Source organism: Centroberyx gerrardi, chromosome 2, assembly GCF_048128805.1.
Source record: "Centroberyx gerrardi isolate f3 chromosome 2, fCenGer3.hap1.cur.20231027, whole genome shotgun sequence".
NCBI lineage: Eukaryota > Metazoa > Chordata > Actinopteri > Beryciformes > Berycidae > Centroberyx > Centroberyx gerrardi.
Window position 1 is genome coordinate 22,574,555 of NC_135998.1, and position 64,008 is coordinate 22,638,562.

General features: G+C 42.5%; 1 protein-coding gene across 1 annotated transcript; it reads right to left on the reverse strand.

Annotated features, from left to right (window-relative positions):
* Nucleotides 1-9,361: 9,361 nt before the first annotated feature.
* On the reverse strand, nucleotides 9,362-59,743 carry ntng2b (netrin g2b). Its single transcript, XM_071899463.2, has 7 exons — nucleotides 59,528-59,743; nucleotides 48,255-48,898; nucleotides 30,648-30,820; nucleotides 29,095-29,124; nucleotides 14,641-14,808; nucleotides 11,585-11,719; nucleotides 9,362-10,412 (listed from the first exon to the last, which is right to left on the reverse strand). The coding sequence occupies exons 1-7, from the start codon at nucleotides 59,741-59,743 to the stop codon at nucleotides 10,189-10,191; spliced, it is 1,590 nt and encodes a 529-aa protein (XP_071755564.1). The 3' UTR covers nucleotides 9,362-10,188.
* Nucleotides 59,744-64,008: the final 4,265 nt, after the last annotated feature.

Genomic DNA, 64,008 nt, shown 5'->3' on the forward strand with positions numbered 1-64,008 from the left:
ACCAGCAACAGTGTTTGTTTTTTTTTGGAATAAATAGAAGAGCTCTCTAGTTAGGATGTCCAGTGATAGCCATCATGGCTGAACAGACAAAGAAAAGACCGGTACCTACAGAGAGTCAAACGTTATCAATAGAATATCCACAGAAAAACTACACACTACTGGCAACACTGTTTGATTGTGACGTGATCTCTGGGAAGTGTAGTGTAAAAACACCACAGCAATGACTAATTGGCTTGGTTCTGGCTTATCACCAAAAATAAAAAAAAACACAAGGATCTCAAGGATTAACATTTTAGGTTTCATCACTCAATTCAGTCTCCTATGGTTGGTGCAGCAGACTTGAGAGTCTTGAGTCTTGTTCAGCGTTTTATAATGCTGTTACTCTGCATATGTTTGGACCCACGACATTTCATGAATTAATCTCCGACCTCCCCATCAAACCCAATAACTATCAGTTAATGGGACAGCTGACCCCCACAGTTAGAGGTGAAGCTGACCGATGTGGCTTGATACAGCCGGTCCAGCAGTTCAGAAACTGCATTGCACCAACAATCACAGACTGAAGAGACAGCTGACCATTTCACTTCAAAAAGTGAACTGTACCAACAAACAATAAACATAACTATGAAAAATAATTATAGTAGGAGCTGAGTATGGTAATGACTCACTTGTGTTAACATAGTTTTATGACCATATATATTAATTCCTATCCTATTCCGATCCATCCTTTGGAGCCCAAATGGTGATCTCTCTTTTCCACAATAACCAGTGGCTTCCTTTTTCAGCTGTCTCTCTGACCTGATGTAAGATAATGTAAGCACAAAAAATAGTGCTTCATGCTCTGATCCCATTTCTTCACAGTGTGGCAAACAGTGTGCTATGATGTGGCTTTATGTAGTTTAACTTTTTAATAGTTGTTTTGAGAACACTGGTTAGCTGTGGCCCTGCTGGGCTATGTGGGTTATGTGGGAATCCCATGCTGTACCACAGCCAAAATTTAAGCCTTCAGTCTCTTTTTTTCTTGCATATCCCCAGCCCTGTCTATACCTATAGTGATACAGTTTTCCCCAAGTCAGCCCTTCTTAACACCATTTTACTGTGAACCTTGCTAAAATGTCACTACCAGTGCAGGCTCCCTTGATTGCTGTGAAAAACAACATAGCCTTGTGCATCCTATAGCTGTACTATATGAATACTAACAGCTGTGCAGCATTTGAGATATCTGTAGGCTTGTCCAACTATAGAGAAATGTGTAGTCATTGAGCTGACATGTTTATGTTACTTGCCAGATCACCAATGCATCTCACTACAATTGTCATTACACTATGGAATAGCCTCAAGTGTCCTGGCTGTTTTCTCGCCATGCGTCGCTCTTGTCATTACACTGGCAGCGGGGCAGATCAGACTTTCAGCAATAGTATGAGGTTGTTTGATTATGGCTATTCTGCCAATGTGTTTGTGAGTGAGTTTTGTGCAGCTGTAAATTAGTCCAAATTCAGGTGTAGACATACAGTAGTTTACCAAATTTATTGTTATTTGAGACTGGACTTGACCAAGACTAAGTGCTGCGGCTACTTTTTGACATTACTTTTTGACATTGATTCACGTATTAGTCGTTCGAAATTTCAAATCAGTTCAGTGTCTGTGGTTGGACTGTGCTCCGTACAGTTCTAAGTGAGCCGGCACAATTGTAAACACAAAACAAGCGTTCGGGACAAAGACAGCTGATATCTGCCTACCTTGGCAATGGCTTCAATGCCAGCTTGCAACTCTCTAAGAATATTGTCTTTACATGACACCCAAACAACATACTACTTCATGGCGCAAGTGCAATTGTACAATTCGTTCAGTGTGTTTCAGTTCATTTGCTAGTGTATGGGTTAGTAGCTCAGTTGCTGAATCAGCATCTTTCTTTCAGACTGACCAAACCATTCAGTTGCTGTATCGGACTGATCGAGAGACACAATACGGAAGTGAGTGATTTATTTGTTCAGTTCAGCGGTTCAGTTACTACTGTATATGAGTTAGTAGCTCACTTGCTTTATTGGAATGAACGCACCATTGAGCAGTGTAGGCAGTGTCACCTTTTGGTCAAAGACATGGTACAAATGTGAGTAATATTTGTTCTTTCAGTGGGTTAGCGGTTCACTTACCGGTCAGTGAGCGTTTTAATTTCAAACCGGTCCTGAATTGATTCACTACCATCGGACAGCCCGAAAGAATCAAGTTAGTTAGAAGAATCAGTCTTCCCACTACTACTTTGTCAGTTGGCTGGCACTAATGGAACTGAAAAACACATGGGATGATTTTGGTCCTTTTAAAGAAAAACCAGCGCATTTCAGTTTTCTTTTAGTCACAGACAAAAGAGGTTGCAACCTTCAGCTGAATGAAGTCATTGAGGTTTTATTTTTGGTAGTTTTTATTTTTGCTTTTTTTGATGTTGCCTGATTTGTGTATAGCATCTATGTTGATAAGCTTACTTTGACAATGTTCGTTTTGCCTGGAGATATTTGTATATTTGTTTTTTGCAAACACATTTTCAACAAAGTTTCATTTCATCTCTGATATACTGTATAGTTCCCTCCACAATTATTGGCACCCATGATAAAGATGCTGTATTACTGAGCAAGATTTAAACTTGATTTTTAAGGATGTGAGTGCTGGGGGCCTGTTCCCCAGTAGTGCTTGAAGTTTAGCAGCGCCCTTGGGTGTCTGTACAGATGCCGTTACCTCAGCCTCAAGCTAGATGCTGTTTCACGGTAGACAGCTCATCAAGATGAGTGACAAGTGTTGGGGAAGGAACTTGACCAACTAAGGAGGAGGAGGGCGGGACTAGCAATACATTTCACTGACTCAAGGCATAAAGTTGCATATTGACTGCATGTTGGAATTTGATAATTTTAAATTAGGATCCTGCCAGCTATTGCTCACCTGGTAAGTTCTTTCATCTATGGATTTATTATCTATGCTCTCTGTTGATTTGTATTGTGGACATAAATGAATTTGCACCCACTCCAAAATTGTGGGTGTGCTATTTGCCTGTAATAACTTTCAGTAAATTTGTAGGGATGAGGCTTAAAGGAAGGTCGAGAATTCAAATGCCATAAACAGCTTGGCGGACTCCTGCAGTGCAGTGGGAGCAGAATGTGAGACTATCTCATCTGATGAGGGGCCAGATGTATAAATGATGCATACGCACAAAAAGAATGCATACGCCACTTTCTACACAGAAATTGATATTATTAAAAAAGAATGTGCCTTGAGAATGTGCGGACCTCCAAGCAGGCTTTACACCAGGCCAGCACAGACTTTGATGCATCAGCTGAGCTGAGTGTGATATAGCAGTGTGGCAAAGAGAAGGAAGAAGAATGTCAAAGAGGGAATTTGGGCCACATTTTATTTGGAGCCTTAATCTTTTTAGGGCACCATAGCAGCCTATTCGGCCTCAATAGAGTTTCAAATAATGATAACATTTATAGATGTGTGCGTTATCATCTTTTTTTCTACAAGCATGATTTTTATTCTAGCGCAAGTGAATTTGTTTACATATTGTCACCCAAACCGTACAGCAATGTGGGAATAAGAATGAAGCCCATATCAGATCATAAAGTAGACCTACTCATGTGTGATCAGTCAATAGGTTATTATGGCTACATAGTGGTGCGTAACGATACCATGACTGCTTTGGCGCTGTTAGAGGACATGGCCAATGCAAGACTAAGGAGAGAATGAGTTGGATTTTATGGCCCATGATGATGATTGGTGTTTATGTCCAAACCAGGTTAAACAGGGGTGTGTTGACGTCCATCTATGGTTAATTGTGGGAGTGACCGTTAGTCTTGTGGATGTGTGCACAGTTTTACAATGATTGAGATTTAAAAAATATCAATGCGTGAACACCATGTAGTCTGAAGTCTGAAGAAAGGACTGTGTATGCATGTTTCCAATTTTGTTTAGTAGTAGTAGTTTGTAGTTTTTATACATCTGGCCCCAGGTCAGGATGTATTGTTATTGTCATCACTGCACAGATTATGTGTTGTGGACATGAATAATGTGAAGATTACAATCCTCCACCATGAAAGAATTATGTGACAGTAATACAAATTGGACATGCGGTTTTCTCATGTATTTGTCACATGAAAAGGTTAGCTAATGGTTAAGTTTAAGCAACTAAACTAAACAACTTTGGTTAAAGTAACGGAAAGGCTTTGGTCATGGAAAAAGCTTTTGTTGAAAATGAAAACTTCACTCACAGTAGAAAACGTATTTGCATGCGTTTGGAATTGAACCCTGGTCATTCACCACCTTTACCTCCACACCCTACTTTCCACTGCGCTATTTCAAACTACTTTCTGTTTCTAGCCATGTCTCTTTCTCGTAAACCTTTCATAGTGGGGACCTTTGTGACGCCACAAAGTCCAAACGGCTCGTTTAGAGGCTCGCTTTTCTAATATAGATTGTGTGGATTTAGTTGCCGACCGTGCATTTTGATACTTTCACAATGTTTAGATAGCACATCCAACTCCTTTATAGTCAAAGAGGCAAGGGAAATCCTGTTTTACATGATATGGGACCTTTAATGTAAATGTTCCAAACTTTCTGATCCAACTAGGAAGCAAACGTAAATCTAACAGTGGTTTTCAGCTGGGATCGTAACATACTCGTTAAAAATGGATTGTCAGAATACTCGTAGATAGGGAACAAGTGAGACTATAACTGTCAATTTTAACAAATATTATGAGAGATAGTGAGGTGTGTGGGAATCTGCATTTTGTTAGGGACAGCAAAGTCCGATTTCAATATGTATATCAGAGACACATTTTAATGTCAGGTAGAAATGTAATCCAACTATATCTAGACCCAATTGAGATGCATGTTAAATGCATGCATCAGTAGCACCATCAGCTTGGTTTTAAAAGACAGATTTTTATTAAATAATGTTTCTGTGTCCTTATATATGTATATATAGGGGCAATTACATATATATATAAAAATTAATGAAAAATATATAGCTTTGGTATGGTGGGCCCGTTTAATGATTTTGTAATTAAAAAAATATTTTGGAATTAAGTTATATAGCAATGTAATTGAAAGAGGCACATTTTTAAAATGTTTATTTAGTTCAACGTAAGTCCAAGCCAGTTTTCTATGCTAGCAAAGTTATATTGGTACTAAAATGTGCGTTTTGCACACAACCATAGGCTGATCGAAAGTAGGGTGTGGTGATTGGCGATGCTAGCAGTAGGGATGTCAATACCGACAGAGCGGAGCTTCATGAAGCACACAAGCCTTTCACTCAGACACCCCAGAGAAACACCTGACCCGAGAACTGAAATCAGGGCGGATGCAAGAGGTAAGCCTAGTAGGGATCTACAAAGTAAGACTGGCAGGGACTTGTGGGCAGAAGGCTCCAAAGATCCACATGGTGAAGATACATGGGATGAGTATGCTAAAAACAAAGGAAGCCCGCAAGAATAAATTGTAGGGCATTTGGAAGCCTCAAAAACCCATGTGTAATCCATAGCCGAAAATAATCCAAGCAGGAGGCATTGGTACAGGTGGGAAAACACTGCAGAGATAACAGGGACAAATAGAAACACTTTTCACCAGACTCTGAGTCACATTCAGCTCCAGGAGGCCACAGACTTATTCAGCAACTGTTCTCCCACTTCTCTACACTCACACTGGTGTCGCCCACAGTCTACGACTAGACTTGTCATTTCGACGTGGTTTCTGAGTGGTCTGGCTGTATTCTCAACTCGCTACGTGGGCTCAGAAGTCGCTCATCCCAATCGCGACTCTTCTCATCCCTGGCGCCACAGTGGTGGAACGCGCTCCCTCCTTCTGTCAGAACGGCTGAATGGTTACCCATCTTTCACCGGAGACTGAAGACTCATCTCTTCAGGTTACACCTGGACCCCACTTGAACTAACCTATCATGTAACGATCTTCTTTCCCTTCTACTCTTAAAAAAATAAATAAATAAACTCTGATTTTACAAATGCGACTTATTCCTCTTAAAAGATGATGATGACTGTGATACACAGTTGATTTCACTACTGTTGAGAAAAGCGTCTGCTAAATGATGTAATGTAATGTGATGTAATTCTGTATCAGCAGGACTTTGCCCTGCTCTCCCTCTCCGCCTCTTTACATTGCTTGTACTGTACGTACGTTATGACTGGATTGTGTCTACACTACGCAATATGAGCCTGACCAGATCCATATTTGGTTTTGAAGATCCAAACTTCAAATTTGTTTTTATTGTTTATACCTCAGTTTAAGAGGCATAAATGATTGCTAAACAAATTGAAAGTTGATTTTATTTCTTTGCATTTAGTTTTTTCCCACAGCGCAGCCGAGGACATTCAGGTTGGGCAGGCAGTCAGTCAGTCAGTCAGGTAACGCTTAGTGAGATGTCGCTTCGTGAGATGGCCTCTAGAGGGCATCTTTGACTAAGAGATGGCATCTCGCCTATGGGCTACATGCCCCATTCAGTCTCATACACTGATAATGCCATATTGGATCTCACACAGAGCCACACTCTTCACTGTCAATTTACAGACATGCACATCTTCTTCTGTTCTGCAAACCTTAACTGTAGGTCACATTATTACCTGTGGTATGTGACATTGGTGGAATAGTTAATTTAACCGATAAAGGTGTCGCACTAGCCGAGCTTTACTCCTCATCAGCATCGGGCTTCCGGGGCTTTAGCTGGGAATGTTTTTGGACTAGCCCAGAGTCTCTTGACAAAGGAAACAAATCTAGGCTATATCAAGGGGGTCATTGAGCCGGAACGCACCGGTACGCCGTTCCGGGAGTGAATTATAAATAAATACAGAGCAGTACTGGTGGTTGTACCTGTTTTAGGAGCTTAAACTACTGGCTCGGTTCATTTTATGACCAAAGTTTTTCCGGCTGGGCGGTGTTTGGACCTTCGAGCCAATCACAGTGCTTAAAAACTCCATTCAACCGGGATGCCAGGGCGACATTAAACAAACGCACAATCAAATGACAGACACAGACAGTTTAAGCTGAGCCGCAGAGCTGACAGGTTGTGTTGTGAAAATGTCGACAAAGAAGAAACTACACATTCTTTCCTATTTTCAACCCAATGTGAGTGATAAAACAATGTGTTCAAGTGAATTTAACTTGTTTCTATGAAGTAGCTCTGTTATGAGCAAAGCTAGGCTGCTGTATTTCTGCCTCTCCACCATGTTGACGTTCCAAAACAGCCCAATGGACAGAAATCTATCCGTCAATAATTCTGTCCGTTTTCCGACGGATCAGTTTGGCCGCAGCTAGTGGAATTCAACACACGCGCCGTGGGCCTGTACAGGATCTGTACTTGTTTAGGTGTTCAATGAGATGAAAGGAGTATTCTTCTCTTCTGAGAATTTACTCTTTTTTGTGTGTGTCACTAGAATCATCTCGGAGCAGCAAAGTGCCATGTGGTGTCATGTCAATTTAGTTGGGTATTAAAATATTACAGAATGATTGTACTAAACTGTAATTATAAAAACTGCTCACTGTTCGTTTTGGCTTGACTAAATGGATCACTTGGCAGTTCCCATCTTGTTTTTGGCCTGTGTTCAGAAAAAGAATTATGTTGACAGTTTTGTCGTATCTAATTTAACAATGTATTGACTAACTGTGATTTGTTTAAGTGCCAATTTACCCAAAATGTCAGCACAGATTATTTTTACATTCAGTCAGTAAATAAAACATTGTGTTAAATGGATCTTGATGAGAGTCCTAAGAAAAAATTACATTTGTCATGAATGTATTACAAAAGATGTTTGCAATACAAAAAAATTAGCTATTGCAAACATCCTGTGGCCTTTTTAGTTTTGTGCAAAATCTGCCATTTTTTGTTTACTTGAATTTGAATATCTGAATCTAATTCTTAACATTTTAAAGAGCTGTGTCGGAAGAATGTAGAGAATTACAACATTTAATTATTTCAGTCCATGTGTTCCTCACATTTTATGTGATAGATCTCGAAAGCACCATACCTTAATCAGGCTCCCCTTGATGTAATGCACGTGTTCGACATTTTTCTCTGCACATCACACCCAATCATTACTCCTGCAGTCATTAACACTAATGCATGTATTACTATACTGTAGATCTGGCTATGCATACTACCTGCTGTTTGATCTACACTGAATTATGTGCCTTTACATCATCTCTCAGTGTTCTACATTCATAAACTATTCTCCCCCAAGTCTCAGTTCTTGACACCATTCATGGCACCACAGAGATCCTGAGAGACAGAGGGGATGCGTCCTACAGACAGAATAGCTAACACTGCTACCACCCACCCAGCAAGAAAGGAGTCATGCCAGCATCCCTGTCTTGTCACTCCTCACAGGTTTAGTCTTGCTTTTATCTTAGACGTACTGTATACTGTTGTAATGCTGCATTTTTCTGTGTCTCTTTACCCACAATGTACCAGCGCTGACTCAGCAAAGGAACTTTTCTCAGTGCAATGTTTGTTGTTGTGGGTTTGCTAATAAAACTTGTCTATGAAGGACATCACAAAACCCAATGTGCCACTGGAACAACCTTGCAAATACTGATCAGTGATCTGGAGGAGAGTGAAAGATGAGAACATTTGGTCACTCTGTCTCTCAGGACATTTTTACTCTTTGTACTGTAGAATATATAAGATTTTTTAATGAGTCCCTTCACTTGTTTTTGCAAGTGACATTTTCAGATATAAAATTTCATTGCAACTTTAGTCAGAATAAAATAATGTTTGTTCTCTTGACAGCAGTTCCTTGTAATTGTCAGGCTGTTTCAAACTTCTGCACTAATGTACCACAAGCATTCAACACCATTACCAAATAGAATGAAATAGAATGAATGAATGACTTGGAGTGATGCTTCTCGTCTCAACTTTTTAGCTTTTTCACCCCACAGAAAAAAAACAGGTCATTTGAAAGTGGCAACAGCATGTTTTCGTGGACACTGATTGAGTCAATAATGTACAAGCGAGGGCAAATAACAGTCATATTTACTGTAAGGTTTACACTCAGTGTAATAAAATGCTCATTTGTAATAGTTGTAAATGTAATTTGTTATAATTTATTGTAACTCCAAACAAAAATAATTTCTACAAAAAATATTCAAATAATGTCATATAATATTGATACTTTGTTGATATCTTTTCTCTCTTTTAGACTTCTGATAAGGTAAATTCTGTTAAATTCTGTTTCCTGAATACTGTGTGAAGATAAAATCTCGCTAAGTGTGGCAACAATCACTCATTCCTATAACAATCATAATAGTGACTAAATTTTTATTATTCATAACCCTCTGGATATTATTATAATATGTATAATCTCAGCGACTGTTAGTGGGCACATTAGATACAATGACAGAAGATATAATAAAAAAGAAATGCAGCAGAAATAGAAGAAACGTGAAATCAAGTCTCATTTTTTTTTGTTTAGAATGAAATGAAACCTGGTTAATATACTATGTAGGCCTCAGCAGCAGGGTCAAACACACACCTCGCCTCCCACCCACCCTTAAAGTGTCAGCGTCTCCTCCTCTCACTAACTAACCACACACACATCGCCCCTCAGTAACAGCAGTCTCATGGAGGTGAGATCCTCAACTCAACCAAGAAAAAAAAAAATAAAAAAAATAAAATGTCCTCGTGTTACAACAGCCATTCCCTTTGAAGTGAAACAGTAGTGACTTTAGTGTTTTCTTTTGTTTATGCTTTTTGGTATGATGCACATTGCTCCAGCTCTGGAATAAAGGGAAAGAGACAGTGGTTGGTTGGTATGATTTTTCCCCTCCGTCTGCATCTGTTTTCTCTGAGGTCACTCCCCCTTTCTCCGTTTGTCCGTCTCTTGTAATACACTCACACCTGAGCACACACTCGATAACGTAACAGTCCTGTGAGGTGTGTGTGTGTGCGAGAGAGTAAGTGTTAATCCATGTCTTTGCGTGTGTGTGTGTGTGTGCGTGTGTATGTGTGTTTGTGTGTGTGTGTTTTGGGGTTGGGGTTAGTTGGTGTCGGTGTGTGTGTATGCGTGTGCTGCAGTGTCTTCATAGGGTCCGTGACTAGGATGGTCCTACCCACTCTGGGCCACCCCTCGCCTCACATACACACACACACACACACACACACACACACACACACACTCCTTGGTCGAGGGGGTTTGTGGCTCAGTGGGGAGTTAATGTGGCCAGGAGGTGGGATAGCAGAGTGCAGAGCAGCAGGGTGGCCACGGGGAGGCGGGGGGAAGAGGCAGCGTTGCAGTCCTTGCCCCCCTCGCAGCGGGACTGTTGGCATAGCACCCCCTTAAACTCTGGGGGGCAGATGCACTTCTGGTTCTGGTAGCATGTTCCTCCGTTCTGGCACAGGAGCATCTCCTCATCACACATGTTAGCTGCGAGAGGAGACAGAGGTAGACAGAGAGGGAGCAGAGAGAGAGAGAGAAGTAGAGGAAGAGAGGGAGAGTGAAGGAATTGCAAAGGCAAAGAGAATGGGGAGAAGAGTTGGGAATAAAGAGGGCGCAGCAAAGTGACAGGGTGACAGGTGGTAAAAGGATGGTGGGGGAGTAAAGAGCACAGAGAAGAAAGGGAGATGTATGGTAAAGGGAAAGACAGGTGGGGGGAGATAAGGAGGGGTAATGTAAGAAACAGCATGATGTGAAACAGAGATACAGTGGGAGGAGAATTCAGGGCAAAAAGAACAAGGTAGAAAAGAAAGCGGGAGGAAGGAAAGAGGCAAGATAAATTCTCCAATCTTTGCCTCGGGGACAACAACAGGTAACACCTGCCTTTTTTGTTTCTGCAATCTTTTTCCTCTGTCTATTTTTCTTGAGCATGCACTTTCTCTGGGTCAAGTTAAAATCATTGTTTCAAATCCAGCAGAAAATACACTGCATGTGTAATATTAGTTCAAGTAATCATTGGATGAACGAATAACATCATTAAAGAGCTATAAAAGGCATTAGGGAAAACAGAGGTAGTCGCACTGCACAAGATACTTGACCTAAAAACGTATTGGGAGAAAATAGAGAGGGTAGGGCTTGCGTGATGAGAATTAATAACAAGACGTAACTTTACTTATTACTCAAAAGAAAATTGGCTTTCACTGCAGATGTCAAACCTGCAACTTAATGTATATTGTAAATAATGTCCCATGCAGCAGTAAATAAAGCTGCAGTCAATATGCATGCATGCCCGTGGATTTATGTGTGTGTGTGTGTGTGTGTGTGTGTGTGTGTGTGTGTGTGTGTGTGTGTGTGTGTGTGTGTGTGTGTGTGTGTGTGTGTAGGGTGGTCTATTTGAGACACAGGCCCCTGACTGGATGGTAGATGTTGGGGGAAGGCGGTTCCCTGTAATGGGGTTAAGGTGTGACAGGGTCATCAATTAAAGGAGCAGCTGATGCTGCTAATGAGCTACATGATCCATTCCCCCGGGGCTAAAGAAAATATCGAGAGAGGCGCAAGCTAAGTGGCACAGCGCACTGGCAAAGGTTCTGGAAGACTACAACATTTCTTCATCCCCGGATTTTAGACATGCACACACCAAAATACAGTCTCCTCATACTCACGGTAACACCCTTGTTTCCAGTAGTATCCTGGAGTACAGTCGTCACACTTGGCCCCGGTAGCACCATCTTTACACTGGCAGAACCCTGTGCCGTTACATCGGTCATGGACAGAACCCAACTGGTTGCAGTTACACTCTGGAGAAAGAGAGGGAGAGTAGGAGGGATGGAAGAGAGAGAAGAGGGTGAGCGGTGTAGAGTCTTCTCTCCTCTCTTAATTTGAGGATGGTCTGTTGGGCTGTGAGCCAGAGTTATGTCCATGCAGCGGACCAAAACTGTGCACACTTGTATTCAGGCCACGGATTTATATTTAGTATTAAAGCCCCCCTGGGGCTACGAGCAATGTGGGTTGGGGTTTCCCCAAAATGCAGGCATGCCCTGAGATGGTCCTGATTCAGACTTGAAGCTTAAGTTCCTTTTGGATGTGCGCTATCTGCTTTCGAGGAGGCAGAATAAGTCTAGGGAACCTGGTGATATTTTGAAGAAAAGCACAATAATTTTCTGTGTAATAATTGGCCCTAGTTTAAAACAAGTGATGAAGACGATCATTTGGTTGCTTCATAATAATTAAAATTTCTCTTTGATTCAGTTGATATTCTTATGATTTCTAAGTTATATATTTGCCCTGACCTATCACAATGTATTGTGTTGATTAGGGGTGTAACACTTATCTGATTCAAACAGGCTGGGTCAGCTGTGCAAGATACAGATACAGCTGTACTGATTCAAATATACAGGACAGGGTGAAAGTTGGGGGATCATTAACAAAGTGTGTCAGCAGTCTTTTGACCAGAGAAACCTGATTCAGCAGGCAAAATCTCAAATATTGGTTTCTCTATCGGTGTTTCTTTTTTTTGCATCTTTATTTCTCTCTCCATGTCACAGAGTGCTACGACTTTCCCCTTGTGGATTTGTTTGTAGTCTATGCCGCATTCACCTGCGGGAATAATCGGTGAATGATTTGATGGTTCAAACCAACGACTTGGAAGAGATCATGCTTTCAGACTCGTTTGATGCTGTCAAACGTCACGACTGAAGTTTTCTTTATGCTTTGGTTGCTCATGATAATTATTCTGAGCTTTTTCACACTTAACACCCACGGTACTTAGTGAGCGATGCATATGAGTTTTACAGCAAACCAAACACTGCAATGTCAAGTTCAACCAAAAACAAAAAATAAGTGGTCGTGTCCGGCCATTGCATTTTATTCTGTTTATTTTAAAGAGACACTTTCACCTCCACAGTGGTTCTATGTGGATGCTTTATATTATAAGATAACTAGCCTTTTATGTGTTTCTTATTGTCTTTTTTAGTGGGGTGAAATGGAATAGTTTAATATTTCTAGCAGTGGGTCAAATTTTCCCATTGCTGAATGAATGTAAGGAGACATTAAGGAGTTAATTCATGTTGTCAAGCTCCAGAAAAATATCAAACAAAGGTACATACTGTAATGTGTCACAGTAAAATGTGCAATAGTTCATAAATTTCAGTTATTTTATATAGGGGACTCACGTATCTATAATGCCAAGGACCATGTCATGATAACTCTGAAATTTCTGTTTCATAGCTAAATAATGTTGATCACCACATCTCTCCAACCAAGTCAAAATAAGGACACCATGACTAGTAAACTCTGTATTGCTCTTAATGACACTGAATCAAATTCAATTATCTTGTATTAAATCATATCAAATCAATTCAAAAGCGAATGCAATTGTATCGACTTGACCTGTTCAAAGATATCTTTCCTGCATTGAATTGCTAACTACCTGTACATATTGAGATTCATATGAAATCAGTCTGTAGTGCTGTTGATCCTCCACACCTCAACACAAGATGTCATTTAAATTACTAATTTCTGCAAATAATTATCATTACAAATAATTATATTCATAGAAGCCAAAAGATGTCCAGATGAGTGACAGTTAGAAGCTGATCAGAGATGGTAGAAGGCTGTAGATCTGTATATTTGCATTGAATTTAGCAGTTGGTTGACGATGAAGTTTCTCTCACATGACTTGATGTTTGGCAATAGCTAGTCTTTCACTTATATGATAAGTATAATAATATAACATAATATTATACATCATAGCAATGCAGGAGGTACAGTATCTCTGTGTTTGGGGTTCATGTGTATTAATGTGTGTGACTTTATGTGAGAGGCTGAGAGAGTGGATGTGTGTGGAGAATGTGTGACTGTGCAAAATGTGTGTGCAAATGCATTTGTGTATGTGAACGCATGGTTTCATGCTCTAGAGAGGCTGGTGTGAACTGATTTCTTGCCATGCTTGGTGTGCTAGTATGCTGGCAGATGAGCTAATAGGGCCTCATTTGTGCTGACTCCGAGGCCTGGCCCTCTGTGTCCCCCAACCGCGGCAAGTTTACCCTCCAACCCCCTGCAGTCCACCTACAGATGGATCCAGATCAACACCAGATTTTAGCTCCACAGCAACACGAGCAGAATGACCTCTTATTAAGACATGCCCTGAATAAGGAATATGTATAACCTGTGAATCTATATAGCCTATAGCCCCATGTGTATAAAGTGCTCTGCGTACACATACAGTGTATATCATTGTCCATAAGGGTGTAATATTATTGCAAGTTGCTGTATGAAAGTAGCATTGTATTGTGTACAGTAGTAATCCTGATTACCCCCTATTTGAAACGGGTTTACTAAACTTTTTTGCCACAACTCTTGAAGAGTGTAAACAGTGCAGAGTGCAGGAATATAGATAAGAAAAGAATTATAATTATTTTTTGATGAGTATTTTAAATTACACATGATAAGACGACATACTTGTGGCAACTTTCACCTGGAAAAAATGACAAAACCAACAATAAATCATCTAAATGGGTGTTAATGGCGGTAACATTCCCAATCCCATGGTCTGATGTTAATTAATTACCATGTTAAAGTGGAAATGCGGTAATTGCTACATCCCTAATTGTCCACACTCCTGCCAATCTCTGTACACACACAACACACACTCCACCACCCCACTAGCACATACACCACCATCCCCTCCACAGCCCTCCCAGTCTCCCTCCAGACTGACCGATGCAGACGCCCTCATCATCCAGTTCGGCAGAGGCGTTGCGGAAGTATCCCAGTCTGCAGTGTTGGCAGTTCTGGCCCCTGGTGTTGTGCTTGCAGCTGACGCATGTCACAATGTTCAGGTAGTCGATGTAGCTGCAGCGGTTGGAGTGGCCGTAGCACTCACAGTCTAAGAGCAGAGACACGTTAGACTTAGACATGCTGTTAGTCATTTGGAATGTGTTATGTGTTTGATGAAAAGGGCTCTCTTGAAAAAAAAAAAAAATAAATACCATGTGGGGGTTTCCTTTATTAGAGAAGGATGAATAGACATTTTCGTATATTGAACTGTGCAAGTTATAATAGAGGGATTACACAGGAATGGCTGGGAAACATTTGGGATAAGACAGTGTTTGTTAGAGAGTGATGACGGATTCTCACAGGATGTTTAGCGAGCATTAGGAGATGATGAACAATTGGCATAAACAGTTTGTTAAAAAATGTTTGTGAAAAATGGTTCGGGACAGTTTTAGACATCTCAAAGACGGCTTCTCTTACCAACAAATGAATGAATCATTGCGCCTTTTATGACTTGTCTTTCTGACTCAATACTGGTTCAATAGAGACAGACCACTCCCCCTCCATTACTACACTCACAAGATAGCTGACTATGCTTTACTGTGCTGTACTGATTACTGATGGGAATTCCACTGCGTGTGTGTGTGTGCATGTGTACGTGTGTGCGTGTGCGTGTGTAATTGTGTCTGAGAATTTGATTGCATGGGCAGATGAGTAGATTATAAGCTATGATGACTGAAGGGGCTTGTTTGAGGTGGGCGGTACAGTAGGTGTTTTCTGACCTGCTAAACCTTGCAGAAAACCATGAGTGCTTCTTCTTCCCGATCCCTCAGTGTTGGTTCAATCTATATTTCCATGTCCTTAAATTCTCTCTTTAGCAAGGTACTACATTTCAGTTCACGCCTAAATAACATTTTCTGCCTGCAATTCATAAATGATTTAAGCAGGTTTTTACTACAGGTTTTAATATGCTAGATAAATTAAGATTTGTCCTTACACATTTCATGCTATGGAGAATGGTGGAAAACCGTCATGTAATTTGTCCACAGAGAGAAAGAAAAAAGAAAGCCCAGTATTATCATTTAGGATCTTCATTGTGCAGAGGGGGGCGGTGAGAGGTGGAGGGGTGAGGCGTTGCTCTACATTCTCCCTCCGATTATCTTGGCTGAGGTTGGTACCTAATTAAGGTTTTATTAAGCTTTAGAAGTCGGCTGCGATAGTGTGCTGCAAGGCATCACTGTCCTCTAAAGAGGCGTTTACCAGGCATGTTTATGCAAATACACATTTAAATGCACATTAAAAAGTCGGAGTTTAGCTGTTTAATCAGCCGTCACATTATTATTTTATTATTGTTTGGTTGATGATGCCAGCTGAAATATTAATGGGCTGGTTTAAAGGAAGCCAGTGAGAGGAGCCCCATAAAGTGCATCTCTCAGCACTGAGGGAACCATGTTAGCAGTGGGGGAAAGAACTGCCTAATTAAATATAAATGCCCAATTACTCCACAGACAAGAGAGGCAATGGGACATTGTTCCACAAATTCATATTAAGAGTCAAGATGCTATTTTATTGGTATTTATTGGTTGTGAATTGTTAACAATGAAAGACAGTTATATTGAGAGAGAAAGAGTACTGCATCAAAGAAATGGAAAAAAAAGAATAGATACTTACCTTGATTATACATACAAAACACAATGATGAGGGGGTCACAGATGCATTGAAAAAAATAACAATAATGAAAAACAGTAAACATGCAATGAAAGGAATTTTTCCACAGGTTTTCTACATAAACTTCACTGCCACTTGATGAACAGCATCCACACTTTTGTCAAAAGACAGAAAGACTTTTAGATCCAGTGATCTAAGCAGAAGAAAATAACGGATTTCACCAAGCTTCAGTCTCCTGTCTGTATCTTCAGACTCTGCCCTGCGCATGTTGGTCTCTTACCTTTGAAATCATCATATATGATCCCAAACAACTGTCTGGCCTGGGGCTCTCCTGAGATCAAGAGTTTCAGAAGCCCTTGAGGAATGAAGGAATCTTTGTTTAAGAATCGTCTTTCAACATCCACTCTGCTGCAGTTATCTACCTGCACCTACGGCACTATGTTCGCACGGCTGGAGCGGGTATAGCCCATGGGCTACTACCAATGCTATGGAGAGGTCATATCTAAACCTGCTACTGTATGGGAAAGTGGGCTAGGTGGATGGGAATCCTACTGGATTCTACCCTAAAGAATGGGCAAGCTACATTCTAGGACGCTCATCAAAATCTTCAGCTAACGCAGTGTTTCTCAACTGGTGGGACAGGACCCAAAGGTGTGTCACAAGATCCTCTGACAGGGTCGCTGGCAAAGAACAAATTAGATCAGGGCAATATTGTCACCTAATATATATGGGTCATCACTTCATGGCCACAATAATTTGGGTCCCATTGCGAAACCAGTTGTGAATCACTGGGCTGTTGTATGGTATGTTCAAATTCTACCTTTCTTTTTCTCTCTTTCCTTCTCTTCTTTACTGTCTTCATCCTCCTTTTCCTCCTCTTTCTCAGAAGACTTTGTGGTCTCATGACTCCTGCTTTGCCTCTCAGGTTTCTCAGTGACTGGGAGCACAACAAAGGAGCGAAATTGATCTATATTGACATAGCACAGATTGTCTCAGGCTGTTTGACCAGATACAACAAAGACAACTGATTTCTACCACACTAAGTGGTGTGAATACATACAGATTATAAAACATAATTGTTTTTCAACATCACGCACGGTAGCCAAGGGACTAAGTAGCAGACAATAACAGATCCAGATAGATCCAGTAGGAAACCTCTATATTCAAATATAATCTAGAAATTAATATCTTAGAATATTTTATCAAATGACCAAGTATATTTATAAGCTAAGATATCCATAGTTATCTTTAGGTCTGCATCATTCAAATGTCACACAGCTTTACATTCTCACCTCCACTTCAAACTGCAGCTGTCACCTGGATGGATGATTAAGTTATTACACATTCACACTCACTGACTTTGTAGCCACTTATTAATGGTATCACAAAAGAATTGCGTCCTGATACATTTGACATAAGCAATATGTAGTTTTCAGGGAGCCACTGTTTGCTCTGGGCTGCCAAGTGTAACCTAGTGGAGCAAGGTTATCTACTGCACCTTTACTGTAACACAAGAAACTACATGAGCTCACAAGAACAGTGACACCAGCAGGCTACTTCTAAAAGGTACCTTTCTTTTTAGTTTTTCTTTCTTTATTCTCCTCCTTCTCCTCCTTCTTCTCCTCCACCTTCTCATTCTCCGTCTCCTCTTCCTCCTCCTCCTCCTCTTCCTCCTCCTCTTTCTTCTTTTTCTTCTTCTCCCTCTCCCCCTTCTCCGCCTCTTCCTCCTCCTCTTTCTTCTTCTTCTTCTTCTTCTCCCTCTCCTCCTCCTCCTCCTCTTTCTTATTCTTTTTTTTCTCCTCCCTCTCCTTCTCCTCCTTTTTCTTCTCCTTCTCCCTCTCCTTCTCTTCTTCCTCCTCCTCTTTCTCTTCCTCCTCCTCCTCTTCCTCCTTTTCCTTCTCCTTCTCCCTCTCCTTCTCTTCCTCTTCCTCCTCTTTCTCTTCCTCCTCTTCCTCCTTCTCTTTCTTCTTCTTTTCCTTCTCCCTCTCTTTCTCCTCCCCCTTCTTTTTCTTCTCCTTCTCCCTCTCCTTCTCTTCCTCTTCCTCCTCCTCTTTCTCTTCTTCCTCCTCCTCCTCCTCCTCCTTTTTCTTTTCCCCTTCCTCTTCCTCTTCCTCCTCCTCTTCCTCTTTATCTTCCTCCTCCTCTTCCTCCTTTTTCTTTACCTTCTCCCTCTCCTTCTCTTCCTCTTTCTCCTCCTCCTCCTCCTCTTTCTCTTCCTCCTCTTCCTCCTTCTCTTTCTTCTTTTTTTCCTTCTCCCTCTCTTTCTCCTCCCCCTTCTTTTTCTTCTCCTTCTCCCTCTCCTTCTCTCCCCCTTCCTCCTCCTCCTCCTCCTCCTTTTTCTTTTCCTCTTCCTCTTCCTCTTCCTCCTCCTCTTCCTCTTTATCTTCCTCCTCCTCTTCCTCCTTTTTCTTCTCCTTCTCCCTCTCCTTCTCTTCCTCCTCCTCCTCTTTCTCTTCCTCCTCTTCCTCCTTCTCTTTCTTCTTTTTTTCCTTCTCCCTCTCTTTCTCCTCCCCCTTCTTTTTCTTCTCCTTCTCCCTCTCCTTCTCTCCCCCTTCCTCCTCCTCCTCCTCCTCCTCCTCTTTCTCTTCCTTCTCATTTTTCTTCTCCTTCTCTTCCTCTTCCTCTTCCTCCTCCTCCTCCTCTTCCTCTTCCTCCTTTTTCTTCACCTTCTCCCTCCCCTTCTCTTCCTCTTTCTCCTCCTCCTCCTCTTTCTCTTCCTCCTCTTCCTCCTCTTTCTTCTTTTTTTCCTTTTCCCTCTCTTGCTCCTCCCCCTTCTTCTTTTTCTTCTCCTTCTCCCTCTCCTTCTCTCCCTCTTCCTCCTCTTCCTCCTCCTCCTCCTCTTTCTCTTCCTCCTCCTCCTTCTCCTTTTTCTTCTCCTTCTCCCTCTCCTTCTCTTCCTCTTCCTCTTCCTCCTCCTCTTTCTCTTCTTCGTCCTCCTCCTCCTTTTTCTTCTCCTTTTTCCTCTCCTTCTCTTCCTCTTCCTCCTCCTTCTCTTTCTCTTCTTCTTCCTCCTTTTTCTTCTCCTTCTCTCTCTCCTTCTCTCCCTCTTCCTCCTCCTCCTTCTTCTTTTTCTTCTCCTTCTCCTTCTCACTCTCCTTCTCTTCCTCTTCCTCCTCCTCCTCCTCCTTCTTTTTCGTCTCCTTTTCCTCCTCCCTCTCTGTCTCTTCCTCCTCCTCCTCCTCTTCCTCCTCATTTTTCTTCTCCCTCTCATTGTCTTCTTCTTTCTCCTCCTCCTCTTTCTCTTCCTCCTTCTCCTCCTCTTCCTCCTCTTTCTTCTTCTTTTTCTTCTCCTTCTCCTCCTCTTCCTCCTCTTTCTTCTTCTTTTTCTTCTCCTTCTCCTTCTCCCTCTCCTTCTCTTCCTCCTTCTCATCCTCTTCCTCCTTCTCTTTCTTCTTCTCCTTCTCACTCTCCTTCTCTTCCTCCTCCTCTTTCTCTTCCTCTTTCTCCTCCTCCTTTTTCTTCTCCTTCTCTTTCTTCTTCTCCTTCTCACTCTCCTTCTCTTCCTCCTCCTCTTCCTCCTCCTCTTTCTCTTCCTCTTTCTCCTCCTCCTTTTTTTTCTCCTTCTCCCTCTCCTTCTCTTCTTCTTCCTCCTCCCTCTCCTTCTCTTCCTCTTCCTCCTCCCTCTCGTTCTCCTTCTCCTCCTTCTCTTCCTCCGTTTCTTTCTTCTTCTCCTCCCTCTCCTTCTCCTTCTCCTCCTCTTCCTCTTTCTCATCCTCCTCATCATCATCTTCCTCCTCCTCCTCTTTCTTCTCCTTCTCTTCCTCCTTCTCTTTCTTCTTCTTCCCCTTCTCCTTCTCCTTCTCCTCCTCATCCTCTTTCTCCTTCTCCTCCTCCTCCTCCTCTACTTCCTCCTTCTCTTCCTTCTCCTCCTCCTCCTCTTCTTCCTCCTCTGCCTTCTCCTCCTCCTTTTCCTTCTCCTTCTCTTCCTTCTCTTTCTCCTCCTTTTCCTCCTCTTCCTCTTCCTCTTCCTCCTCCTCCTCCTCCTCCTTCTCTCCTTCCTCAGATGAGGTTGTGGTGTTTTCTGTGCCACCAGTCTCAGGTCCCTCGGTCTCAGACTTGCGTTGGACTGTCACCACAACACCTTGTCCTTGACATAACAAGCAAAGGCATTTTATGATGTATTTCATATGGCCTATCTTCTGCACCCTAAACAATATCAGCTGTTACTACAGTGGTTAAAGATTGCTGATATCTTCTACCTTCTTTCCCTTCACCTCTCCCTCTGTGACCTTGTTTTCCCTCTCTCTCCCTCTCTCTCCCTCCCTCAGATGGTGTCTTGCCCCACTGAGGGAGCCTCGGCCTTGGGCTTGGGAAGAGCTGTGAGAATCAAAGAGGCTTGAGAAACTCCTACATCACTATACTTTCACTCTGGGTGTGAAAGGATGACATGTACTTCCTTTTATCATGAAGTTTTCTCACTTGTACTTGTTCCATCCCTATATATATATATATATATATATATATATATATCTTCTTCTTCTATATATATATATATATATATATATATCCTCTTATATATATTATAGCTGTTTCCTTGTTCTCTCCCTCCCTATACATAAGCACACATATGACAGAAAGGGGAGTCATGTCTGCTTAAACTCTATCATTTTTTTTGTATTTAGTCAAAATATGAGTATTCATATGATGTACATTGTATGAAAGTAACATCCAAACATGGGCATACCTCCCTATGCTGAGATTTAATGTTCTCTCTGCTACTTCACTCACACAAAGCCTCTCAAATCAATATAACTAACTAGACACAATTTAGCACACGCATCCAGCCTTTACTGCATTTTTAATAGTCTCTTGCTCAGTCATTTCCCTCTTTTTCTCTGTACGTTCCACTTTCCCAGAGGGCTTTATGCCATTCCCAGGATCCTTTGCTTCAAGTTTTAGGGCTACAGTGAGCACAAGTGAGACAAGAGCAATGTAAAACTAGTTCAGTTTGCGAATCAGGCTAGAGAAACTGCCTTGCATGTATTTATTTTTGCTATCGTTTCATTCACTGCAATACAATCACAAGTCAACAAATTAAAACACCACAGTCATCCTCACAGAGACGTGCACGTCTAAAAATATGGACGAACCGATCTCATAGACCGACCACACTGTGTATGTCATTGAGGGACTAATGATTAACAGACCGCTAGAGAATACAGTACTGCATGCTTCCATCTGTGTTTCCCCTTGAGGTGTTTTTGCATAGGCGATGTATGTCTCCAGTTGTTCTTCAGAGAGGGCCATCCTGCTAGCATCCTGCTCCCCTGTGGAGCTTCCCCCCTCAGGCTATCTCCCGCCCACTTGCTCTCCTTCATCCCTCCCCCTCCCTAGGGCTCCAGTGAGACAGGATGCCAACAGCTGTTCTCACAGCACCCTGGACCATTTCACACAACTGGCATCATGCCATCATTACATCTCATCAAAGTAACCCCCGCCCACCTCTGCTCGTGTCCGACTCTGGCCCCACTGGACCCACTCTCTGTCATGCCCCCCCTCACACACACACAACAACAGACACACACACACATACACCCACACACATACTAGCAGACAAACTCTCTTATGGGATAGCAGGGCTCTGAATCAAAGGCTGATGTAGCACAGCAGAGAGCATAAATGCATTTAATCTCAGTTACCCATGCTGCCTTGGGGGTAAGAGTGATTCGAACCATTCTTGGCATTAATCTCAATCAGTTCAACCCGTACTGTCTGACATCAGACACTGGGAGCCAGAGCATTTGGGTTTCCCTCTTGCTCTGTACTGATCAGAAGAGGTGTGTGTGTGTGTGTCTGCTGGGCTCAGTAAACCGTAACAGTGATAGAGCTCTTCCTCAGCTCTCTCATTGGCAGGTTGACAGCTGCCAAAAACAGCGTGATTTGACCTCAAACAACATGTATGATTGTATATTTATATCTGTGTGTAGTGCGTCTGTACATTATGTATGTTGATGCATGCACACTATCTGTATGCCATCATCCATTCATCAGTACCTAGTACTACCATACTGTTTATCGCCCCTGTATTCTGGCCCAGTCTGGTGAGGTTAATGACGACGGTTGTTTTCCTGTGGCAGTTGCTCCACCAGGATCCAGTGTCTCTGAACCATGCAAAAACATCAGTTGAACTAAGATCTTCACTAACTTTCTACTGCCAATACTATACTGCCCCTCCCCCTCCCTCTCCACCCTCTCACTAATCCCCTCCCTCTCTCTCTCTCTCCCTCTCTCTCTCTCTCCCTCTCTCACCCACATTAACTGGATTTCAGTGTCACTATCTAAATTGAATGAGCAACTCTGACATGTGATATGATGTTGCGCAATGTAAAATCATGGCAGGATGTATAGTATAAGAGCATGTTATTCAGTTTCACCTCTCGAAAATTGTCCATTTCAAGAGGGTGCCACACCATAGAAACCATCAAGCTGGCTTAACATGAAAACAATACTTGTCTCTAAATTGTGAATTAGATTATTCTACTTTCTGGGGTCTACTACTCTATGTCTACTGCCATCTAGAGCTACGGGTGTGGCTTACCTTCTGTCTCAGTAAGCTCCGGCTCTGACAGCTCTGTTTCAAACGGGGTTGTACGAGGGCGAGTCTCAGTCTGGGTCGGAAGGACAGGCTCCTCTGTGATTGGTGGGGGACGTTCAGACTCTCCAGCGGTTGGCGGAGACAATTCAGAATCTTGATCGATTAGCCAAGGAGGTGTGGACTCCTGTGTGACTGGCTGAGACGGATCTGACTCTTCGGTGATCGGTTCTGACTCCTCTGGTATTATTAGGGTTCTTTGCTCCTCTGATGGAGCGGGTGTGGAAGGGGGAAGAGCCTCTGCTGTAACGGGAAGTGTGGCAGATTCCCCCATGGGTGCCAATGGAATCTCAGATATAGTGACAGTAGTGGTGGGTAACATGCTGTCAGTTAGGGGGGTTGGGCTCTGTGCATCTCTAACAGTGCTTTCCGTTGGTGGAGTGCTGGTGTCTGTTGCATCAGTCGTAGGGATAGACTCTTGAGGACAGAGAATGTGAATGCAATGAGGAATGAGTAGGCTAAGACATTAGCATAAGAGATGCTGCCTCAGATTGTTTATCCAAAGAAAGCCTAGCTTTCCTTTTTTCTCTAATGTGCACACACACACATATGCATGCACGTTCATACACACAGAAGTGAGAACACACAATGAAAGTGTGATTTCACACTGCTGAGATAGGCTAAACTCAAAAGCTGTTCCACAACCCTTTCAGTGCTGGAAAATGGTGATTTCTTTGCACAACACAGTGACTGTTAAAGGTGTGACTATTGTTAATATGGTTGGAAACGGAAATCACAGAATTTGTCAAGTTGTATTACTCTCAGTTTTACACTTACAATGTTGTGTATGTATGTGTGCATATGTGTGTGCACACGCTCATTTTTTTTTGTCATCTCCAAATCTGAGGATAAATGAACTGAAAAATGATCAGCATTGAAATGTTCATCTATCTCCCTCAAGACAGTAATGAATAAAGTACTGATCCACAAATTGGGTATTGTATAGTGGTACAATATACTAACTTCTGCACAATCTGAATACTTAAAACTATAACTTTCCAAACTTTTGTCCAAATTGTTGTTATGTACTGGTTAATCAGCAGGTTGTTTTTCAGTATGCTGAATTTAAAATGGTTTAGTGGCCACATTTTTATCCAACATCAGCATAATGAAAAATCCCAGGATGTTTTACTATTTTCTGTTTGTGGAATAGACATCGGAAAATATTACTGGAAATTAGCAGAGTAAGAAACTATCCAGAATCCTGTGCAACATGGTGTGATGGTAAAATTATCTAATCAAAAATGTGATGCTAGATCAGTCTTTGGGCTGCAGTAGGGTTTGAATGTAATATACTGAAATTGTCTTTTTGAATGTTTTTGAACATTTTCACTACTGCATCCAGTATGTACTGAACTGTACTTTAATCAAAACATTTGTCAGATTGACTCTAGTTACTGGTCTAATAGTGTATTGACTATTAAGAGTGTAACATTAATTCTATGATCTGCCTCTGATTTTTTAATGCACAATTGTTGTCACAATACCACCTTTGTTACTCCACTAAACCACAGAAAAATACCTTTTGACTAAAAGTGAGTCATAAAAATCACTCAACATATAAATGACTATGCAAAATTTCAATTCAAGTAAAAAGCAAAAGAAATTGGAGTCACGTCTTTTCCCCTGAAGGAGAGTGGCATAGTCCACCCCCGTAGTATATATATATATTTTTTTTTATTGAGATAGACAGTAGGAAAGCGGAGTTGGAGAAAGCGTAGAGGGGGCGCAGGAGAAAAGGTTCTAGTGGGATTTAATCTTAGGCCTGCAGGGGATTTGGGGATCTAGGGGGGTTGCAACTACTACACCATCAATGGAAAAAGGAGTTAACATTGCTTTTAACCAACAGCAGTACTACACTCTAATGATTAGTCCTTTAGCTCTCTATTCCAGTATAATAGCGTTGCAGTCATTGCTAGTCAGTATGGGACAGCAAGTCTCCTATTCCCTAGTCTGCTTGAGCCTACCTGGAGTTAGATCAAAAGGTTGAGGGGTTAGAGCTGAATTGTGAGTCTCCTGCCCCAGGAGTGGAGCTGCTGAAGGCCTCTATGTACGAGAGAAGGGGACAGAGTCTTAGCATCATTTTCAGCCACGCAGCAGCGCCATCACTCTCCCACACCGTGCATCAACAATCTGAGCTGATTCATTACGTAATCCTCTGACATGTGCCTGTCTGTCTGTACAGATGGACTCACTAACTGTCCCATGACACACTGTCAGGCACAGACATGCACACAAGCGAGCACACAGCGTTGGTCCATGCGCATTCATTCACTCTCTCATTTATACACATTCAAATGCATGGACACGCACACACACACACACACACACAAGATGAACACGCTTTTTTGTGTCTTTCACACAGACACATTTGCATATAATGAGATCATTTGTCACTTGCATTAATGTAGGCAAAAAAATGATAACAATAATGCTTAATGCCACCTGTCAGTCTTAGCATTCTCATCATTTATTACTAGAGCGCCAGACAGTGATTTAGCTCCACACTAATGAAGCCATTGTGATTCAGGACCAGTTAACGTTTGCCAGAAAACCTAATGGCGCCGGGCTGAGTGACAGCATGGATGTTATTAATATGTCACAAGATTTTCCAGACATGATCCATTCTCCTGGTCCAAGGCCAAGTTCAATGTTTATGAAATGCAAGGATTTCAGTAGAATGGAGTGGGATGAGGATGACGCACACACAGGATTGGGGCTGAGCCTGTTTGTAGACTAGACCTACTGCTTGTTGTTCCCCATGAGTGTGTGTGTGAGTGTGTGTGTGTTTGCCTGTTCTACCTGACTTTCTGTTAAATGTGCTGTAAGTTTAGGGGTCGGACTGTGGAGTGTACATTGTTTACTCAGCAGAGAATCCCAGTTCACCTACTAGGACGCCCTGGGATCAGATTTTGGATGGGAAGAAGAAGTAGGGCCGGTCGGGGTCATGGTGGCTGGATAGGTAGATGTATAGTGGGGTTTAGGATTTGGTTTCTCTCACCACCCCTCCCCCTCACCAGCCGCCCATCTGTCCAGCTGACCAATGGGCTAAGCGCTCTGTGGATCAGGCTCTCTCGCCAATAGATCGCTAATCCTCATCTGAGCATGCTCAGTGAATTTAACTGGGGGAGGGAGACGACAAAGAGGGCACACAACAGCAACAAACTACTATAACATGCTGTTCAACCCATAATTCTACTGTACTTTTTTTCAAGATAGGCTGCTTAAGCAACACAGACTGCAGTCAAGACCTTATCATGAATCCAAATGTAAACAAAATGAGCCCCACAGTTAGAGCCGAAACATGGGATGGACACATTTTCATTCTCAAATCTGTAGAAAAGATAATAAAACTAAAAATATAATTTATATGTCCGGTATTTATATGGACAAAAGAATCCAAGATTGGGGATTAAACCTCACCATTTTAACACTGCTTCTACACAGTCTACAGATAAACTCAACATTTCCTTTGAATGCAGCTGTGAAAAAGAGAGGATGAGGGTAAAGATACAGCATTGAAGATGTTCATGTGATTTCAATACAGGTGATTCAAGTTAGCCAATATTGTAGTGCAATCCAGTTTATAATGTCACAGGACCTTTAGGCACAGCATGTACAAAACCTGTGTGTGTGTGTGTGTGTGTGTGTGTGTGTGTGTGTGTGAGCGCACGCACATGTACAAACAGCAATGGCGGCCGCTCTGTGAGAATGGACCTAAGACCTCGGATCCCCGGGAGGAAGAGGAGAGGATGAAGATGATTTATGGGTTTCACTGCGCTGCACCATATGCCAACCATAAATTTACACATACACATGTGCAGAGGCAGGCACACACACTCACACACACACACACACACACACATGCTCACAGATAACAAGGGTTCGCTCACATCAGGGTCAGGTTCAAGCCAAATGCACTTCTCTAAACCTGAGATAAAAAAAGACATACAGCTGTACAATAATATAATCTCCACTTCTGGTGTCCCAGAAGTGAAGACATATAAAAAAATATATATATAAAAAAAAATTTTTATACTGAGCAGTTAGTATGTTAGTGTGTTCTTATTTTTTTTTTATTTTGCATTAATTTTGTGAATTTAGTGGGTTCTTAAATTAAAAGACTTGATCTTGCATCCTCCAAACAACATATATTACTACATCAAAACAAATTATATTAAAAATATACTAATTATATATAAAAAAAATATATAAATTATACTAAAAATATATTAAAAAAAATAAAAATGACAAAATAAATAGTAAATTATGGCTATCAAATATAATTTTAATTATTCAATTACAACTATGAAAAAAAAAGGTGAGGCAAGGTCCACCTGAGATGTTCTGTGAAGTTTGCGGCCTTCGCAGCAGGCTATAAAAGACTTATAAAGAATTGTGGCTGTGTTTATACAACATTAAAGCTTCCGTCAGCCCCTCCTAAATCACAGCTAATCAGTGAATTCTTTGAGTTCCCTCCTGATGTCAGCCAAACAACAAAAGTGCTGCGCTGTTCAACAAACGCTCTTAATGGATTTCCTTCAAAAAGAGTCTGACGACATCACAGTGGTGCCGAAAATCCGGCTCCTCCCACCTCCTAAGTGCTTTTCTGGTGGAACATGAGAGGTCCGCTGCCTGCCAAGATGGCAGGTTTAAATTTAGCATGAGGGCGAGCGGGTTTTGAGGACCACTTTACATTCAAGCGGCTGACAGAATGTGTTCACGTCCGTTCTGGGTTGCTTAAAATCAGTCAGTCAGAACAAATAAAGTCCGACTGTCCATAGCTCAACGCCCACACTCTCAAGCAGGGACAACCCACATCTGACATTAATGTCCCAGAGATATACGGCCAGGGCAACAGCGAATGTACATCTTAAGACCTCCGACGACTTGCTAGATGAATTATGTATGATGTACACACAGACACAAACACAGTGTCAATGTCTAGGAGCACATGCATGCACACACACACTCACACACACACTCACACATTTGCTTTGTCACAGGTGTACGTCCACACTGACTCTATCATCTCTTCAGCTATAGCGAATCTGCTTTTCCGCACCTTCCTGAGGGGCTCCAAAGGGCTGCTGGGTAACAGCTGTGGACCAATCAGCTTCTGAGACGGTAGTGGAGGGTATTGGGGCATTTTCTGTTTCACCCTCTGTTTCACCTTCAGCTTCACCCTCAGCTTCAGGAGCGACTGAGGTGAAGGTGTAGATGAAGTTGATGTTGTGACTGGTCAGCAATACAGGTTGACAAACAAACAGAAACCCAATCTGTGGGAGCCTAAAAAAATGTAATCAGCCTGTTGGCAGGCTAAATCATACTCATATTTGATAAATCACTATGTGATAAATATACTAAGTTTCCTAATAACCACACCACTGTATCTAATTGCGAAAGTAGACTTCTGCAGTGCAGTCCAATTGCTCAGTCTACCCATGCATCAGCCTCGTACTGTTGGGCCATGTGGAGGAGAGCCCAGTGCTGTCAGGGTTGATGTTGCCACTTTGCCGATCGTTTCTGTCTAACAGCTCGGAGGCTGAGAGCCTCTCCACAGAGAGAATCCCTAATCAAATTCCCTTTTATTCCTGCCTCCCCAAGCTCCTCACCCGGAATCACACTGCATTACAACACACTAACATATTCCCACATCCTTCTCTCCCATTTCTCTCTCTCTCTCTCTCTCTTGTTTCTCAGTTCTCTCCCTCCCCTTGCTGCTCCATCCACCACCCATTCTTACCCATCCCTCTCAGTTCCTCTCATCCTCTCTTTCTTCCATCCATCTACAGCACTGTCTTTAGTCTAAATAAGAAAGGCAGAACTGTGGAAGAATTCCTCCTGCGCAGGTTAGTGTAGTAGTGATGAAAGGACGTGGCGACAGAGAGGCCTATTAATAATGAAGCAGACAGGACCCAAGCTGCAATACTGAGAGCGGAGATGCAGGAAGGAGAGATGACTGACTAGAGAGCTAGTCGAACATCACAGGAGAGAGGGGGTGGAGGACACATTTAGAAAGCAAGGTATGGGTTTAAAACTTAAATTTCAAATAAACGAAGAAACAAGAGGGGGAGATCAGACAGGAAGAGGGAGTGGGATACCACCTCCTCTGCTTTGCTTTGCATTATTACTTACTAGAACCGGAGGGGGAACCAGCAATTGCACCTGAAAGAGAATAAGAAAAGGAAGAGGAGATGAAAACTTGTTTATTTATGCATTCAATTTGCCTAAAGACCTTACTCTGCCTCATTCATCAGACTCAGGTGGTAGAGAGAGCTTAAGCACTCCTCTCCAAAATAAACGCTTCTGGACCGCCTCTCAGTGCTCTGAACTAATTACTAGTTCAGTCCTCCTTGCTCTATCCAGCTGACCTGCTAAACCTCTGCAGCCCCTCGCAGTCTGAGGCACAGTTGTTCTGTGTGTGTTTTCAGCCAGTGCTACCAGTTTGTTACGCATGAATCCAACTTTTTGCTTTGCTAGCATACTGTATTTTCACACATTTTCTTTATAGTTAGTGTAGCTCGGCATGCATAATAGGATCAGCCTGAGCCTTTGTTTGAGCTGTGGCCATTTTGTGTCGCATTTCAATGAGCAAGTTATAAACAATATGATTTTTAAATTCCACTAGTGGGAGCTTGGAGATTAAAGGGCTGATTTGATGACTGGCTCGGAGGGTGTTGGGACCTTCAGATCTAGGTTGGCAACAATGGGATGATAGAAACGCTGACAGAAGAGTCATGGCCTCAGCTAAGAAACATTTTGCTCTGCAGTGTGTGTGTGCGTGTGTGCGTGTGTGTGTGGGGGTCTGCTCATGTGAGTGTGTCTATGTGTGTTTGTTTGAAAGAAGAGAAGTAGGGAGGGGCTGCCCTAGATTATTATTTTATCATAGCTAGCTAGCTGGCTACATTCTCCAAGAGGATTTCCCCCCACGCACTCCCACTCCGTTACACAGCTCTGATCTGCTCTCTGCTCTGAGGTGAAGACGACTCGGAGAGCTCAGCCCTTCCATCATCTCCTCTCTTCCCCTCACTTTTTTCTTATCTCCTTTTCTTTTCAACTCATCAGATCACTCGCTTGATCCCGTTTTTCATTCAGGACCTCAGCATGACAAGTATAAAGGACTTCCTATGCATTCACAGGTATATTACAGTTGCAGAGGATATCACTTTAAATAACTACATTTTCCCATTACATCATCGACCTTTAATGCAGCAGCATGGTCCATCATGTACAGTACAGTTTATTTTTACTATCTAACTAAACTAAATTTAATGTTGTGATACATCTCTCCTTAATAATAAGATTACGATTTAAATAAATCTTATTGATCCCAGAAGGGAATTTGGGTCATTACAATAGGGCATACTGATGATTAAAGAAACAGCATCTTCATCATACTAAGAGCTCCTATTGGCTAGAGATAATTCTTGCTACTGTATAGTGACCATTAACAGAGTCAGAGCCTGTATGCAGTTTGCAGATTTAATATTGAACATTATTAGAATGCATTCTATTGAATTCCTAAGTAACGTTAAAGTGATAATCTTATCCACACAAAATATAGCAATCTGACTGACGTCCTAGCCGAGGTATATACAGGGACTCAGCAGTATTTTATCTAAATATACAAGACAGTTTGGTGAGTGGATGGCACAGTAAGGACAGATAAACATGTCTTGGGTACATACAGGTGTTGGGGGATCCATTGGGTGTTGGCAGGTAGGAGCCAGCCTTCCAGGACTTGGCTTTGAAGCCCTTCTTACAGCGCTGGCAGTCCTGGCCTGTGGTGTTGTGTTCACACTGGCACTGCAGGTTCCCATCCAGCAGCAGGCACTGGGAGGCATGGAGGTTACACTTACACCTTGGAAGAGGAGAGAAGAGAGAATAGATAGACACAGTTAAGACAAGAGGTTCATGAGTGTGTGTGTATGTGTGAGTGAGAGAGAGAGTGAGATAGAGAGAGAGAGTGTGTCATGGTGGCTCAGTGCCTCAGGGGAAGGTTGTAGCACTATCTTAGCCATAACCTTCTCCACACACTCATGGTATAAGTGCTGTGTTAATGTAGCTGATATGAAGTTTTGGAGACTTGTAGGTGTGACTGAGTGTGTGTGCATGAGCGTGTGCACAACTTGTAAATTAAAAAAACAGGCAAGTGCAAGTATTGGTGATTGGAAGTCACACCCTGAGACAAAACACATACCTCCTGAGTGTGAGCTCAATTAATAGATGTAACACATTCAAACAAAGATTTTGTTAGTATATCTTAAAAGAAGATGAGAAGATACTGTGAATTATTATTGGAAATAAGGGGATAAAAAAAATCATAAAAACTTAAGAATAACTTTCCGTAAGAAGGGTGTGTGTGTGTGTGTGTGTGTGTGTGTGTGTGTGTGTGTGTATGCACCTGTGCATGCACCTGGAAAATTAGACACAGGCAAGCAGAAATGAGAGTTGAAACACATTTAGAAACAGAAGTTATACAATGCCCTTGAAAATAATTGACTAACAATAGTTAGTCAATTATTAGTCAATTAAAAGTCTTTAATTACTATTTTTACTCTGCCACATGTATTTACAGTAACAATGTCAGTGGGCTTTTCAGAATTTCATAGATGGATACTTTACAGTAAGGCTCTCAAATCCATTTTTCCCACAGAAGTCAATGGAACAATTACCAGAAGACCCAAAAATCAACCATTTCTATCTTGATGTATGATATTACAGTTACAGCCAACTCGTCCCTCTGACCCAGTGACTTTCCATTCTATTATCAAACATGTAATCTACACCATAACTGAGAAAAACAGTAAATAGAATAAAACTGAATCTAAAAATTGTGAATCTGCTGCAAGTTAAAGGTTTTATAATCTGGATAAAATCTGGATCTAATCTTGAACTTAATTTAAATATGATTTGAACAAATTTACATATATATATATTTAACCCTTACAACAAAGCATATAATTTGGCATATTTTTTAAATTTAAGTTATTCAACATTGTTTATTAATTTGCAATTAGTTAATTAGTAGTATTAATCATTATTAAATCAATTCACTATTAGAGGAATGCATTTTCCTTAGTACAGACTATAAACAACATGTAATTATTGTTGCTTTACAGCCTTTTTCCTTGGTCAATAACTCTGGAGGGCACAGTAGAAACACATACAACAGGGTGTAAATTGAGTTAATCAAATTACTAGATACACACTCCAAAAGTATAAGTTAGTGTAACTGTAAAATATACTACAGTAGGTCAGGATTATTGATTATTGATTTTACTAGTGTCTACCCAAGCAAGCCAATTAGGAAAAATTCTTATTTACAATGACTGGGTGTGAATATATGTGTGTGTGTGTGTGTGTGTGTGTGTGTGTGTGTGTGTGTGTGTGTGTGTGTGTGTGTGTGTGTGTGTGTGTGTGTGTGTGTATGTGTGCATGCACAACATCAACCGTGGGCAGGGCCCAGGTGGGCAGATCCAGAGGTAGAAGTTCTGATGAGAAGGAAATGAGGATCTTAGGGACACTCGGCAGCTACGACTTTAAATTACAGCCTTTTCCAGATGAGCGACTGGACTCCAATCCAGTTTGTTCCACTGGAGTGAACAGCTATCCGTCTGCATCAAATATTCAAAGAATGGCCCTGTATGCCGGCGAAATGACTACCTCAATCTTCCTTCCTCACACTCATCTGCGCTTTCTCACTAGTTTTGGGTTTCTGCTGTTGGCCTATAAACCTCAACACCAGTTTCACAGCATGAAGTATACTTTACATACAGAATAACGATAACAGCAACTTTACAAACATGTACTGTAGTAAGCCTCACAGAAGATGAAGAAAGTCAATCACGATGAGTTGTGCCTTGTATCGCATTGTTGTTCGCAGTCCTATAAATTACCTACTCTTCTCTCTGATCACCTGGGCAAGCTGACAGGACGTGCCAGGGAGAATCCATCCACCGACAAGGCCTTGTTTCCTGGACGCTCGCTGAAGGACACGAGCTGTCCACTTAGCGAAGAGGGAAATTGAACATCTCTTTTTCATGGAGGAAATAGTGCACGTGTGTGAGAGAGAGTGAATGTGTGTGCAATGAGACAGGTGCGAGTTGGTGTGTGTGTGTGTGTGTGTGTGTGTGTGCCTATGTGTGTGTGTGCATTTCTGCTTTGTGTGATTGTGGTGCATTTGTCTGAGAGGCAATGACAGACAACAGATCAGAGAAGCAGAGAGGGAGGCACTGTGACTAATGCCAGCGTTGAGTGACTGACAGCAGAGAACATATCACTGCTTCTCATCTCCTTCATCTTGGGCGATAAATCTCATCTATAAAGTGGAAACAGAGCTGAGTGCAGAATCTAGAACTTGTAGTTTAAAATCAATATTGAAGACCAGAGTGATTGTCTAGGTATACCGCGGTGCAGTTTGTGTTTTGCAGGCTTAATGGCTGCAGCATGCCAGAGGAAATGGCCCCCCTCTAGTCAATTAGAGGTATGTTATCAGGAAAACTTACATACCCTGACATTAAGGCCTGTATGAGGAGGTGCATCTGGATCCATACATTTAACTTGACAAAATGCCACTGGCTTCCGCTATACTACTTTCTCTTCCTCCGTCTCTCTACCACACACACGCAGAGTTTTTATTCTCAACGGATTCATCTTAACTTTGTGGAAGGATATATTTTCTAATATTAACAAGGCCTCTGCAGCAGCTGAATTGTTCATTTAAACCAGAGATTAGGTAATATGCAGAGCCACACAGTTTTGCAGGTCAAAAACTCTTTGTGGACACTCCATCCCCTTGACCTGCTTTTCTGACTCCTGCCACACAGTACAGCCCAGAAAGACCAGAGTACTTCTAGCCTTGCACTCCTTCCGCATGACTGATGTGACACTCAGAGTTTTTCAAGTGCTGGTTCTCTTTCTCTCTCGCTCTCTCTCTTTTGGATGACAGCTTGCACTGGGATTTCTCCCTTTCCCTCTCTTTAGTCCCTCCACACACAAATAATACATGGGCACAATCATATGTTAATGTGCAAGATGTCTGCCTTCACTGCAAAGTCATCAAAGTGGGAGTAGCAGCTCTTAGCTGAAGGAAGTTAAGACGGGACAGCTGGATCCATCACAACCTTGTCTATTTACTTAGAGAGAGAGGAGTGGAGAGAAGAAATGAGAGATGGCGGGTAGAGAAAAACACAAAGAAGGGCAAGAGAAAGCGGGGCGAGGAAGTGAGTCTAGCAACACTGAGAATAAAGGATGCAAATGCATTCCAGTCTCCATTAGAAGCCCCAAACACAAGCTGGTGTATTAATTAGCTGATCTGATCGTGGGTCAATACTTTGGTTTATCCGTCTGTTCTCATGACATTACGCTACAGTATATTTCCTTGACACTAAATCTGTATACATGCAAGATCACACATGCATTAACTTGAGAGTAATATCACACATGTATTACCTACATATCTACATGCAATAGTTGCACTGTGTTTGCTTGTGCATGCAACCAATTATCTATTACTTTATCAGTAATACAGATACAGTAATCGTCGGTCTATCTGTATCTCTGTCCAAGCTTGTGTAGCTGTCTGGCTGAGTGTCTCTCTTTGTCCACTCTTCATGCAGTCTGTCTCTCTCTCTATGAAGTAGAGTCGGCTCTGTGTATTTAATGATAGGAGGAATGCCTGTTTTAGACAGCAGAGATGCAGCAATTAGGGGAATAAATAAGAAGAAAGATAAACAAACATCAAGGGGGAGTCATGTGGTGGCAAAGACTGAGAAAGCAGCTGGAAGCAGCAGTTAATGGGGCTTTATCTGTCTCTTTACTGTAGTCAACGCCTATTCCTCTACGCCTCTCCAGGGACACAACTATCACTCCCTCTCCCTTATTTTCTGTTTTGCACTCTCCTCCCACTGTATTTTTTTCCTTTTGCTCCAAATTTCAGTCTTTCCATTGCATTCCTTCTCAATCTTCTCCTCATCAAAAGTGACTCCTGAATCTCCCACTGCTTGTAACTGTCTTTCCCACCTTTTACTCCATCTGGTTCCCCATTTTACCCTCTATCTCTCTTTCTCTTTTTCTCCCTATATACAGTTTTACCCCTTTAGCTCTTTTGCTACTGCCCAGTAAAGCAGTGCTCATTGAAGAGTGCATTGGGTGAATTGGGTTGTGGAGAGGAGAGTGATGCGAGTGTGGGCGAGGGAGAAAATGGGGGAAAGATAATGTGGGGTTTTACCAGTCAGTACAGCGGGGAGTGGGGCAAGCCCTGACAATCTGCCTGCCTCTCTGACTACAGGGGTAAGACTGAGAGGAGGAGGAGGAGGAGGGTCCGCATTGACGCGCTCTAACCTGCGATGACAGTCCGCATCGATGCGGCTCTGACCCAGCAGGAGATCTCCCTCCTGTTTTCTCTGTTCGATCAGCCGTCACTGAGAAGACCCGCTCCGTACTCGCAACAACTCCTTTCCCTTGACGCCACAGCTTCAAACACTCCCAGAAGTGATACCACAAATACACAGCCAGCTACACAACTTGCTGGAGTAATAGTAGAGTCGGAGCCTATTGGGTGATGTGCATCAATGATTTTTTTCAGAGAGAGAGAAACTCTTCACTCCCAACCCAGAGCTGATTCATGGCACAGACTCAAGGTCTCATCAAATTGGACCATGTGCATATAGTTAGTAATAGTTTCACACCTGGAGTCAATATTTTTTCCATATCCATCCTCGGGCTGAATGCTTCCAAAAAGTGTTTTCATGAATTAAAATATGATTGTAAAAGTGTTACAAACCAGCTGTGAACAGTGCAGTATGGTCAAGGGAAGCCAAGCCCTACACTACACCCCAAACGACACAGCATCACACCCCGTGCAGCGCAAAGCGACCCAGCAAGGAGCGGGAGCTGCGTGAAGCCGGATCATTGATCAGCAGCACGCCTTATTGGCTTCTCCTGAAGTCTTTATCACCGCGTCCCCTCCCACTTCCTCCCCCCTTCGCCTCGTAAATTCAGAGCAGCTAATTGGACATGACTGCGTTTATGTTCCAGCTTCATAAATTTCTTTCTCTGAAGGGAGAGGATCGATTTTCCTCGAGTGCAGCCTCCCGGAGCGGGGAGTGTATGAGTCTCTTCAAATGTTCGCTCTCTCTCTCTCTCTCTCCACCTCACTTCACCTTTTTCCTCCCTCCCTCCATCCATCCTTTCTCTCTCTCTCTCTCTCTTTCTCTCGCATGTGCGCTCCTTCTCTCTCCCTCTAGGCTAAACAGGTAATCTATAACTGACCTCCCCTCCAATGATCTGGTGAATAGTGGGCCTGTTCATAAACACAATAGTTCCTTCACACATCTCTATCCGCCTCTCTCACTCGCTCAATTAATAATGGGGCTGCGCTATATTGGTGACATTTTTAAACAAATCATTCCACCCATGTGCATTATCTGTCATTGTTCCCTAATGAGAGTTGTTGACAGCAAACGACCACAAATGTTTTAGATACGATCCCTGCCTCAATTCTCTCTCCCCCTCTCCCTCTATTTCTCTTTCTCACGCTCTCTCTCTCTCTCTCTCTCTCTCTCTCTCTCGTTCGTACTCTCTCTCTCCCACTTTTGCAATCTTTTGGCAGAAGCCATCGAAGGGAGAAAACACTTTCTACTGGAACATCTAAGGGAGCGGGGGACAGACTTAAGGGACTGCGTGTTTGGGGTAAGTCTCCCATTCTATTCAATACAACACACACAAATACATGCACTCACTAAAGAGTTTCAGTGTCGAGGGGTCACTGAGCGTTTTTGGCCTTGAAGGGAAAGGAAGCAAAGTGTCCAGCGACAAGACATCGTAAATTATTCAAAACACTGGAATGACCTTGATTGCCTTTGCAATCTACGCCCAGTGTGTGCTTCTGTTTGTGTGTGTCTCAGTACTATATACGGGCCTTAGTGACCTCCCCTGTGTGTACGGTATGTGGGATGAAACATTACATAAGCACTGTATGTGCTGAGTTGAAGAATGTGTCTTTCAGTCTGTGATTATGCACATGGACGTTTGAACAATCTGTCAATGTTGTCTTTGAAAGAGAGAGATAGACAGATAAATAGAGAGAGAGAGAGAGAGAGAGAGGAAGAGAGAGAGAGCATGTGTGTGTGCTTGAGCGTGCCTGAGTAAATTATTTACACAGGATACAGTAAATGGCTGTTGCGTGCATGCCTAGCTAGCGCTCGGCCCTGAGAGCAGCCTGCTGCCGACTCTCTGGGCCGGGCTTGTTGAGCTGTGCAGAGCGGCCTAGGCAGAGCCGGGCCCATTTTGAGCTACCTGCTCTCTAAAGTATGTATGCACAGGACCAAATAACTAAATAATGGAGCTTGGGCACAGCCTGTTCCCCACTCCAGAGCTCAGAGGACTATTCTCATGCACGCAGGCGACGCAAAGACTGCGTATGTGTGTGTGTGAGAGAGAGAGAGAGCGTTATATATTGGAGCAGTTAAGGTGTATCACAGGCCAGCAGAGTCTGAAATTAACTTTTTTGCTGACCTTCCAAAGGGCAGGGGTAATTAATATACATTTTTCATAGTAATATGTCACCCTATCTCAGTGCAATTTTGTGTACAGAATCAGGTGCTATGAGGTAATGTTAAACCTGTGCACTCACTTAAGCAATGGATCAAGTTTGTAATTCATGATAATTCATGAATTTGATAAGACTAAAAGCTGTATATGACCAAGGCATTCAAATGTTATTGTCTCAAAAAGTGATTGGCCAGTGTGACGGGTGACCCTTATTAATTCTGCCAAAGACAAATTTCACTGGCATTTGAAGCTTGGCGGGAGGTCATTTCAGCCCCTGCATGCCAGCATTGTAATATTCATGCCATTACAGTATATCTGACACCCTTCTTCTTTAAGCAGGCGTGTCACTGCATCTTAAGGCATCTTCCACTATGAGAGTCCAGCCACTCTCAACGGCCCACTCATTGCATCCGGCCTTTATCGTCTCCAGATCACTGTGAGACTGCACTGGATATTACAGTGTGCCTTCCCTCCAGAGTTCTTACTGCTGCCGAATGTGTTTTAATGAACACTACAGAAAAGTATAACACCTGGGGAGAGGGGAAATTGGGCTTGAATTGGGGGGGGGGGCTACTATGGCACCTCCTTTTACTCCAGATATGAATAGCACCAAAAGAAGAAGAAAAGGGAGAAGTAAAGGAATGAAAGGAATAAAAAAAAAATGATGAAGAGACAGAAACTGTGGTATGACAGAGGTTTGGTGGGAGGCATTCCTGTTGTTCGGCCCCCCGCAGGGTCCCCGCACCCCCCAGGGTGGTATTATCAACTTCGTAGGGATCTTTCTGCCTGTGGGGCTGGGGCTTGTTGGGTATGTGTGTGTGTGTGTGTGTGTGTGTGTGTAGGAGTGGAGAGATTGCAGAATACACTGCAGATATTTGGGCCTTCCCTCTGAGACAATATGCCCGCCCCGCGAACTTTAGAGATGCAATTTTGAACCTCTAACGTGTGAAGACATGGTATTATAAATTTGCAAGTCGACACATTCGCAAACCCGCAGGCCTTCACCCGCGCACATAATTCCTCACACAAACACAATTACATACACACTGCCATTACTTTATCTCTGCTCTCTCTAAGTCATGAACCCATTCACGAAAAGTCTCTCAAAGTCACGTACACACGCATGTTTGAACATGCATGCATGCGCTGACACACACATACACACACACACACACACACACATGCTCGTGTACGACCATAACGTGCGTGCCTGTATACCCATGTGTGTGTATTAGTGTATAATTCCGGTGAGACCGTGGAGGGGAGGACGCCTGGGGAAGAGGAGCTGAGCTGGGATCAGCCAGAGGACAGGGGTTAATATAATTATCCTGCTAAAACCTTGAGACTGAAAGAACATCATTAGTCATAGCAAGAAGAGAGCTACCCCAGCCCCGGGCCAGAGGAGGAGAGGAGAGGAGGTGAAAAGAGAGGCACAGAAGAGGAGAAGGAGAAAGAGGAAAGGAGAGCTTCAAAACACACCAGTGCAGTTAGCAAGACAATTAGTACAAGGACTAAAACTTGGGGGTCTTTATTAAAAAAACATAGAAAGGACAGTGTTTACCATGGCTCTGAGCTCTGGCGGGAAGTGCTTTGCTCATCCAGTAATTATGATATTTTGCTTAATAATCTCCTTTATAAATGAACTCAATGGTGTTGCAATGGATCAGAAATTAGATTTGTATCTGATTTGTGTGTAAATAATGCACAATAATACTCTAATACTGCACAATAATACTTGTGTATCAAGTGTATAACATTATTTTGTAATTAATTAAATGATTTCTGGTTTGTGCAGATGTACCATGTCTCAACAACATACTGATGGACTCCGCTTTTTTTATTTTTAACTGTAGTGGACTTGCAGGGGGTTCACACCATGTGCCATGGAGGGCAGAGAGCATGCAGGTTTTCATTTCAACCAAAAACAGTGAAATCACCTGGTGTAACTTTAGGTTGTAATGAAAACCTGCAGACTCTCGGCCCTCTGTGGCACACGATTGGAGACCGCTGGTGTAAAGTGATAGTCTCTGACATTCAAAACTGATTGATCACAATATAGTTCAGAGAAGACACCAGGATCTCCTCCGTGTGCAGTATGTGCCCATGAGTTTCTCATTGAGCCTACTTTCCTGTGCCTCTGCTCTCGCATTCAGTCTCCTCTTGATGAGTTGTTTATCCAGACCCATCTACATGCTAGTGATGACAGCGGCAGCCCCACAGTAAAGGTGCCTGTGTGTTTTCGAACACACCAAGTCTGTAATAATGCTATGCTAATTAATGTGGCTGACTGAGAACAAACCGTCTTTCCAAGGACACCCTCCCTCCACCTCATGTTCTCCCACTTTCAATTCCCAGCATGCTTTTCAGCTTTAAAGCACGCTTGCGGTATCAAGAGATTCCCCCCTCACCAGATGCTGGGTAAGGCACAGTGCAGGCGCTACTGGGAGAATTCTTTATTGTATTTGTGAATTTAAAAGGATATTTATGGGAGGACGAAGAGGAGGGGGGGTGTGGAGGGTGGAGGAGAAAAAAGAGACATCTATTGAAGAGGGGGGGGAGGGAAAAAGAAGTGCATCTGTGAAACAAAAGAGAGGGAATAAAAGGCAAAAATCGCTGACTTTAACTTTCTTCTCTTCTGAGGGGAAATAAACAGTGATTATCAAATCAGTTACAACCATTGTGTCATAAATCATCGCGTATGAGAGGAACAATGACACATTCCTCATTGCGGTCCCTCAGCTTTCTGCATGCCTTTCTTTTCCGGTGAGCGCTCATGAATGATTTAAAAAGTGATCTGTTTCCGAGCCGGCGCTGTCTCTGAGGTAGATAACTGAGGGGCGGAGCCTGAGCAGGGTGGGCGGGGACACATGTAGCCACTGACTAGGATGGTGTGGTCATGAAGGTTAAGATTCCCCTTTCTGAGCCGCGACTCATATGTTCTGCTCGTCACACATCAAGTGCTGATCGTATATTTCATTCATGAGAGAAAAGCTGCCAGCATTCGAGTGCAAAGGGGTTTTTCTTATGAAACAGAATGGCAATGACTGGAAGTGCTTTTCAACTGAGGACGGTACATATGGAGACTGAGGGGGAGACTGTGCTACTCTGCTCTGTGGTAGCTGTGTGAACTGTAGAGTAATATTTACAGAGCATCACACCTAACCTCATTCATCACAAAATCACACACCCCAGCTAGTCCCATGAAACTAGAAGTTAATCCATCATCTGCCTCTCTCTTTCTTTCTCTCTCTCTCTCCTCCTGATCCAGGCTTATACCTCCCATCCTCTCACCTTCACTCTGCAAAGGACACAAAAGAAAACTTTGGCATAATTCAAAACCAGTGTGACAGTTTCCAAAGTCAAAGTCACCCTACGTGGATAATCAAGACACAAAAAGACTGGAGGCTCAAAAAAGGGAACAGAGGAGAAGCATCTGTTATCCCTGATTATCCAGTGGAGGAGAAGATGGCCAAGCCTGGAGACCAGAGAGATTCCTGAGTATCTGCCCTGTCATGCTCAGTCATGCTTCCGCTCCCTGTCAAACATAAATAAACCTCTGTAGCATTCACATCTAGCTACTGTAAATCATTCAGAGTCTAACTGCTCTGTTTCTCTGTAGCTCTGGCAGTCTGACTGCTGGAGAAACTCCAGATTGGGGTTAATAAAGTTTTGCAATTTCCATTAGTTTTACTTTAGTTTAAGTTTCATTTGAATTTAGTTTCAGTTGATATTAAAAATTACATTTGTCAGTGTTAGTTAAGTATTTATTTTTCATAAATGATCAGTATTAGTAGTCTTTATTTAGTTTTAGTTAGTTTTGTGCTAGGAATGTGCTGGTAGAAAATGTCCTTTGGATGGCCACAGTATATTTAGTTGACACAGGCCCATTCATTGCTAGAGGAGTTTGTTTTATTTCACTTGTCTTTGGAGGCAAACATTTTAGTTTCTAGTTTTAAATGTCTAGTTCAAAATGTTTTTGATGCCTAGTTTCAGGCTTAGGTTTAAGTTTTAGTTAATCATAATAACTGTGATCCAGCTCTGCCTGTTCTTGTTGAGGCAGGTCAAAACGCTCTGTATTTCAGTGTGATTTTTATCATCTGTTCATGCCAGGATGTATTAAATGACAGGTCTACATGCCCCAAAATATATTATTATACATATTTTGGTCACTTTATCATGATCAAAATTCTGCATAGTCTGCATCCAAACAAGCCACACAGCACATATGAGCGATGTAATGAAACAGGGGGTAAACGATGGGAGATGCATATTGAGCACTTGCATGTACAGTGATTTGATTTCATAAAATCTGATTTCTATAATCAGTTCTCAAAAATCACATTGACATGCGTAACTATAGCTTGACAGATCTATTCCTTCTCCACTCCTAAACACTACTAAACATTTTTTTTTAATCTTTGTAGATATTTGTTCTTAAAAAATCTTTCACAAGTGGCCTTTTGGAAAGTTCTCTTTTTGCCAAAATAGGGATACAGCTCATGCATAATTAATATGCATGACTAGAATTTAGAGAAAATAAAATGTGCATATTTTATTAAGCAAAAATATCCTAATCAAATATTGACAACTACTGTATTTTCATGAAAACATTCTTAACATTACTGTACCACAAATTCATGCGAAAGCCTCACTACCATTTGAAGGAAAATCACAAAGGACTTGTATTGCACCTGCTGTCATAATAAAACCACATATAGAGAAATAAGAACAACTACATATAGAGGCCTCAAGGAAGTGTTAAAAACTGCTATCATTATCCTATATCCACTTTCTGCAAAATGTTTATAACACCAGGGAAGTTCTCTATGCAAGTCTGTTCCAGCCTGTGAGGAGATGGAGATGGAGAGCTTAAAGCTCTCAGCACATTAGCTCTCTCAGCAGGGGGCCGGGCAGCAGTGAGAGAAACAGACACATGCACAGACACACAGGAGATAAATGAGACAGGCAGGCATGAAAAAACACGATCATGTAAAAACACTCATAAATATCATTAGCATTTATATCACTTGTTTTCTGGCAGGCCTACTCTTCTAATTTTCACTACTGGAAAATAATTAGAGTTGGGGCCCTTTAGACATGACTGGGCCTATCAAACAGAATGAGGGGTTCAAGCCCATAGGACTGAACCCCTATTGTTTTTGTGCTGGTTTATTATTATTATTATCTTTTTAAGTTCTCTCCCCACGTTTTTGCAATTTCACATGAAATGGTACGTGATAGAGAAATGCCATATGGCAAAATGATAGATAATGATGGTGGCTTGTCACTCAAGAAATATGACCCTGATTGGCCAGATGTTGGCGCTATAATTAAATAAATGCACACATTACACATACACACACAGGCTCCCACACTGTGAGTCCGCTTGACACCAAACTTGGTTCACATATGCAGCCAGACTGGGACCACTCATGTCTGCCATATTGGATTTTCTATCATTCTCGCATTTTTGTAAAACAAACTTTTGACATATCTTCCTTCACCATCTGTCCATCGAGACAAAGCTTTGCAGAAACATCTATGGAATGAGCTGATCAAAAATACCACTCAGTGTTTTTATATGGTTTGCCTGATATTTACCAGTGAAGTTAGCGTATCACAAAATTGGTTATTAAACTTTACAAATGTTGAGATGTTAAGAACAGGTACAGGAAATGTCTACTAAAGTATTTTAAAATGCAAAAAATGTGTATTTCCTTGTCTGTTCAATCAAATATCATTAAATTTGGTACACATGCTCAAGGCACAAGTATTAGTCAAAATATCGATTTTGGTTGGAATTGGTGCATGTGGGCATGATTAATTTTTTCTGTTGTTTTTCTTTCATTTTCACAATTTCCTATGAAATGATACATGATAGAGACATGGCATTTGGCAAAATTATAGTGTGATAGTGGTGGTGACTTCTCACTCAAGAAATATATCCCTGATTGACCAGGTGGTGGCGCTAATATCTATATAAATATATATATATATATATATATATATATATATATATATATATATATATATATATATATATATATAAATACATATAAAAGCCACTGTACATGTAAATAACAGATGACATTTAGTTGGGCCTAATTCAATGGTTCCCCACTTCAGTCCTGCTGGTTTTCATTCTAGATATTGCTAGAAAGTCTCCGGCACACCACAATATACGAACCAAGCGCTCCTCCTTGTGAATCCGAGCTGCAGCTCTTTTTGCTAAACACACAGTTATAAAGAAGGTCAGTCAGAGAGCTCATGCTCTCTTTCTCTCCACTCCAACCCGACAATTCTGTATGTCAGTACAGACAAGTGTGAGTTGGCTGCATTTATGTTTTTATATTTATAATTATTCAAGATTGTTTTGGTCCTTAATTGCATCTGAGTTTTGTGTTACCACGCAGCCTAAATTTTGATTTTGACTGATGTTTATGCCCATTGTTTGTTTATGGTAATAATTTAAACATGTCTCTCTCTCATTGTAGCACACGCATTTCCCTTGAGATGCAAACAAATCCTGTGTAGGCTGTTATTAGACTACATGTGACAGTAGGAAGATGTTCGCTAAATCAGACATCACAGCTCCCAAGTTCTCACGCTCTGCCACAGGGAATAGTGGGGGATCTACATCAGATACTTAACGTTTAATACATTTTAGTGATAAATGTGACACACTCTTAGTTGTCTCTATAGAACTTGTTCATGTATAAATTATTATTATTTTGGAAAATTTGAACATTTGTCCATTGGGGCTTGAATCCCACATCACCACTTGCAACTATATTATAATCTTAACATTACTTGTATGTTATCAAAAAATTTAAAAAATAAAATAATATACTCTGTTCATTTCATTCAATTATTTCAGTTAATATGTTGTAATTACAAAACATTTGGTCATTGCACAAGTTGTGCATAATCTACAACAGTGTAAATGAGATGATGTAAATGACTATACATGAGCACAACTTCACACACAGTGGAAGAATCGACTTCAGGGATTTTTTCTTCACACAGCTGACTGACAGAGTAAGGGACAGTCAAACTGGGTACTTGGCTTCTCTTAAATGTCATTCTCTCCCACCAGCCAATCAAATCAAATTCAGAAGTCTAAGGCAGTAAAGGATCTGATGCTGTAGCGATTACCAGTAAGGAGAGACAAACGATGCAGACTTCGTCTTCCTCCTCATCCTGCTCTGTCTCCTTCCCTCCGTCTTGGCCCTAATCCACTTAGGTGGCTCTTCCTGGGCTTACAGCTTTGCTTTTATTCCATTATAAAGACCCACTGTACGACCTGCTGCTTATTTCATTAAAAAGGCCCAATCCATGACCCCACTCTTAATCCATAATGCAGACTACAGGCTAGCCACAGCCTGCTCTAGTCCACACCACAGTCCAGCGAGGGCTGCTGACAGATGGGACAGAGTAGAGGGATGGAGAGATGGGGGAGCAACGGATGAGGAGGAATCTGAGAGCTCCGCTTATGAGTGAAGCTTCCCTGTGAATATGATTTCACTGATGTAAATGATGATAGAGAGTTGAGGCATTGCTACTCTGTCTTTGATGGCTGGTGATGGCTTTCACATGGCCCATCACTGATATGGAAATAGCCAGATCTAAAGGTAGACTATAGCCTGTAAAATGAGCATAAAGCCTAAGGCTTTCAGACCACAAAACACCTTGGCTAGAGTTTATATTGTAGGCTGTACTGTAGCTCATTACAGTTAACCTTGGGAGAACTTTGCAACACAAAGTGAGTGATGCTGAATCGTATAATAATATTCTATCGACTCTATCCCATTTGACCTTGCCTCCACTCCCTCTGTTTTGAACTTCTCCTCTCTCTGCCCCCCTCTAAATCCCTGCTCCACCTCTGGCTGTCCTCTACCCTATATGCCCTCTCCCAACTTGTTTGAGATCCAGTTTGCTGAGTGATTTCAGCACGTCCACAAATCTAAATTTACCACCCCCCTCCCATCAAACCTTGCTTGCCTGCGTTTGCACTTAATGGCCTATCAGGTTACGTATTTATTGATAAAGCAGCACTATTTAGCCCTGAGTACCTGGCTTCCCGCATACCTGCGCCAGCTCTTTAGAGCACAGCCAGTCATTCTGACAATGCAGCGTCAGATCAAACAGACGCAGCCAAAGAGTTTCCATCTTATCCTGGTTATGGGAATAGGGCTTGTTTTTCTCTCTCTGTCCAGACTCAACTCAGCTCATTCAGAACAGTTAACTAATAATCATTACTTTTAACCGGGTTCAGTCAGAGAGCCATGGCTGGAGGCCTGGGGATATACAATACGGTCAGGAAGTGACTACAACCCTCTCCCCATCGATAACACCAGCGTATCTCATTACCGTGGCGACCTGCAGTACACTGCCACTCGGTCTTGATCATATAAAACCCATTTCACTGCGCCATCCCCGCCGGAGCACCAGTGGAGTGGAATATTCATTATTCAAATTTTAAGCATTGGAAATCCCAATATGTTACTAAGGCCAGATGAGATGAGATGAAATAGCTTAGCCTTTTGTCCAGGGAACATTGACTAATCGTCTGGCCCCCCAAAATCAATTTCCCAGCCGTAAGCATCAGACACTCCTGATTGTACTGTACTGTCGAGGACCCCCCACCACTATCACCTAATACTCCTGCTGGCTGCCCAGAATAACTTATTGATTAGTGATTATGTTACGGGAGGTGTGGGTGGCCAGGGCGGAAGACGGACTGGCCTCAGTCATCTCCACTGTTCTATATTTGGGTCCTCTGATACCAGATCCAGCACATACTGACACTATCACTAGCTGCCACCAGCCATCAGCCCGGCCCTCTGGATGGGAAAGGCAGTGGAAAGAAATTAAGAGAAATAAAATATTCTGAAAGTATAAATATGAAGAGAAATTTTTGAGGGCTTACAGTGCAAGGTGGTCTTTCAAGCGCTGTAGCACAGTTGGGATTTTGAGTCGGATGATAAATTCTTAGATGTGATGCACTTGTGGACTACTGAATGAAGTAATAAGTACAAATATTTCAAAACAGGGCTGGCTGATTATTAAAGTTATTGGGTTTGGTGGAGGTTCTGGCATGGCCATGGACTGTTTCAGCCCCAGGGTATTGGGTTGATCTCTCTCCCTCTCTCTCTCTGTCTGTCTCTCTCTCTCTCCCTCTCTCTCTCTCTGTCTCTCCCCCCCCTCTCTCTCTCTCTCTCGCTCTCTCTGATTCCGTGCTGAGCCTGAAAAGTGCCTGTGATCAATACCTGCAGGCCCTTTCTTCAGTGCCAGAGGGCTGTGTGTGTGTGTATGAGCGCGCGTGCGAGTGTGTGCGCGCATGTGTGTGTGTGCTGTGTCAGCATCCACTCAGGACCTCATCAAACACCCCCATATCCCCACCCCACACACACGCAGACAGACGACCACATCAACCAACACCTCTCTCAACCACTCACACATTTTCACTTTCTCCTACTCACCCCCCCCCCCCACTACACACACACACACACACACACACACACATGCACGCGCACACACATTCATCGCTCCATCCTCCCATTCCAAGCCATCCCAACAAGGATGTTAAATACCATTCAAATGTCAGCCTGCCGTATTGATTGGAATAATAATTCTGAAAGGTAGGAGAGATGGCTTGTTGATGCTAAGCAGGCGCGTGACGGCCTAACCATCCTTCACTGTCACAAAGTTGCCATGTAAGGGTTCCCGGCTCCCCTTGCAGAATGTGGATGGCGGTTTACGTTAGACCACCGAGGCCGTCTGTTTGCGTCGTTAATCATTGTCCTCACAGGCCAATGACAGGCAGACTAGGATCCATGCTGAGAGAGACAGGGTCATTGTAAATGCCCTCAGATTAGGCGAGTGTGTGAGTGTGTGTGCATGACTGCTACAGTAATCATCAGAACAGAGGGCATGTTCATCACCAGAGAGTTTCCCTTAATCTGTCGTGTGTGCGAACAGACAGACGTGATATTCAGCAGTATGCAGGTAAGCTTTTAAGATTCAAAGTATGATCTGATAAAAAAATATCTTTAAAAGAAAATTATTTTGCTGTTGATTCACTCTCTCTAGCATCATTACAACAAATTAAAACCCAACCTAGCCATGTAATTAATAAGAAAAAAGAAACGTTTCATTATTCTGTCACACAACATTATTTTATCTAGGGATGTTCACAAGTAATCAACAACTGATGTGTTCTTCAGTGTGTATCAAGTCAATAATGCTTATTTAATTTAACAAATTAGCAGTATTTTTGTCCATCTTTGTTGCGGGATGGGCATTATTTTGGGGGAAAGGTATTATGTTTAACTTGTGCACCAAAGGAAGGAATATTTCACTGAGCTGCTGACTGACACTGAAAATCAAACTGAAAATCAAATGAGAAAAGTGTTGCTTGGTGTTAGGGAAGACATGGGAGACACAAGAGTGCAGCAATATTTTTCAAATCTTAATTATCAATTAAATACCAGAGCTGTCATATCCTCATTTTGCAGTTTCAGATTATTGCCCCCACTCTGCTCTAACATGCCCGTCGATGTAAATCAAATGTTTAGATAATGAAATAAAAAAATTGTAGTTTTTTTTTTAGGTCGCTTGGCAATATGCCATTTTATGCCTAATGAATATTGTTTTTTACATTAACATGAGTGAAAGTGGATCAAGAAAATGATTTAAAATGTGCATCCCTAAATGTAACTCAAGTCATCATCCCTCACCTGGCTGGTACCTCGATGTTGGAGATGGCATAGAAGTACTTGAGCAGGTTGTCTCTCTGGACATAGGTGCCTCCGAGGGCAGGCCTGAGTAGCCTCAGCCTAAGGTTGGTGAAGGTGAAGAAGTCCCTCAATCCCTTCATGCTTTCCATGCGAGTGTACAGGCTGTCCATGTTCTGTAGCCGAGGCCCGGCGAACACGGCGAAGCGTGCCCGCACCTCGAACTTCACGTTCTTGTCGTTCTTGGAGCCTACCCAGCGTGAGTACTGCTCCGTGCAGATGACCCGCGTGATGTTGGCGGGTGAAAGGTCACGGACACGCTTGGGTGACATGTTGAAGGCGTCCAGGCAGTCGTCAGCGTAGAACTGGTAGGGCTGCCAGGAGCGTCCGTGGTCCACGGACTTGTCCAGCACCATGATGGTAGGACGGCCGTACTCAAAGGTGATCTGGATGTCATCTGTGAGCTCCAGGCTCTTGTTCCACGCCATGGAGATGTTGGCCAGCAGGGGCTCCGGGAAGCGGCTCCATGTGACTGTCTGCCAATAGGTGATTAGGCCGCTGCGTTCACGGTCCTGCATCAGCTGGGGAGGGTGAGCCAAGTCTGGGTTAGAGGCGTCACACTCGTCACTGCACAGGTAGGGGTTCTCCTACAAGAGGGATGGAGACAGAGCAAGGAGAGATCAGTCGGGGTTTGGAAATGACAGCAATGATAATAGCCTCAACACTTGACATCAAAGGATTTATTTAATAGACCTTTCTGATTTTAATCTTTAGAGAATGTATATTCTGTGAGAGTAGATAATACAATAGAAATATTCATTAAAACAACTGATCTAATGTAGTTTAATTAACTGTTGTAGTTGTTTCAGTTCATTTGTGAGGAAAACTCATGAAGCATTTAACTAAACAAGTCACAGACTATGTTGAAATGCCTTGAGATGGAGTTACATGATTTGATCTGTGAAGTCTCTAGTGGTGACTAGGAAACTAAATTGTGTTGGAAATGATTGTTGTGACGACTAAGTGTTATTAGAATGGACTTGTGGCCGTTGCAATATTGGCAGTCATGCTTAAGGCAGTTGAAAGTATCCTGAAGCAAGAATCACCATTTCTACTTCTGGTTTCCTTCCTTCTGGATGTTCCTCTTCGTGTCATCATGGGTAACAATACTGATTTAAAAGATATGCACTTATCCCTACTGTGTCTGTCACTCTCCACAAGAACATTCCTATTTCTCATGAAGGGTGATGTGCATCTGAATGAGGAGGGCTCTAAACCCCTTGCCAAGACACTGAGGGACAAAGAGCTTAAAAGTAAAGTTTCCAAACAACATAACAATAGGAGGTGTGAAGGTCAAGAGGATCATGCATCGTCACTGTCTTCTCGTAGACAGCAGAGGGCTTCTCCACTTCCAACTCCGAAGAATTGATCCTCCTCTTCTAGCGATGCCAGGACTTTCAAGCCATGACCCCTCTACAGACCTCTCCAAGAGAAGTCAACAGCAATTTTCACACTCCTCACAGACAGATAAGGGCCCCTTTCCACCTGCACTAAGAAATGCCTGGATTTCCCTCCACTCTCCTCCCAGAATTGTCACGGCTCCCGTCCTCCTCTTCTTCAGAGAAGTCAGATTCCTCCTCCTCTCCTCATTCAGAATTCACACATTCCTATATCCGGAGTTGTCTTATTCCTCCACCAAATTTTCCAGAAAAGTCCCTCCCCTCAGACCAGTTTCAGAGTTTCCAGGTCCCTCCACCCTAGCTCCAGAGTTTCCAGCTCCAACTCACTCTCCGAGTGATCAGGGATCCCATCCCCCTCCTGTTAAGAGCTTTCAAAGATGCCAGGACAGTTCCCATTCTAACCCCATTTTATCCCTATTCCCCCCGGGCTGCTGCTTCTCACTTTCCTTATGGACTTTGCAATCCCAACCCAGTGCTTCTCACCCCACATGACTAGAGATGTCCCTATGACTTCCTATGCGATATTTGCAGAGGTTGTAGCAAAAAGAGTGTTTCCCATTGTTGCAAGCCAGTTGTCTATCATATCACCACACAAGTAAATTATTTACAAATCCAAGAGATCCTCACAACGGTTTCTCCTGGTGCGTGACTAGACGATTAATTAAGTGCAATGAATCTGATCTGCTGATCAGGCCTAAAACGTGCCAGCAGTGTCAACTCTTAAAGTGCTCAAAAGTAACCTTGATTGCTAAGACCAAGATCTGACTCTTGATCTTATATTGGTCCTTATAATATTAGATTTTTGAACAACATATTTGTAGTTATATAAGTAGTATTATTGATTGAATTCCTAATGTTCAGATGATTAGTAATATTGAACATTCCTGAAAACTGAAATGAAATATTCTACTGGATTGTGATTTGCATGTATTTCACCAACTAAAGGCTTGTTTAGATGCTGTATATTTAGGCAAAATTCAGCACTAACACCTTTGGAGATTGTATCTCATTTCAAATGGTCATCATGTCCCCTAGATATAATATCAATAAGACCAATAAGGGGATATTACTTGCACTAATATTCACAGAGATCATTCATTGTATCAAAGCGGTCATATTTGTCCTAATATTCATTTTGTTTCATCATATTTCATTGTACACTTTGCTAGCCTCTTGTCAAAAAGCCAAGTCTGGACCCTTACATTCTAATTAATTATAGACCAATCTCTATCTTATCAATTGTCATTTCTATCTTAAGCATTGTAGAAATTTGTTAAGAAACAATTCACAGATTTCTTTTTAACAATTTCATTTCTTTGAAAACATTCCAATCTGACTTCCACAGTAAACACAGAACAGAGACTGCTTTACTTAGATTATAAATTATCTTCTAATAGCAGCAGATGCTGGTGAAATTTCTTCTCTACTTCTTTTGCTGTCATTATCCTATATGGTCATTTTGTTCTTTTGTTTGTTGGGAATCGAATACGGCTTCTGGATTTTGAATGGTCCTTAACAAGCTATTTGTCTTAATGGAGCCAGCAGGGCTTCTCCTTCTTCTTCTTCTTCTTCTTCTTCTTCTTCTTCTTCTTCTTCTTCTTCTTCTTCTTCTTCTTCTTCTTCTTCTTCTTCTCCTTCTTCTTCTTCTTCTTCATCTTCTAATTCTTGTTCTTTTTTGTTTTCATCTTCTTCTAATAATTATTAGAATTATTATTAATATTACAAGTATTACAATTATTATTAGTAGTAGTAGTATTATCATCATCATTATATTTTTTAAGAAAATAACTTTATTTGGTAACACCATTTAGAGTGATGGTGACACAACAACGGATCATAGATTTAGTTTAGTTTATTTAGATTTAGTAGGGAGGCCTGAATTCAAGCTCCAGTGACAGCAAGCATTTGCCCCACTGAGGTGTCCTTGAGCAAGGCACTGAATCCTACTAACTCTAGGGTGCTGTTTGGTAGCTGAACCTGGACTTTGGCTTCCCTGCAAGAAGGGAGCAAGCGAAAGGAGAGTTTTGCCTTTGGGGATCAATAGGGTACAACAAAAAATAAATAAATGAATAAATAAAATAACAATAGCTCATTTACATGTCACCCAATATACATTGTGCTTCAGTATAATGTTAACAAAACAGTTTTTATCTTTTTCTAAAGTATGTCAAACAGAATATGTGCTTTATATATACATGCACAACATGCAGTTTAACCTTGTACACTCTTTACTGAGTGTATCGCTGGCTTAGAGCATTTGTAGAGAGCTGATAATACACTCGATCAGTGTGTCTCCTCACTGAATATACTAAGAGATTCCCAAACCACATCTAGCATTAAACTCATGGAAAAGTCGCAAAAGATACATCTTATAATGAAACCTGTGGCAAAATAGAATGTAAGATTTATGGTTACTGTGATGAGAGCAATGCATAAAAACAATTAGACATAATTACTGCCTAGTTAGTTATTTATCAAATTATAGCTATGGAGATGTTTTGTCTAAGATACTTAACTCATACTTGAAAAATGAAATGTTGGCTTGCCAGACTATTAATTGACCACAGAAAATTAGAGGAACATTAATATACTGAAATGTGGCCATTGATTAAAGTGAAAATACAGCACAGGAGGATTACTAGGGACTAGGAATTTAAACAAGGTTTCTTCTTTATGGTGTAGGCTATAACACTAAAGCAGTACTGTATAATATTGATGTACTTTGCAGGCACAGATCATGCGTCACAGCTTCTTTGCAAACTTTCACTTTTTCATGTCTATTGCCAAGAAGCAGTATATGCAGACATTTCTGCCTTTTGAATAAAGGCATTGGACTGTACCATGGGAAAGTGAGCAGTCACTCAAAACCACTCTAGTGGTCTAATAACAAAAGCAAAAGTTACAATCCTGTGAGGCTGAGATTATAAATCATCTGATTTATGGTGACACCGCAGAGTGGGAAAACTCCAAACATAAGCAAACGCTGAGCCGGTGCTGAGGAAAGCTGTATGGCACAGAGGTACTATACAGGATCACAACGCATGGGAAGATACAGCAACATACTACAATGAAACTATAGTGTCTTTATACCAACAACAACAGATGATCTATCTCTCTCCTCACTGGGGAGACATGGCAGCATTGTTCTCTATCTGATAACCCAATTATCCCTGTCAATGACTTCCCTTGCACAGAGAGAGAGAGAGAGAGAGATCACTGTCAGCGCAAACACACTTACGATGATAATCTACTATGCTTATAAACAACTGACACAGGAAACGGTAATTAGACTCAGATGGAGGGGTTATGGTGAAAGTCAGAGGGAGAGTGCTTTTGGTCCAAAGCTGCTCCATAGTGGCCCTGCTGCTTTGTGCCCTCCATTAGAGCAGCCCCTGACCTTAGCCCAGACACACGTTGACACACACGGGAGTGGATTAGTAGGCTGTTGTTCTGGGAATGACCCTCGACCTACAAATCCTATTGAAAATGATCACACTGTCACACTGTCCCAGATACAGTACAAACTCCATATAGGTTAGCTCCCACAGTGTGTGTGAGTGTGTTTACGTATATGTGTCTGAACGAGAGGGAGTCAATGGGGCAAGGGAGGAAGAGCAAGTGTGTGTGTGTGTGCATATGAATCCACACATGCATGCACACAGGCAACAAACAAGGATCAAAACAATGTAGCCTATACATCTGCATCTGTTTACATTTACTGTGCATAATTATCACTCTGCTGGATGTGGGCAGCGGGTTAAAAGCGGCATGTTGCTGAGCGTAGCGTCTGATCTGACCCGTCTCAGCCCGCCGGATTACTAGAGAGGTAATGCGCACTATAGGGCGGAAGGATTTCATTCTCTATGAGACTTGCGCGCGAGGTTATGTTTAAGCCCTTTGTGTGCCCTGTCCTCCTTATCCCACTCTGCCTCCTGCCACTGCTCTGCCCTGGCCCACATACTCATGCCAGGACACACACACACCCACAAACACCCGCAAACACACACACACACGTACGCGCGAGCACACACAGATCCTGGCCAACTGCTGCGGCAGGTGGCCCGCACTGCTAAGCCCCTCCAGCAATTATCCTCGCTGGGATCCTGTCTCCACGACAACAGCCGCCATGATGCCCCTGCGATGAGCGAGTTCCTTGGGTTTTTTTTCTTTTTCAGAAGGGGGGTGGGGGTGGGGGGTGGGGTGTACTGTCCCACACTGAACAGACACCTTGACTGCTTCCTTACTGAGTCACTTGAGGGATAACAATTAAGTTCTCAAGCACTAAAGTTTGTCTCATGCTAAGGCTATGGGGAGAGATTCATCTTTGAGTTATCTATGCAGCATTTGTGGGCGATAGTGAAAATGCATGAGGTCTAGACTAAAAAATGAGTGAGGTCTTTGATCTTTCTACAATCATCCTACAAAAAAATCCCAATTTTGAACTAGGCAGTTTTTTACTGCTTGAACGCAGTTTCCAAGAACACCCGCAAAACTTTAGTTTGTCTACAGAAATAGCAAGCCACCATTATTCATTCACACTGAAATAAATTATGAGGAAAATTGTGCTCTGCATCTCTTTCTTTCTCTTTATCTATCTCTCTCCCTCCCTCTTTTATGACCATGTCTGTCCCAAATATTTTCCTACCATCCCTCCCTCACCCTGCTCCCTCTCTCCCTCCTCTCTATCTCTCCCTCCACTTATAGAAGTTTCCAAGTTATATTGCTAGCAAGGGGAATAAAGGTAGAGACACACACTCAGAGAACACAATTTATTTTGTTTTGGAGAAACATCAAATGAAATGACCCTCCCATTAAAAAGGCCACAGAGGGGAAGAGAAAGGGATATTGCTTTTTCACTTATAACGTTAATCTTTTATTTTGTTGAAAGTTTTTCCATCATACTGGAGGCTCTTGTTAGTATACCCTGAGTGAAGATTGTGTGTGTGTTTGTGTGTGTTTGTGTGTGTGTGTGTGTGTGTGTACGTGCGTGCGTGCGTGTGTGTGTGTGTGAGAGAGAGAGAGGACTGAGAGATGTGTACATGCTTGCATGCATATGTGTATGTGCGTGTGTATGCGCTAGTATAAGGCACTGTATACTGTATGTGCCTTATACTAGCATTATCTGAAATAGTGATAGTTCCCTCATTATAAACCGTGCCTCTCATGCTCTCTAAGGAATGCCCATAGGACAACGGTCGGCTAGTGTGGATGTGTCTAGGTGTGTTTGTGTGTTTGTGTGTGTGTGTTGTGTGTGTGTGTGTGCACACAAAAGTAGGTGTATACTGTAGGCACGCATGCATGCTTGTGTTGCACCGCTAGAGGAGCAGAGAGAAGAAGGGGCAGAACAGGGACATCAGGCTGCTCCAAAGCAGCAGCCTAGCCTGTCCTGCTCAGATTACCACAGCTGGAGCAGGACACATTATATTAGGAAGTCATCTTTGGGATGCAGGAAATCCTCACCTCTTTTTACACTGGCAGATACACTGAATGTATGAAATATTAGGGACACATACTCTTTTTATGTAGTATACTGATGAGGTGAATCCAGATAAAAGCCATTATCCCATATCGGTTTCCCTTATTAAAACCTATAACAATCACAAAGGAGGAGATGCAGACAAAGAGAAGCAAACGAGTAACAGAAGGATTTTTAAGCTTTGAGACAACTGAGATGTGGATTGAGCAAAAGGGGCTGCAACTCAATATCAGGAAGATCTGCCTAATATTTTGTACATTCAGTGTATCTTCCCTGATAATCTGAAATGGTGTTGGAGTTGTTAAATCACCACCCAAATGCTGTGGCCATACATTCTCACACACATACTCGGACACACACTCAGAGACACACACACGCACACATTGGTTGCATATCTTCTATCCCTATGATCTCACTTCTGCAAACAGCCATCAATCCCAGGTCCTGCGTGACGAAGCGAGGTGGTTGGCTAACGTGTGAGTTCACCTCGGGCTGTCTAAGCCCCATGCGGCCAATCCTCCTTAGTATCACCTCAGTCAGGGATAAGTCTCACTTATAACTGTCCTCCCATCCTGCCAACCCATCTAAACACTCTCTGATCACTTTCAACTATGTCCTTATGGGGAAGCAAGCCATGCCGTGACATCATTACAGCCTCCCCCTCTCCTTCGTTCAGTCACTCTCTCTTTCTATCACTCTCTAGCTGCCTTTTTCTCTCTGTTCCCTTCGTTAATTATGCCCTGCACTGTCAACCCTACTCACGCTGTGCCCAAATTCACCTCCAAGGGTGTATTATTAGGACAGTGGCTACCTGGGCTATCTTTTACCCCAGGGAGGTGCATCAGGGATGGGCCACCGCTGGGTGTGGGTGGCCCTTTTGCATGGCCTTGGCTGGCCCACTGCTGGGCAGGGCAGGCCGGCCGGGCCTGGCAGGGCTACACTGGGCAGGGAGTATGAAGTATGGCTATAGGCCCAGTCTGGGAAGCACTGATCCACGCTACCAGCTGCCATCTTCCTCCCCTTCCTGCATGCTCCCCTTCCGCTGCTGCGCGGCTTCTCTCTCTTCTCATGTCTATTTTTAGAGCTGGCTGATTTCTACCTTCTAAAACGGGCAAATCTGTTGTGGAACAGGAAGGTGTGTTTTTGTCTTTCTTACACATACTGACACATGTACTGTGGCCAATTCATGCACATGTTTAACACACCCCCACTAGTCCCCGTTAACGTCATTGCATATTGTACATTTCTGTACACGTGCATGCATGCAGCCAATTTGCATGCGGTTGCTCTCTGTTCTCAGCCCAAGGGAGATGGTTGATTGAAGGTTTTGGTTCAAAACCAAAACCCCCAAAAAACATACAGCAGTAGAGTGAGGCCTTTTTGAATGCAGCATTCTTATATCGACAGTGTGTGTACTACCGTGCAACACTGGTCTGATTTCATCTTTCTGCTTAGCTAAGCTGGGATCTTCCTCACCTCTCCCTCATCATTATCTATCCCTCTCTGCAATACACACCACATTCTGCTCCACCCCCCAACACCCTTCCTCCATCATCCCCAACAGCTAACTAACACCATATAGCTACATTACAGAGAAAGTACAAAGAAACTACTGAAGTTCCTAACTAAAACTAGTGACAGTAGCATCATTGTCAAAGTGCAGTGTGGGGGCCCGTCATGTTGAAAGAAGCCAACATGCTGGCCTGTTTGGCTGAGGAAAAAGGATGCTGCATTCCCCAGGAACAAGAGAGATAAATAGAGTAGAAAAAATGGATCCCTGAGGAGATGGAGGGACCAAACTACTGTAAACCAACGCAAGCAGGGAAAGCTATGCCTCAACATCAAAACGCCAAACATTGAATTTACCCATAGTTTTTAGGAACATACTGTAGCATTCATAGGGTGAGAGAGGGAAAAACTATTCTGCATCTTCCGCAGTATGTCTCAAGTCTTATTAAGGATGAGCAGCCCTGCGCATTGGGTAATGCAGTCTTTTTTCGGTGCCCTGACTTTCTCTTGACTTGTGGGATTGCTGAATGAGTGAATGTAAATGTACACCAATTAGATAAGAAACTGGCTTTTCTGTAAAGCTGCCAAATCCGGAGGCGAAAGGAAGAAAAAATGCTGCTTTCCAGAAAATAAATGATCTGTATACCAATAACCCCAACCAATACCCAGTTGGTGGGTCCAAAAGAAACAAGGAGAGGAGGAAGAGATGTAGTGGCCTCGATTCCCCACTGAAGTGTTTGCAGACGGAGCAATCCTATATTAAAGAATCTGATTTATATCATGTGGGGACTGCCGTGATACTTAGTCTCTCAAAGTGGAGATTCCCTATTGGATTTGTGAAAATATGCATTCTTATACTACACAAACATACTGTCTTTTTTGCACCAGGATCAATGATTAGTCTTTGTGTAATAGAATTGTTAACCAACTTAATCATATTAATCATATCTATTTACAGTATTATGTATCTGTCTGATTATAAACCTAAAAAAGCGCTCTGCTTTCTCACTTAGTGATCGCTCACATTGTGGAATTTGAATCTCACATCCATCGCTTTTCATTGGATGCTCAAGTAAACTTTCATCTCACAGCTTCTTGACTCTCTAAATCCCCAGCTAGTGCGCTAGGGGCCCTGGTTCACTCCCTAAAGCCATGGATGACCTGAGGAGAACCAGAACTTTCCACTATAAAGACCCTGTCCGATATGAAAGTGCTGACTAAGACCAGCCTTCCTCCCGTCCCGCCCTCTCTCTCTCTCTCTCTCTCTCTCTCTCTCTCTCTCTTTAGCCTAGCAGCACATTCTGGATCCTACGGATAGAGCGTCGCTGGCCAACCCTTGTAAGGAAGCCCATTAAGGAGCCCATCAATATTTCATCATTGCTCACTCAGAAACATAGTTATAGAAGTTTCCAGGCCAGGGCCATTAGGGGGCAGACGTCAATATGTTATGGCAGCAAGCGTCTCTCTTCACTTCTCCCCCTCTTTCCTTTCCTCCCTCCTTCTCTCCTCTCAAGAGAAGTCATTGGAGAGGCCTTTCTCAAGACGTCAGTGGTTTCCGCTACTTCTACATTAAACAAATCATTAACCATTAGGTATCCAAGGAGCACAATATCCGTTCCTGCTCCTGTTGTCAAATGACCCCAAGTACTGCTATTAGTCTCAATGAGATGAAGGGAGGGAGGACTTTGTGCGTGTGCGTGTGCGTGTGCGTGTGCGTGTGTGTGTGTGTGTGTGTGTGCGCCTGTGTGTTTAGGTAAGTATGCATACATGTTTGAGGTGGAGGTTTGTTTGTAAAAACTGTCTACAGATAACAAATCCCTAATCGCACAGAATACAAACACCTAATTAACATGACATAATTGCATAATGTGACATGGACAGGGCTCCTCTCTCTCTCTCTCTCTCTCTCTCCCTCTCTCTCTCTTACTCTTGGTCTGGAGACACTTTTCGTGAGAGTTTTGACTCATAGCTGTTGAGACAGGTCTAGCACCTTCTGGCCAATTCAATGACTGGACACTCGGTCACAGACTGAAAAACATCAAGAGAACAACCTTACTGTCTCTCATGCACTGAGTCAAATCTTATGGTCTAAAACCTCAAACGCAAAACTTTGGAATAAGGAGACAGAGAGGCTTCATTGCAATGATTTTATAACCCTTATTTCAAATTAAACCTATTAGCCAGGATGGGAACTGGCCTATAGGCTCAAGCACATTAAATATTACTTAGACGATTTTCCCAGTTTTGCACCTTCTCACCCTTGAGTGTCCTTGAACTAAAAAAGGTCCCACAACATGCCTTTTACCAAACGAAATTTGAAATCCTCTAGAAACCTAAATCAAACCGGATGACAGTCTGCCAACTCCATACCAATGTAAACAACACCTCCGGACCTCTCCCAGGGAAGTTGAACCATGCCAAGTCATTTCACTGGTGTCATCCCTTTTGGAGCCCGGGAAACCAACCGGGGCCGCTTTACAATGTGAATCCCACTCTGACCCACACTAATTAGATAGCGGGTAAAGTTTTTTTTCTCTGTGTCATTACTTTTCACAATGTTACTATTCAGCGTAAAAGCATAACCCAGTGTCCTTGCTGATTTCTGAAAGAATAGCTTTCAACTGCGATAGACTTATAGACTTACTATGATTTAATGAGTGTGAACCACAGCAGTCTGCACTACAAGAGTCTATGGGCCTACAAGAGTGAATGGTGATGCTGATGAAGAACACAGGCCCGGATGACATTGTGTTTGCACAGTAGCAACTTTCAGACATTCATTTCTCTGTAAGTGCATAAATTAGGCTGTACGAGTGCCGGCATGAACTCACCAGGGTGCAAAACCTCTCGGGTGGGTTTCCACATGTGATTCCCGGTGGATCCACTTTGATCCGCATGTAGTCTTTCATGGATCCGGGTTTCGGCTGGCAGGCGTAGTGCTCCCACACCGAGCCATCGTCCGTGCTCACCAGGGACTTGCACAGTTCGTACTGGCCCAGAGTCAAGGCCAAGCAATGCAGCAGCAACAACACGGCCTGGAGGAGCATGGCAGGCGGGGGAGTGGTTGGAGCGGGGTCCGGCGCGGGGCGAGGGGGGCCACGGAGCTCAGAGGAGAGGTGAAGCGCATGGAGCGGTGATCATAAGGAAACAGTGGAAATCCCTACCCCCACCATACTGCTGTGCTGTGAATGGAGAGGTGAAGGTGAGCGGCACAACTAGCCTCCAGGCTCGCAAACTCCCTAAATGAAACGAAAACACTGTCGGTTAGTCTCTTTTCAAGTGTCTCTTCACAAATATTTACGGCTTCCAGAGAGCAAAACAATTTCTTGTTTTGACGGCTGATTTCCAGAGGAAGATGAGTGGTGGATGTGAAGGCGTGGAATGTTACAGAGATGAATCTTGGCATCCACTTTAACCATACTGGTCCAGGGGGCTTGGTCTGAGATGTTAACAAGGATCCATGTCTCAGAGGCCGCTGTCATGCGGGGAGACAGTGGAGCTGGCCGGGAAGGAGGATGAAGTTACTGCGTCTTCAGGTATATCCATTGGACGTATTGCACTGGCCACGCTCTTTTGATTGTCCTGGGGCGAGATGGGGACAAATGTTAGAGAGTTAGGCAGTAAAGAGTGATGAGTGATTTATCCTCATCAATCATCTAATTTTTTTAAAACAATCTTATTGCAAAGGCACACCTTTACGTAGGTCTACATCCATGCAGTAGATATAGGTTTACTCTGCTGTGCCTCATCTGTCATATTTTTCAAAGGTTAACTTGTGAGAAATGTATCCAGTCATTTTCTCTTTAGCTTAAACAAGACTAACACTCTGATGCCAATCTTCAAAAGATGCATGTGGGTGGGTGGGTTGCAGGGAAGTGTACTTTGTGTCATTTAATTTGAAGTGTGACTTTAACCCCTCATTTTGCAGTAACATAATTTACTCCTTAATTGTATTATTGTAAAAATCTGTAATCTATCTGGTAAAGTAAAAATTCACGTTTGCCTATAGCCTAACTTCACAAGACTTTACAAAGGAGAACTTTAAAGTGAATATGCGTCATAGTCCTGCAGATTTCCCATTATAATAGAACCTACAGTAAGAGAAAGACAGAGTCAATTAACCTACTTTTAAACGGGTGAAGTCCATTCGGCGATATTTAATTTAAAGAGTTAACTTAAAAAGGAGGACAGCAAAGCACTATAGCGCTGTCCGCTGTTGGTATCCACCTTGTGCGTAAAAACACGTGTGCTGCTGCCGGGTGCAGCCTGTGCGTAAAAGAGTTGTAATTGTCACTATCTCTCCATTGCTGGAGATGGAGAGCACAGATGTGTAAAAAAAAAAAGTCATTGCACTGCAAGGAGTATCCATCTTAACGAGTAATTTAATCGGAGGGCGTGTCTTAAAATCGTATTTTTCTCAAAACAAGTGAAAAGTGTGCCAACATGTGACATAATTCCACTTGCAAATCAACTTGTTTCAAGAATTTTCTTGAATCAAGTGTCATTTTCTTGGTACTAATCGAATAATATGACTTGTCTCACTCCAACATACTGTCACTTGTTTCAAGAAGAATAAAAAAAGCTTTAAACAAGTCAAACTGTATTAGAAGCAATGGAACTGGCCCACTCATTTGCCAGATTTTTTCACTTGCTTTAAGATAACAATATTTTAAGACTAAATGATTTGATATGATTGACATTTTTTGCAGTGTGGACTCGCTGATCATAAGCAGACAATGGCTTTTGTCCCAATGGACAAAACAAAAGCCAAGTCCTTGCACAACTTATTCCATAAAATCTAGTGGACTTAGTTCACTTCCTGCCCATAGTTCTCAACCGAAGTCACCAAAGCTATTTCCCGGCACTGACAACCATCTAGGGGTGTGTCAGTTTCTACAGTAGTGCATCCTTTCGAGCAGCATCGCTTCTACTAGGCGTATTCGCATATGCATTTATTAATTCGTTCATTAGAAATTGTGGAAATAATGCTGGGACTGTTTTGACCACTCACATTATTTCAGAGTGGTCGGGATATTCTGCATAACTCAGAGAAGGTTCACGGCATAGACTTCAAAGAGGTTTTTGGCTGGCTTTTCCAAACGCCTTCTGTTGCGAGATTTTTTATCATATCAGATAAGGCACTTACTTGTAACATCCATCCATGAGAAAGATCAGCACTTTGCGTGTCGCTGGAGTATATGAACGTCCCCCTCTTTCTGCAAAAAAATCCTCGGGATCATCCACTGTACTCGGTTCCCATCGCGGTGCTCACTGTACTCCCGTTATCTGACTGCCCGACTCGCTGTTTGTTTTTGCCTTCTGCCGGATACTTTTTTATTACACCGAGGATGGCTGCGCACGGTAGATCGGTGTCCTAGATCTGGAAACGGTTAGGGAAGAGCACTGAAATCCGGCGTCAAGGAGTATCAAAAGTAAAAATATTGACTTTGAGGAAAAGGCTCGTGCCCTTCTTCTTCTTCTCCTTCTCCTCTTCCTCCTCCTACTTTACAAGCTCGGGTTTACCCGGGATGCTCAAGGGCAGAAAGAAAGACAGGAAAAAAAAGCTTTATGGAAAATATCTCCCTCCCTCCTCCTCCTCTCTCTCTCTCTCTCTCTCTCTCTCTCTCCCTTTCTCTCTCTCTCTCTCTCTCTCTCTCTCTCTCTCTCTCTCTCTCTCTCTCTCTCTCTGTCTGTCTCTCTCTCGCGCTGTTAATGCCCAGGCTAAATCCTTTTACCATCACTTTCAATCACTATCTGAGCTTTTATCTGCTCCAGCCCTGCTGCCTGAACCGGGGCGGTGCAACTTCCCCTCTCCGCTCCTGCTCCGAACTGTTCCCCACCAGGTCCGATCTGCACCCTGCCCCGCTTAAAGGACCAGCGGAAAACGGGGACCCGTTGTTACAGTACGCTCACCCTTTTCCGTCCAGGTGTATAATGACGATAATAAAAATAAAAAAAAATATGACATACTTTTACCTACTGTGGGCCTTTCATTTTTTGACTTCACTGCATTAGCTTGACGAAAAATCACTATTGTATTCCTCTAATATTGCTATATGTGCTTTTAGGGCGCTCAATAGTGAATTGACCTTACCGTACTTTATGGTATTATTTATCTCCTGTATTATTTATCACCATAATATTCCCTATTCATTTAGGGACTTACAGATGTATTAACCCGTTTTGCTGTGAGTTTTGTAGCCTACAGTATACATTTATTATAGGATATAGGATACTATAATTTATTATAGGATTACTAGTTATATTTCGTAGGGGAGATAACCCATGGAATCCGCGAATCATAATGTAGAGTTAGGCAGGCGTGTCGCCATAAAGCTGGATCACAGGGTTGGTGCGCTGTCCGTGGTGCTGAAACTCTCTCTCTCTCTCTCTCTCTCTCACACACACACACACACACACACACACACACACACACACACACACACACGCACACGCCCTCCGCTCATCTGAGCAGCATAGGGCCAGTGCACAGGGGTTCCCAAACTTTTTCCTGCAGAGGACGCCAAGTACATAACCCACATTAGACCACAGCCGCCCATTTGTTAAGGTTTAGAGCGGATTTTTGTTGTTAGACACAGTATGATTTAGTAAGCTATAGAACTGCATAACTACCTATTGTAATAACAGTTGATACAGTTAACATATATGATTAAAACAGTTGTCCTTATACATTCTCATTATGCTTATATGAGGTGAAATAATTGTGAAATTAAACTATTTCTCATTTTACTGGGGACTCCCTGGTAAACCCTCAAGGACCATGGAAACCACTGGAGTAACTAACACTGTTCCGTCAGCAGACGAACAGACGGGTATAATCAATTTATAAAAAGCCAGAACACTATATAATTCACACTTCGGAGGGTGAGGGTGACAACCTCTTGCCTATAGAATTCACACTTTCAGTCACACTCTGGGGCAACAGAGAGAGAGAGGCAAAAAGAGAGGGGGCAGCGGGAGAGAGAAAGAGACGTACGATTCGGAAGAAACTATGAACCTCTATGTGAAACACTGACAGTACAGCCGGGAGAAGATCGATAGTTTGTCCTTGCCGTGCCTTCTCTCTCTTTTCGCATCTTTGAGATGAGCCTTAACCCTTTTTGTACTGCTGAGGCAACTGAAGACCCCTCTCCCCACAACTATGGACGGGTTCAGACTGAAAGACAAATTCCTCCCCCGGGGATCAATAGAGCATCACAAAAAAAAATGGCATTCACTACTATAACAGGCTCTTGATATATAGAATAACACAGGCCTTTAATCGACACTGGAGGAAAGCAAAAGGAGCAAA

Bases quoted from the DNA above. Each gene is read 5' to 3' on its own strand.
- ntng2b (XM_071899463.2), bottom strand. From the start codon at position 59,743: ATGCTCCTCCAGGCCGTGTTGTTGCTGCTGCATTGCTTGGCCTTGACT. The intron at 29,125-30,647 runs GTATGTACCCAA...ATTCTCTTTCAG, and splicing joins CAATGGATCCCCCAACACCT to GTGCAATTGCTGGTTCCCCC. The intron at 14,809-29,094 runs GTAAGTAATAAT...CTCTGCTCTTAG, and splicing joins TGGTTCCCCCTCCGGTTCTA to ACTGTGAGTGCTACGGCCAC.